This window comes from Telopea speciosissima, chromosome 1, assembly GCF_018873765.1.
Source record: "Telopea speciosissima isolate NSW1024214 ecotype Mountain lineage chromosome 1, Tspe_v1, whole genome shotgun sequence".
In the NCBI taxonomy this organism is placed as follows: Eukaryota; Viridiplantae; Streptophyta; class Magnoliopsida; order Proteales; family Proteaceae; genus Telopea; species Telopea speciosissima.
The window spans coordinates 59,939,706-60,006,777 of record NC_057916.1 but is presented as its reverse complement, the minus strand read 5'-3'; the positions used below and the strand labels follow the sequence as shown (position 1 = coordinate 60,006,777).

The following is a 67,072-nucleotide window of genomic DNA, read 5'->3' as shown; positions in this document are numbered from 1 at the left end:
ATACAAAAGAGGGGAATAGTTGCATGACTTGACTCCTGCACCAACGCATGGAGGAATCCAATAGGATGAAAATTTTCATTTCAGGAGGTGAGGTAGTCATTTCATCCTTATAGGCGCAGAGGCTACACAACCTCTTTTTCCCAGAATACAAACATTTCTCTCCCCCCACCACTTTCCTCCAATCAAAAGGGTGGATTTAGGATTTGGCAATGGACAACAATGTTACCCTAAATTCATCCCATGATTTCCGGAAAGTTTCTTTTAGGTTAAACCGTCAAGGTTTAAACAGGAAAGAGAAAGACATAAAGAGAACGTTAAATATGGGCATGGAGCAGGCACACACAAGATGGGTGTTTAGAACGTGCCAAGTGTCAGCCGACACGTGACTAACCCATGTCTTCACAAGTTTGGCCTAACCCTGAATCTGTGACTTCGAATTATTGCTTCTTTGACCAAAATACCCTCAAAGTCTTTTCCCTTTACTCTTCACATTATAACGACTGAAAGGTACTTAGAAAAGTCTGAAAACCACTAGTTGTTTCCAACTAATGGTCAACACATTCAAATTTTAGATTGATTTCCCTCAATTGAATCTCAATCTCTCTCTTCCGTTTTTTTATCAGACTGAAAGATATTCAACAAAGACCAAAAACTACTAGCTGTTGCAAAGTTGTGTTGTACTTGCATTACCAATTCTTCTTTTTCCTTTGTTTTTTTTTAGCAGAAAATATGTAAGGAAAAATATAATGAAACTATCCAATTTTTTTCTTTAGATAACAGATTCTGTACATGAATAAGCCACGTCATCCATTCGATTGAGGAATATTCAAGATTGATGTTGATATATGAAAATAAATCCTCTCTAATTCTTTATAGCATGGCAGTGCAATATTGCTAGGTGGAGATGTCGACACCTGGTAGCTGCGCATCCAACGGTCCATATCAATGAGCACGAAACGTTGAATGTGGCAATTGCTAGGTGTCAACATCTCCACCTAACACTACCGCACTGCCACACTTTAGGAATTGAAGAGGATCTCGGTTTGTTGATATATACCACCAGTTGGTCCTTTCTTTTTTTTTTTTGTTATGGCAAGGACCAGTTGGTCCTCTCTATGGTTTTTTCTTTTTTTTTGGGGGGGGGGGGGGTGGGTGGGAGGGGATGGGTGGATAAATTTACTCAAATTAATTGGGGTTTAGAATAAAACTATGTCTGGAGCACTTGAAATACAATGATGTTGATACATGTTAATAGATGATGAAATGATTAAAATGCTTTAAGTTTCTTTATATAGATTTTTAATTGAAAAGATATGATTTAGTTAGATTTTTAACCTTTGGACCATGGTCGTTTATATAGCATTTTAATCATAGCAAACATCATGGTAATTTTCTTTGGTTTGTATCATGATTGATCATTTAGTATTTTAAAAATGGTAGAAGGTTCTCTAAACAAGCGGGATAGCTCGCATATAGATATTTTTCTATTCTTTTTTAATTTCTTGAAAGAATTAATAAAATAAGAACCCTATGAGGAGGCGTAGACTAAGCCGCTTATTCAAAGAAATTTTTTCCTTTTAAAAATATAATGGTTGAATTTTATCTTTACAATTAAAATCTTGTAAGAATTTTTTGACGGTCTGATCTCAGATCAAGTTATACCATCTTCTTTGCCATTATCTAAAATGTTATTGAACAGACATCGATCTAAATAAAAATTATGGTTGAATCATATCATTCCAATTTAAATATTTTCGAAACTATTGATGGTGTGATCTTAAATGAGAGTATACTGTGACATTTGCAATAATTTAAAATGCCATATGAATGGCCATGATCCAAATCAAATGTTAAAAAAAAAAAAATTAAAACATAATATTAAACTATATTGAGTATATTCTTCAAATTAATTTTTTCTAAGATAAAAAAAAATTTGGGACATTTTGGTTACTTTATCATCATCTATTAATATGTACTAACATTGTTTCTACTTCAAGCACCCAAAACATAGGTTTTTTAAACATTAGGTACATTAAACATCGATATCCTAAATGTGCTATATGCTAGATATAACAACTCAGCCTTATCCCAACTAAATGAGGTTAGGCTATGTGGATCTTTCCCCTTCAATCAACTATGTTCGAGGTCATACTTGATATAAGGTCTAAGCTATGCATGACTTTCCTCACCACTTCTCCAAGAGTCATCTTAAGTCTTCCCTTGACTCGTTTAGATCATTCAATTTGAATCAAATCACTCCTCCATACTAGAGCATCCAAAGGCCTCCATCAAACATAGTCATATATGCTACTTCAAACGACTTTCTCGTAGCTTATAATGCATCAGAGCTAGTCCCAATTCATCTCTAATATGTTCACCCCTCACTTTATCCTTCTTACTTTTGCCACACATCTATCTGAATATCATCATCTCAGTTACACTGAGTTTATCTATAGATAACTGTTCAACATTCTGCATCATACATCATAATTGGGTATATATTAAGTATCACAAGTGTAATTTATCTTCTTTTTTTTTGGGGGGGGGGGGGGGAGAGGGAGTATAGAGGAACTAATATATATAAAAAAAAAAAAAAAAAAACTATAGAGTCTCTCACTACATAAACCAACGAAGGAAAAAAAAACTTTACGGCTCCACCTAATAGAGCTTCTGGTTGGATAATTCTTTTTTTTTTTTCTTTTTTTTGTAGGGCTGGGGGGAGGGGAGAATGCTACCTCGTCACATGGCTTGCGTGGCTCCTACGTCTAGACACAGAAGCATGCGAAAGTAATGGCCTTCCCCCCATGAAAAAAGAATGTCATCTCTTGCCCTTATACTGCATGCATTCTCATTGGCCTACGCACTAACATAGGCGCTAAAGGCCTCTCAAGCGATTTCTTGCCCTTTGTTTTTTGGTACAAGGGAATGGATAATTCAATAGTAAGACTAGTGAGTGTTTTCTCTCCTCCTTGTGAATGAATCACCATGACTATTGGAGGTTGTCGAGACGAAGGCGAAGATGAAGATGAAGACAAAGATGAAGATGAAGACAAAGATGAAGATGAAAATGAGTTCATGGTAGGGGATGACTTGGAGGTCAGTGCTGTAATAGCCTGGAATAATGCTCTAGTGGTTTTGGCTTGGCATGCTCAAGGAGAGGTGGATGTTTCTAAGATGGAAGCGGGTGATGATAGTGCTTGGGTTTTCAAATACATTTCTATATGGATACAATTTCATGACGTTCCTTGTGAGTTACCATCTCTCAATTTAGAGAGTGCTACTGCACTATGGTATAAGATCTCATGAGTTTGGGACTCCAATGTCGTGCAACTCCACCACCGACCTTAGCCGTCAGTGCCTTGAATTTTGGTTGCCAACATGGTGGCTCAGCCGTCGGTGCCGTTGTTGTGATTCCTCATGGTTTTTCCCATCAACCAGCCTATGCATTAAATGATTGTAACTTCATTCAAACGATTACACGTTTAATTGCTTAATGTGCAGTCAGCGCAATCTTTACTACAATGGTTAATGCTCATCAACCTCTATAGTTGACTAGCGGTTACATGCCTTCAATTTCATCAATTTCAACATCTCATAATGGGAATAAGTTTCCACAATTTCATCTGTTTCATGCACTTAAGAATCATTATTGGGCTCATCAATTCCTAAAAGTAGTGGTTACACTTCCGTTACAAGTGCCAAACATTCCTAGTGGGAATGAGCTTCTTCAATCGGTTGTGGATCATAATAGCCTTCAATTTCTCAACAATCAAGCAACACTAACTATAACGGCATAGCCGACCAATGGTATGTCAAATGTTGCGCTGTTACAAGGACTCTCTGTGAGTAATGTTCCAACAGATAGGACCATTACAGCTCATTTGACATTTAGTTTGGAATCATGCATTTTTTGTTTTTATTTTGAAGGAGGAAAACAACATGGCTGATTCCCTTGTCAGGAGGGCCCGATTCTTGAAGTGTAGAACTATATAGCTCACTTCCATTTCATGGTTTCATAAAGCTTGTACTTCAAAAATCATGTGTACTACATGTTTTTATCAGTAAAGTTTTGTTTACCAAAAAAAAAAAAAATAGTAACACTATGGTGCCATGTGGATTCTAATTTAACGGTTGATTCAAGGAACATCCACATATAAGCATGTGTTACATTAATTACTATCTTTTTTTTTTTTAGGCTTTAATCTTGGAGATGCAAGACGGTTAGGTTTAAGTCAGTATTACAATCTTTATCTGATGTGCTTTTATAATTTTTGGATTAAATGGGTTTTTTTTTGTAGAAATTAAATGGGCTACAAAGGACTCCGTTAAGGTTGCTGCTATCAGGTCGGACTTATCTTTTTCTCCATTCGGGTGATTGATGTTCCCAGAAGGTTACGTGCTTCAAGAAAAATGGTTTTTGCCTAGTTTTTCAATAATTCATCAGGGTTCAAGAACAAATTAAGCATTTAGGAAATGAAGTTATAATATTGACACAAAATCACCACCTATACATTTAAAGTAAAATACTCTGAATTCAAGCTACTCACAATTTCTATTAGCATAGACATCTGCACTTTCTTCTTTTTTGCTTAACCTTGCATTTATAGTTGTAATCCCTAGCTTATGTGGAAGGGAAAAATATATGGTTAATTAAGGGGTAGAAGAATATTAAGATAGTTATTCTTCTACCTTTAAGTCTTCAACTATTAAAATTTCATTAATTACCAAAAAAAAAAAACTATTAAAATTTCATTTATTAAACATTTATTTATGGAAGAAAAAACACTATCAAGCTGTGTAGCATAAGGATGTCAAAATCAAATCGAAACTGTTTACCGAAACCGAACCGAGCCATTTATACTGAAACCGTGAAACCGTTTAATAAATTGGTTTGTTTTGGTTTTAAAATTGAGATCGTTTAGTTAAAGAATTTAAACCGAACCAAACCAAATTGTTTAAATTGATGGTAAACAATTAGCAAAATCATTTAAGTCAAAACAAATATTAGTACTATGTAATGAAAATAATTAAGCAATCATGGGTAATAATAAATAATTAGTAAATATATAATGGTGCTGATAAACCAAAAATACACAGGCCAATCCCAAGATGCCACGTGTCCTGACCCAAAGGAGAGGTTGGCCCAAGCCGGACCACGACAGAACCCATTCGGCAAATCCAAGAGGAATAGACCCAAGAAGTCATCCAGAGACCAAGTCTTCCATTCAAGCCAACGAGGTCCAACCATGACGTCACCTCCAAGGTCTACATCATCTTATCATTAGAAGGATGTTATCCCAAAGAGATGTGATCCTATCCAAACAGCACTTGAAGAACACACATATCTATCTGTAAGGGAACCTCTTCCCTACCAGGACTCTACATCTCATAAAGAGACACCCTACTACGTGATAGACTCTTCCATGAAGAATACTTACCACCAACAGGGACTCTCCACACCGCCATACTCAACTATAAATACTTAGGTATTCTAACCCATTATTCATCTTGAATTCCAGTAATTCATCTGTTGCTAAGAGAGATCTAATTTAGGCATCGAAGAGTCCTAGGCCGGAACCACACCGGTTCTCCCTTGTCCCTGATGTCCTTTTGTAGGTTGCGACACCTGAAGGACCTACCAGAGATTTCCTGATGCAATAAATTAGTGCCGTCTGTGGAAACAATGCTAGCCAACGTTTCTACTAGCTCATTTCCTCAAGTACTCAATGACACCGCATAAGAAGGCCGCTCCCTCTACCAATGCTCCGAGAGAGAGGAATGAGACCACCGGAGACCTCTTTTCGGAGAGCCAACAATTATGAACTTCAAGAGATGGAGAACCCGGAGAACGAGCTCATTGGCACAGGAGAAGTAAATCTCAATAACGAAGTAGCCGTGGAGACTGTACCTGACCCAAACGCACCGGCAACTGTGGGTCAAAACAATGACTTATAGAGACAAATTCTACATGACCAAGACCTCTTTCGTGGCTTTCTAAGGTAGCGGGAGACTTCCCGCACAAAGGTGATGCCACTGCCAAGGACAGGACCAATCCCTCGGTAAGAGCAAAACCCTAGGTGGTCGCTCCTTAAAGGTGAAAGATCGGAGAGACACGCGAGACACGCAAGTTCAGTCCATCCTCAAGGTAATCCTTCATATCATTCCGTGAGGACTGCGGATCTGCCGATCTGATTGGAACATGTGGCATCCCAGACACATAGGTCAGTGGAACCTAATCAGGATGGTTCAATCAAAAGATCGGTATTCTAGGGGCGACTAGGAGGAGGTCACATACCAAGTCCAAGGCGGACATATCGTGAAGAAAGTCCCTCACGTTCACGTCAAGGCTCATCACATTGTAACCTCTCACCATCACGTCAAAACTCACCACAGGAGGAAACATCAAGAAGGGGTCGAGAGCGGATTCGCAGTGAATGCGCAACTAGGCGTGATGGACAGTCACGTGATGAGGAGTTAGATAAAAGACTCCGAGAATTGGACGAGAAGTTGGAAGGGTTGAAGAAGTAGACGAAAGACGAAACACACTCCATACCAGACCAACATCCATTCTCGGCAGAAATCATGAGTGCATCTCTCCCCTCTAGATTCAGGTTACCTACCTTCAAACTCTACAGCGGAACCACGAACCCCAATGATCACATCAACTACTTTAATGGGATGATGATCCTATATAGTGGATCAAAGATCATCTTGCCGAGCTTTCGCTGCATCCCTCAAAGGCGCGGCCACTTTGTGGTTCTCAAGGCTTAAGCCTTGATCAATAAACACCTTCGCAGAACTCTGCAAACAGTTTGTCACCCGCTTCCAAAGCAACGTCAAATAGAAGAAAACCATAGTCAACTTATTGAACGTGGTATAAAATCCAGGGGAGTCCCTCAGGGAGTATGTCACAAGATTTACGAAGGAATCCCTAGAGGTTAGAGACCTAGACAACTAAACTCAACTTGCAGCCCTAGCCAGGGGCATAAGAGACCTAGACCTCATCAAGGACCTGGCACGGCACGAGACCAGGACAATGAAAGAACTACTAGAGTGGTGCAATGAGTTTGCCAACATGGCCAAAGTACTACAAGCCCGAAAGAAAGTGATCGAAGCCAAACCATAGGAGAATAAGAGATCGACGTTGGATGCTTGAAGAGAAAGCAAACAGACTAAAACTGAGCGCCAACAAGAGAAGGGTGATCGTCAACCGAAAAAAACTGAGCGTCGCCCAAAAAGGACTGATCGAGCTAGAAGCCCCAACTACACTCCTCTGAACACCATAAGGTCACAGATCCTTATGCAGATTCAAGATCGTGGCTTGCTCCATTGGTCGCGACCCATGCTTGCAGTACCCGAGTGAAATCCAAACAAGTATTTTCTCTTCCACAAAGACACAGGACATAACACAGAAAAGTGCATTCAACTGAACAGGGAGATTGAATAACTCATTAAAGCAGGGAACCTGAACAAGTACGTAATGGGAGGTTGTGAGGGCCGTTCGGGTCAAGGAGGTAGAGATCATGATCGGGGAAGAGAGGAGCTGCGACGAGAGGAGAGGAGAACAGATCGTGACGGGGACAGAGGCCGCCATGAAGAAAGAAGGGATGCTCTAGGACCAAGCAATACCAGAGGAGCCCCAATCCTCACCATAGTGGGGGGGGGGGACCAGGACAAGAGTCTATAAGAAAGGCAAAAGCCCATGCTCGGTTCGTAGAGGTAACAGAGATGCCAAAAAAAGTAGCCAAGATAGAAACGGTAATCTCCTTCTCAGACGTCGACCTAGAAGGAGTCAGCCTACCACATGAAGATGCCCTCGTGGTGCAGGTGGAGATAGCCAATCGAGCCGTGTATAGGATGCTAGTTGACACCGGAGCGTCTGTAGACATAATCTCACTGGAGGCTTATAGGCAGTTCGGGTTCAGTGATGATAAGCTCAAGCTTGAAGCAACCTACCTCCATGGGTTCTCAAGAGCCTCCTCTTCCATTAGAGGAACAATCGAATTGCCAGTCACCTTCGGAGACCACCCTCGGCAAGTTATGATCATGGCTACCTTCATGGTAGTAAGGTTATTCGTATCCTTTAATGGCATCCTGGGATGACCAGCCTTAACTGCCCTGAAGGGAATAGTATCACTGATACACCTAAAAATGAAGTTCCCAATAGAGAAGGGCGTTGGCGAGATCAAGGGGGACCAGAAGAAAGCTAGGGAGTGTTATGCACTATTTGTCAAAAAGAATAACGGCAACACTCGGGGGATGGCTCTATGCATAAAGAACCTCATTAGCGATCAGAGGGATGAGTTCACAAAACAAAGAGGAAAGCCGGTGGAAGATCTCATCCCATTCCCTCTTAGCGAGGATGAACCCACTAAGATAGTGCAGGTTGGATGGTTGCTAGATGAAGAACAGAAAGGTAAGTTGGGGCGATTCTTGAAGGAGAACTCGGATATCTTCGCATGGTCGGCCTTCGATAAGCCAGACATACCTCAATACATTGCCGAACATAGGCTGCACGTGGATCCAACTACGAAGCAAGTCCAACAGAAGCGGAGGAATTTAGCCCTTGATAGATAAGCTGCAATCAAAGAAAAGGTCGAGAAGCTAAGTTGTTCAGGGTTCATCAGGGGGAGAAATTCCCTACTTAGCTCGCAAACGTTGTGATGGTTCCCAAACCAAACGACAAGTGGAGAATGTACGTGGACTATACTGACCTAAACAAGGTATGTCCTAAAGATGAATACCCCCTGCTAAGGATCGACTTGTTAATCGATGTGACCGCAGGTCATGAGATGCTAAGCTTTATGGTTGCATACTCAGGCTACAACTAGATCCTCATGAAAGAAGAGGATGAGACCTACACGGCATCCATGACAAATTAGGAGAACTACTGTTACCGCGTCATGCCGTTTGGGCTAAAGAATGTAGGAGCAACCTACCAGAGGATGGTCAACAAAATGTTCAAGGCACAGATCAGGTGCAACATGGAAGTATACGTAGATGATATGCTTGTAAAAAGCATTAAGGCTGAAGATCAATTAGCCGATCTCAAAGAAGTGTTTGAGGTATTGAGGAAAAACCAGATGAAGTTGAACCTGACAAAGTGCGCTTTCAGCATGACATCAGGAAAGTTTCTAGGTTTTATGGTTTTGGCTTGAGGCATAGAAGCTAATCCGGTGAAGATCAAGGCCATCCAAGAGATGTCGCTACCCCAAACAGTAAGAGAGGTGCAAAGGCTAAATGGAAGGATAACAACCTTGACGAGGTTCATGTCGCGAGTTGGGGGCAAGTTTCTATCGTTCTTCAAAACTTTGAAGAACCTAAGAAGCCCCAAAGACTTCACATGGATGGAATAATGCCAGAGAGCCTTTGAGGAATTAAAGAAATATCTGGAGAGTCCACCGTTGCTGGGGCGACTAGAACCTAATGAGGAATTGCAGCTCTACTTGGCCGCAACCCCAGTAGCAGTAAGTGTCGTATTATTGAAGCAAGAAGGTAAACAACAGAAGCCCATCTACTATGTCAGTCACGTATTGATCGATGCAAAGACCAGGTACACCAAGATAGAGAAGATAGCCTATGCGCTCGTGATCGCAACAAGGAAGCTAAGGTCATACTTCCAAGCCCATACGATCGTCGTACTCACAGACCTACCATTGAAGAAGGGGTTACACAAGCCAGACATATCAGGGCAATTGATCACCTGCGCGGTGGAGTTAAGCGAGTATGACATCAATTTCCAACCTCGAACGACAATCAAAGGTCAGGCCCTAGCGGACTTCATCGTTGAATGCACTATCTCAGAGATCGAGCCAAAAGAGGTAGGACATGAGGAGCATGATCGAGGATCATCGGAGATGTTCGTGGATGGGTCAAATAACGTAGCTGGGATCGGGGTTGGGTTTATAATTACCAGCCCAGAAGGTTTCTGGATTCAATACGCATTTTGATTCACCTTCCAAGCCTCAAACAATGAGGCAGAGTATGCGGCATTGTTTGTCGGACTATGAGTCACAAGACCAATCTTGATCACCCAGCTAGCCGTCCGAAGTGATTCCCAACCTATGGTAAACCAAGTAAAATAGAGAGTATGAGGCAAAGGATGAGCGCATGGCAGCCTACTTGACGCGAGCTCATGATTTAGTGGCCGATTTTGAGAAGTTTGAGAAGTTCAAGATGGTTCGAGTCTCACAGATTGAGAATGCTGCAGTAGATGCCCTATTAAGGCTCACAAATAATGAACTCCAAAACTTGGCTAGTGCGGTATACATCGAGGTACTTCATGAATCGACATACAAGAAAAAATAAGTCAATGAGATCGAGGAAGGGCCAAGCTGGATGGATCCCATCGTCAACTATCTACAGAATGATGTATTGCCCGAGGATAGGTTCGAAGCTAGAAAGGTGAAAATTCGGGCAACCAAATACATGGTGATTGATGGAGTGCTATACAAGAGAGCAGTCACGGCACCGCTACTTAGGTGCCTAAGACCCGAGGGAGCTAAGTATGCCTTAGCAGAAGTGCATGAAGGAATATGCAAAAGCAACACAGGGTGAAACCTAGCCTATAAAATCCTAAGTCAAGGATTTTATTGGCTGAAGATGCAAGAAGAGGCCATAAACTATGTTAAGGCCTACGAGAAATGTCAGCTATTCGCCTCGGTACCTCATCAGTTGGTGACATAATTGACTTCCATCCTTAGTCCTATATCTTTCGCCATGTGGGGGATGGACATTCTGGGAGACTTCACACTAGCGTCCGGGAATAGAAAATACTTGGTGGTGGTGATTGACTATTTCACCAAGTGGGTCGAAGCTGAACCATTGGCGAAGATAACGGAGAAAGAGATGGAAAAATTTTCTCCCGACAAAGTGATCTACCGGTTCGGGGTACCAAGAATTCCTATCATGGATAATGGGACATAATTCAACAATCCCATATTCAAGACCTTCTGCCAGATGTACCACATCGACTTCTGACCCGTCTCTGTAGCTTACCCACAGACCAATGGTCAGGTAGAGGTAACAAATAGAACATTGCTTGAGGAATCAAGAGGAGACTAGATGAAGCGAAGGGGAGATGGGTAGAAGAACTTCTCAGTGTCCTATGGGCATACCAAACAACAGTGAGGACACCCACGGGAGAGAGCCCACTCCGACTAGCATACGAAATCTAAGCTCTAGCATCGGTCGAGGTCCTCGCCTTGTCACATAGAGTCTTGCACTTCAACGAGCGAACATACGATGATGGACTTTGAGCGAATTTGGATTTCTTGAACGAGGTTCGCAAGAAGGCATTACTCAGGAATGTGGCATACCAGCAGCGAATAGCCAAGTACTATAATTCAAGGGTTAGAGAGAGGTTGTTCCATCAAGGAGACCTAGTTCTAAGAAGGGCTCGAGCGTCACAGCCAAGGATGGAAGGGAAACTATAGGCAAACTGGGAAGGGCCCTACATAGTTTCCAAGTAGATACGACCAAGGACATATCGCTAGAAAATGTCAGGGGGCAAGAAGACAGATTGGCCTTGGAACTCTGAACATCTGAAAAAATTCTACCACTAAAGGATCAGCCACAATTAGTTTAGTTTAGTTATTTTCATGTTTCAAGAATTTTTTGAAGTTTTTTCCAAGTTGAAGATTTGCAAGGAATAAAAGCTCTTAGCTTCACTTCTCCATTGCCGATCAAGTTTGTACCAACACCAAGGCATATCGGCCACGAGGCTCTATGCCAACCAAGGCCTTCAGCCACAAGGCTCTATGCCAACCAAGGCATCCATGAGGCTCTATGCGAACCAAGGCCTATTGGCCACGAGGCTCTAAGCGAAGGCCTATCGGCCACGAGGCTCTATGCCAACAAGGCTTGTCGGCCATGAGGCTCTATGCCACCAAGGACTGTCGGCCATGAGGCTTTATGCCACCAAGACCTATAGGTCATAAGGCGTTCATGCCAACCAAGGCCTGTAGGCCATGGGGCACTTATGCCAAACAAGGCTTGTAGGCCCCACAAGGCATGATGCCACCAAGGCCCATCGGCCACGAGGCGCTCATGCCACCAAGGCCAATAGGCCACAAGACAAGGATAACACTGAATAGAAATTGAGTTAGCATCAAGACAAACAAAAAGAGAATCAAAGCATAGATAAAAGACCAAACCAAGAACTCACCGGGACTCAACTTCCAAAGGAACAAAAAGGCTTCCGACTCCAACTAGCGAACGTCAAACTTGTTACCCTTCAGGCACCAAGTGAGAGACTCGTTCTCAAAGTCATTCAAGTCGAGAGAACGGGTCACACTCCTCAGGTTGATCAACCCCTAATGTGTTCGAAGTGGGCATTGAGGGATCGTGACAAAGAAAAATCGATCCCTCTAACGCTTAACTAAGTTAGGGATCCTCTCGAAGAATTCAAAGTTGGCGAAGGGACCCTTGAGGGGACGATGACAAAATTGGTACCACTCATTTCCCTTCCTCAACATATAAAAATGCAAGAATTAAGGAACGGTAGCGGCACGACCCAGCCGAGTAAAGAACATAAAGAAGCCCAGGATGACCCTCCAGGAGTTGGGTACCACCTGCCCGGGGTGAGATGCCAATGGTCTAACACCAACTTGGCAAACTTAAGGATAGGGAAGCGAAGGCCGAGGGTGAATGAAACCTCATAAAGGCAGATCTCATCCGCCCGGTAGGAGAAAGCACGATCACCTTCCTCAGGGGTGCGGAGGATGACCTTAGAAGGAATGTGATATAACTGATGTAAAGTCGCTAAATCAGAGGTGGTCAAGATACTTTGATACTGTCCCATCCTACTGGTCATATCCATAACAGGGGGAGACACTTCAGAATCATCTCCATCAAGAGAACCATCTAAACCGGGGCTCTCATCAGTGCGGACGGGACCAATGGCCCTCCCCATCGTCACTAAGTAGAGGTCTAGGGGAAGGCAATGGAGAGAGGGTGTCCACATCAGACTCAGACAAAGATGAGCCTGAAATAGGTCCATCAGTGTTGTATCCCTCGTATATAGCATCAAGATCAGAGTCACTTGACATGACCATGGGAAGAGAAGACTTACTCGGATGAAGCTCCCCAACACCAAGTCAAGCACCTCAAGAGAGAAGAGAACTGCAACATGCCCAAGCAACCAAGTTAGTACAAAAAATAATTTTAAATAAAAAAAAAAAACAATAAAAATGGATGATGGTAGACAAACTTGAAAGAGACCGCGGGCGAGGCCGCTGGTAAGGCTGATGGGTGAGATCGCGGGCGACACCGCCAAAGGGCGAGGTCAAGGGGCGAGACCGCGGAGGCGAGACCACGATGGGCGAGATCGAGAGTAGGCGAGACCGCGGCACGACTAAGGGCGAGACCGCGAGGAGATCGGGGGTGAGACCTGCGGAAGAGACCGAGGTTGGGCCGAGACCACGCGAGTGTGACCGAGAGCTGGCGAGGCCGAGGCTACGGGCGAGACCAAAAAAGAGATGGGAGAGACCAAAAAAGAAAAAAGAGATGGGAGAGACAAAAAAAGAGATGGGAGTGACCAAAAAGGGATAATAGAGACCAAAAAAGGGATGGGAGAGACCAAAAAAATGAAAAAGTGAAGAATGAGAAAAAAGTGGGCAAAAAGAAAGAAAAAGAGGATAAAAGTGTAGGGGGGGGGTTGAACCCCTCACCTCTCCCACTCACTAATAAGAGAAAAAGTCATCTACCCTAAGAAGCAAAGTTCATCCAACGATCACGAGATGCTCATCATAAAGCTCCCTCCAAGAAGCTTTAATTGCAACAAGCCCCTCACAAGCTTGAAGACAAGGACACTACTCTCTTGACCACTTTGTTCCAAGAGAGTGGGGTGCAAGTGATAAACCAAAAATACATAGGCCAATCCCGAGATGTCACGTGTCCTGACCCAAAGGAGGGGTTGGCCCAAGCCGGACCACGACAGAACCCATTCGACAAATCCAAGAGGAATAGACCCAATAAGTCATCCAGAGACCAAGTTTTTCATGCAAGCCAACGAGGTCCAACCATGACGTCACCGCCAATGTCTACATCATCTTATCATTAGAAGGACGTTATCCCAATGAGATGTGATCCTAACCGGACTCATACATCAAGGATCATTATCCAACACGTGAAGAACACACATATCTATCTGTTAGGGAACCTCTTCCCTACCAGGACTCTACGTCTCATAAAGAGACACCCTACTACGTGATAGACTCTTCCACGAAGAATACTTACCACCAACAGGGACTCTCCACACCGCTATACTCAACTATAAATACTTAGGTATTCTAACCCATTATTCAATATTCATCTTGAATTCCAGTAATTCATCTGTTGCTAAGAGAGATCTAATTTAGGCATCGGAGAGTCCTAGGCCAGAACCACACCAGTTCTCCCTTCTCCCTGACGTCCTTTTGCAAGTTGCGGCACCCGAAGGACCTACCAGAGATTTCCTAACGCAACAGGTACAAATAAACAACTATTTAAAGTAAACATATAAGAATTCAATTCATACTTCCATTTCAATAAAAAAAAAAATGTAATGAAAAATAGCCGTTTGAATAAAAAAGGTTAAAAAAATCTAATAAAATCTTTTAAAGCCGATTAAACTAAAACTGTTTATAAATGGTTTTGGTTTTAACATATGAAACTGTTTATTAAACGGTTAGGTTTTGGTTTTACCTAAAATAATACGCATTGAACCGAACCCAATCGTTTAACACCCTTAGCGTAGTATATGCTAGCGCGTCTCTCTCTCTCTCTCTCTTATCCCTCTTAAGAAATAACATATCTACCCCTTACCATGGGAGGAGAGAGGTAGACATAAAAGACGGTAGCATACACTATGCAGCTGGACATCGTTCTTTCTCCTTTATTTTTAAAGATTTTAGTCCTCTTTGAGTGTTCTAACTGGGACTTGAATCAGTGGCAATGTTGAAAAGTAAAAATCAGGTATGGTATTGTATGTCATTGTCAATCTATCTTATGTTGTCTTTAAAGTTGAATTTTGAATTTTTCAAATTTTCATTTGTAGTTTTAAGGTGGTTGAATGACAAGATGGGCAAAAGTGGACCACTAATGTTGAGCTTCAGACAACAAATGAGTGATGCTATTGTTGACAATAACATTTCTCACATTTGTCCATTGCTCAAATCTAATTATTAAACTTCTGGGACTTATAGAGTGTGTCTTTACCAAAAAAAAAGGACTTATAGAGTGTGTCCGAGCCTTCTTAAGTGGTTAAGTACTTAGAGCTCAAGGTTTCACGGGACCGTGGGCAAGCCCGAGTCTGTAGGCGCTGTACTGTGGGCAAACCTAAGGCCAAGGGCCAAAGGTTCTCTCTCTCTCTCTCTTGTGAATAGATCGACCCTTCTCAATTCTCATCATTACAGTTCCTGATATTTCCATATTCTAAACTCATGTGCTGCCATAGATTTGCTATAGTTATTCAGTCCCAATTCCCAAGGCAAAATTTTTTATGTTAGCCAATACTCAGATCTCAGAAGAAGTAGAAGAAAGTTGGGAGAAGAAGGAAGAAGAAGAGGGTTTGGGAAGGTATTTCTTTTATGCTTTTCCAATCAATCTCTTACATCTTTATAGTAATTCGTAGAACTAACTATGACTCTTCCTGACAACTAACAATATTGTCTCTTACAACTATGACACCTATCCTTCATACATTCTTCACACACTCCCATCATAACCAGCACTGTTCCCACTTCCTCCTATTGTTATACATAATCATCTAATCGAGCTGGCCTTTTCCTGTTCCTTCGCTGTATGCGATGTAAATTAGTTGAGGTGGCTAAGTCTTTGTCCACGTCACTAGCCACGTCCTGTGCTCCTCCAAGTGTGGTCGTAACATTGCCATCCCCATCTGAAGCAACCTTGTCCTCAAGGTTTAATGTTGGGAAGAGCTGCCGTAACACCGAAATGTCCTCCCAGGTAGTCTCTTCCAACGGTAAACCAGACCATTGCACGAGCACTTGTGGAACGCGCTAGCCTTGTCGTAAGAGCTCTCGGTGTTGAAGAATCGCTGCCGGTTCAAACGTTGCTGATGAGGTAGGGAAAGGAAGGGCCTGATGCTCAGAGGGGCCAACGAACTATTTGAGAACCAAGATATGAAACACCGGATGCACTTGTGCCGTTGCCGAAAACTCAAATTTGTAAGCAACCTTCCCCACTCGTTCCAGTACACGGAATGGCCCAAAAAAACATTTGGACAATTTATGGTTGAGATGTAGGGCCACATAAATCTGCCGGTAAGGCTGGAGCTTGACAAAGGCCCAGTCCCCTACTTGTAATTCCTTGTCTGTGCATTTTTTATCGGCCTGCGTTTTCATGCGCGACTAAGCTCGAAGTAAGTTACGTTTCAGTAACAACAGGATCTGATCTCTGCTCTGTAAGTCTTGATCCACGGCCAAGTTTGGGGAAGAATCCAGAATATATCGGATAAGAGTTGGGGGTGGTCTCCCATACAGAGCATGAAATGGGGTAATTCCAATAGCCGAATGATGGGTTGTGTTATACCAATACTCTGCCCATGTTAAGTATTTTACCCATTGATTGGGTTCCTCAGAAACAAAGCTACGAAGGTACATTTCCAAACAACGATTGAGCGCTTCAGTTTGCCCATCGGTTTGGGGATGATAGGCTGTACTCATAGCCAAAGTGGTTCCTTGTAACCTGAACAACTCCTTCCAAAAAGAGCTTAAGAACAGGGGATCTCTATCACTCACGATGGAGCGTGGAAGGCCATGGAGCTTGACGATATTGATTGTGAAGATCTCTGCCACACGTTGGCTTGTATAATGACTAGGGAGAGGACAGAAATGGCCATACTTGTTGAGACGATCGACAACGACCAGGACAGCCATCTTACCGGTAGAATTTGGAAGACTGGTAATGAAGTCCATGGATATGTCCTCCCACACCTGCTCCGGAATGGGTAAAGGTTGGAGAAGACCAGCCGGAGATGTTGTGGCCATTTTTGTTTATTGGCATATCAGACATTCAGCCACATGCTTCTTGATGTCGCTCCTCATTCCTTTCCAGTAGAGATTAGCCGAAATACGCTTGAGTGTCCGTAAATACCCTGTATGACCTCCTTGGGGCGACGAGTGAAATTCATAAAGAAATCGGTGTCGTAGGCGAGAATCCATAGGTAACACAATACGGTTGGTATAATACACTAACCCATTTCTAAAGACATAATCTGAAAATTGGGGTTGATTAGATTGTATGCCTTCCCGTATGGTTTGTAACTCAGGTGAAGTATTCACTGCCCTGCGTAGTTCTTCTAGAAATTCAAAGCATGGCACAACCATGGACATTAAAGCTGGTGGAGGAGCTGCCATTCTAGATAAAGCATCAGCGACATTATTCTCTCGGCCTGGTTTGTAAATTATCTCAAATACATATCCTCGCAGCTTGGAAAGCCAATGTTGTTGCTCTGGAGTCTGTATCGTCTGCTCCATGAGATCTCTCAAGCTCTTTTGATCAGGATAAATGATGAAGCGTCGCCCAAGCAAGTATTGGTGCCACCGTGACACGGCCTGGGTGATCGCATACATTTCTCTAACATAAGTAGATGAGGCTTGTAGATGAGGGGAGAGTTTTCTGCTAAAATATGCGATGGGGTGTTTATCTTGAGATAATACAGCCCCTATCCCAGTCCCAGACACATCCGCTTCCACTGTGAATGTTTTCTCAAAATTAGGGAGAGCCAATACAGGGGTTGTCATCATAGCAGTTTGAAGGGCCTTGAATGCTCCTTGGGATTGATCAGGCCACTGGAAAGTCCCTTTTTTTAACAAATCCGTGAGAGGTGCTGCAATTTGAGCATATCCCTGAATGAATCGCTGATAGTACCCGGTGAGTCCAAGAAATCCCCGCAGTTCTTTGACGGACTTTGGCACCGGCCATTGCAGCATAGTGGAGATTTTACTGGGATCAGCCGTGATGTCGTTAGCGGAGACAAAATGTCCCAAATAGCCGATAGTAGTCTTCCCAAACTCGCATTTGGATCGTTTGGAAAAGAGTTGATGGTCGCACAGTGTTTGGAGTACAATGGCTAAATGCTGCAGGTGTTCGGCCCAAGTGGAGCTATAGACCAGCAGGTCATAAAAAAAAATCAGTATGAATCGCCTGAGAAAAGGTCGAAAGATTGTGTTCATCATAGCTTGAAACGTTGATGGGGCACTGGTGAGGCCGAATGGCATCACTAGAAATTCAAAATGCCCATCATGTGTTCTAAACGCTGTCTTAGCGACATCCTCGTTGCGCACTCTGATTTGGTGATAACCGGATCTTAGATCGAGTTTAGAGAAGTAACGTGCGCCATACAACTCATCAAACAGCTCATCAACAGTAGGAATAGGAAAATGATCCTTCACTGTGATTGCATTCAGCGCGCGATAATCGACGTAAAATTTCCAAGTTCCATCTTTCTTTTTAATCAATAGAATCGGAGAAGAAAAAGGACTATTGCTTGGTCTATTTATACCTGAGAGCAGCATCTTAGTGACCATTTTTTCTATTTCTCCTTTTTGGAAATGTGGATATCTGTAGGGACGCACATTCACTGGTTGTGCTCCCGGTTGCAGCATAATGGGGTGATCGTGCTCACAAGCTGGGGGTAATTGCGTGGGTTCTTCGAACACTGTGGCATAAGAAGCTAATAGTCGATTGAGCTCAGCATTTTCATGAACAGGTGGTGAGTCACCAGTAGAGCTGGAATCTAAATTGAACAGGGCCGCACAAGCCTCTATTTCCATTATTCGACGCAACTCATGATAATGCAACTGTGCTGGTGCTTGGTTCTGTTCACCCATCAAGGTGATAGTTCGATCCCCATCTTTAAATTCTAATGTTAATTTCCCATAGTCAAACATTATAGGTCCAAGTTGGGCTAACCACTGAACTCCTAACACTAGATCCACACCAAAAAGAGGAAGAACATAAGCATCAACTACAATGGTATGCTGCGAGAGTCTTACCGGAAGTTGTTTGACGATGCCTTCGCATACCAATCGCGTACCACTGCCAACTAACACGGTTATATTCGGTGTTGATTCCACAGGTAGCCCCATGTGCCTGGCCACTCGACTTTGTATGAAGTTGTGAGTGCTTCCTCCATCAATCAGCACTTGAATTGGAGCTCTGACAACAAACCCCGTGAATCTGAGAGTGGTAGGCGAGGTCAGTCCTGTCATCGAGTGATATGATAATTCTGTCGTAGTTGCGACGACATCGTCGGAGCTAACCACCGGATCAGGTGGTTCCATCTCGGTGCTCTCCTCCACAGGCTCTTCATCATCGTATTCTAATAAGAATAACTGCCTTGATTTACACCGATGTCCCGGAGTAAATCTCTCATTACAATTATAACATAGTGCTCGATCTCTTCTTTGCTGCATCTATATAGGACTCAGTCGTTTGATCGAAACGGCGGCCGTTGGAGTAGTCAGCAGTGGTGGCTTGGTTGAAGCTGCGCTGGCAGGACTTGGTAATAACGGAGGGTGTGCCGTCGTCACAAACGAATATGGAAAGGCTCTTCGTACTTCCGCAATTTTATTTTCCTGCAGCCTAGCGAGTCCAACAGCGTAAGCCATCGTGGTCGGTCTAAAGGCCATGACCTCGTTACGTATATCGGACCGCAAGCCTGATATGAAGCAACTAACCAAGAAGGTTGCCGACAGATCTGTTCTGTGGTTTGCGAGAGCTTCAAAGCGTGATTGATACTCCGCTACTGTGGACGTTTGCGTCAACTTTGCTAACGTCGCTTGAGGATCATCGAACTCTGATGGTTCAAATCGGATCTCCAATGATCGAGTGAACTCCGTCCAAGTCGAGAACTAACCGGATCTATGCATCCATTGATACCACTACAAAGCTGGTCCGTCCATGTGGAACGATGAGACTAGCAGTCGCTGATCGTTCGGAGTTTCGTGGTAGGCAAAGAACTGTTCTGCCCTGAAGATCCATTCGATTGGATCTATACCATCGAAGCGTGGAAACACCAACCGAATGGTCCTTGTTTGAATGGTGTTGTTTATGTTTGCAGTCGGCAATTCGACCACTCCAGAAGTCGCCGCCATGTCCTGAGCTTGTAGATTTGGAACTGTCATTGTAAGGCACAAAACCTGTTCCAATCTTCCATCCATGGCGGTGAACTGCACGATCAGATCTAATATGGGTCGTTGCTGGTCTACGATGGCTCCATGTAGAGTTCCAGCCGTTCGTCGTGCTCTGCCGTGGTGGTACTCATTCGCCGGAGAGTGTCATCGAACTGGCGCAATCGAGTTCCCTCAGCCATGATTGCTCTCAATGAAAGCACCAAATGTTAGCCAATACTCAGATCTCAGAAGAACTAGAAGAAAGTTGGGAGAAGAAGGAAGAAGAAGAGGTGTTGGGAAGATATTTCTTTTATGCTTTTCCAATCAATCTCTTACATCTTTATAGTAATTCGTAGAACTAACTATGACTCTTCCTGACAACTAACAATATTGTCTCTTACAACTATGACACCTGTCTTTCATACATTCTTCCCACACTCCCATCATAACCAACACTGTTCCCACTTCCTCCTATTGTTATACATAATCATCTAATCGAGCTGGCCTTTTTCTGTTCCTTCACTATATGCGATGCAAATTAGCTGAGGTGGCTAAGTCTTTGTCCAAGTCACTAGCCACGTCCTGTGCTCCTCTAAGTGTGGTCGTAACATTTTATTCATACATTGTTTATTTATTATTTTTAGGGAGAGGATTATTTGAGCAATGGAAGTAGAGAAATGCACCAATGAAGTGCGAGGTGTGACAAAACGGTATTGCATATTAGAGGGTAGCGAGGTCATTTCATGTGAGGAAGAAAAAGATAGACATAGAGGTGCTAGTGCACCCTATTTGCTCCTATGGCTCAAAGAACCTTTTTCCTTATTTTTATTTTATTTAATTTCTAGTTTTTATCATTATATTAATTAAGTCAAGTCTACCTATTTTTTTTTAACATTAGGGAGAAATCTTTAAGAGTCTCCTAAATTTAACCTATATTTATCTAAATCCCTTAAAGAATATATTTTTTTCTATGAAAAAAGTAAACTTCCTCCCCTCCTGTCTCCCTTGCTTTTTAAAATGCCAGAATACCCTTCAATGACATATTTCATTATTTTTTCCGCTTTACCTTTAAATTTACCTCAAAGTATGTATAAATATGACCTAACTGTATATGATATAATTATTAATATTATGTATCCTTTAAATGTATATATTTCAATCTCATGTTCACATTACCATTCTCAACCCAGCAAGGTTTGGTATTTGATGTGTGTGATGCAAATTGACTAATTTATAGCACATTTACACTATCTACGTATTAATTTAGCCTAGATACAAACTAGAATGATTTGATGCTTTAATTAGCCCAATAATTCGATGAGAAATTATAGAGTCCATGTGAATTTAAGAGGTGAAAGTGCTTTATTGGAGAATTAGAAAAGAAGTATTCTATAGCAGATTTTGGGTTATATAGGTTAAATTTAAGGGACCGACAAAAATTTATCCTTTTATTAGTATATATGGGAGACAAAACTAGCTAGGAAGTCAAATAAAGGGACGGAATGATGGTCACATTCTTATGTTTAGTGATCTCTTCAAAATATAATATTGGATTGAAGTCCTATAGGGAAGTTTCTCTGAGGTCTCACTCTTGCCAGCTTTCTGTCCAAGGTGTCTCGTTCTCAGAGTGGTATCGTTCTATGTTTCACTCTCCCCTTTCATCATAAGGCATGGTTCTGTCCCTTTCTTCTTAAAGAGACATATAGGCCCATTGACATGGCATGGTTTGGCCAATTCAACGTCGGCTGAAGATAACTACAATGGTGGGGGATAGGTTGGGAATTATGACTCAGAAAGTCAAGATTCAAAAGGGGGGGGGGAACACAAATAAAATCCAAGGTTGCTATACTTAAAATCAATATTCCTAATTAGGCTATATGTTTTGCTTATTAAGTTCTACATCCCTTAGTGTTTTTTTTAATACTCTCTCTCTCTCTCTCTCAACGAAGATCTTGTATAGTCTTCTTAGTTTAATGAAGTGGATATTAAAATTAAGATTGCTATATGTAGACATTAAATTTTGTCACCACCCACGACAATGACGACAACCAGACACAGATGATTGACGACGTCCCTCACGGACACTTCTCTCGTTTTCAAACTCAAAAACACCAAGGAAGAGACAAAAATGGACCTAAACTGCGTAGGGCCCACACCCGAGCCATTGCGGCATAGCGGTATACACCACTGCCGTGGGGCTTGGGGACCAGGCTACCGTGGTGCAACAGTAGCCCAAGGCATTGCGGCGCTACGGTAGTCCTTGGGGTACCGTGGAGCTGCGATAGCCTAAGCACTACCGTAGTGCCGCAGAGAGGTGGGGATCCCTATAAATAAGGGTCCCCTCCCTCATTTTGAAGAAGAAGATTTCTTGGGAAACATGCTCCCAAAGCTCAGTTTTGCCTGTTGTTTCTCTCAGAGCCCTGTTTCTCCTGTTTCGGGGTCCATCCCACCTTCAACTTTGAATCTTTGAGTCTTGTTACTCTGCCCAAAGTCTGGATCATCCGGACCCGACTTTTCTAACCCATTTTAACATCATTCCTTTAAAGGCTTGAGATTTCTTTATGGTGTAGTTACTTTGTCTGAGGATCGAGCATTTGGCTCCCAAGACCTCGTGACACTATTATTATGTTCGAGGATCAAGCATCTTGCTCCTAAGACCTCCTGAAGCCATTATTCTATTCGAGGATCAAGCATCTGGATCCTAAGACCTAGTGACACTGTTACTTTGCTCGAGATTCCAAGATTAAACACTTATAAACCGTTACTCAATCCAACAAAGGACAAGTCAGTCATTTGTCTCCACCATAGCCAGGGAACACTTTCCATCTTGCATCTTTCATAATCGCATTGGTTTAGCGCACATGTATACATTTTCATCGTTAACCTTTGATTTTAGCACAATGTAGACCCTTAAGCGTCCATGTGTAGTGTACATAGTATTTCGCATGATGTAGTTTAGTTTTCTTTGAATAGTTTGTGCGTCATCATTTAGCCATGCATGTTGGTATAAGAAATTTTGTAATGGGGAATATTCGAAAACCAACATCTACTAGAAAGACTAGTTTACATGGGCGAGGTAGGTGCCTAACACTTTCTCACTCTCGTAACCTGACCATTTACCCCGAATCTCTGACCAGACCAAAAGGAATGATGTAGCCCTTCATAGGGCTACACCAATCGACCTAGGTGGCGACTCCATTTCATATGATTATATGATCCCAATCCTCTGATAATTTACAAAGAAGACATCCTTCCATCGAGCAGCGCGGATGGCACGTCATTTGCAGACAAAACACCTCCGGGAAAGGGGAGGGCAAACTTCCCCACGAAACCCGCGGAACGGATCCTCACACTATACTTAAAATTAATATTCCTAATTAGGCTACATGTTTTGCTTTTTAGTAATCTTATTAAGTTCTACATCCTTTTGTTTTTTTTTCTTTCAAATACACATTCTCTCTCTCTCTCTCTCTCTCTCTCTCTCTCTCTCTCTCTCTCTCTCTCTCATTGAAGATCTTGTATAGTTCTTAGGTTAATTAAGTGAATATTAAGAAGTTCATCCAACTTCCACTGTATAGAGAATAATGAAACTGTAAGGAGTCTAGTTACCATGGAGCCTAGCTCCAGGCAGGGGGAAAAATCATTGCCTTTGTGATTATTGCCACCATGGACAGAAACACTTATTTTGTCTATATGATGGAGCTCTATCTATACCAAATTCTTCTACGTACCTCAGCTTATGCATGCTTTGCATAAGCTGGGTTATACGAGTACAAAATAAGTCAGATTTTGATTAACAAAGGCCCTCCTCATTGGATACCCAATGTAATATTTTGATCATGATGGCCAATTAAGTCCAAATATTCATCCTTTGAATCAGTACTGTTATCATATATGGTATCTTTCTTCAATCATGTATGGTGTCTTTTTTCCTAGTTTAATAAATTTTTATGGTTAGAGTTTTTTCTTCACCATGGATGAATAGAATCTACCCATTAGGGTGTATTTTATTCACTCTACCCTTCTATTGTACAAAGTCTGAAATACCCTTACCTCAATACCTACATTTCCATCCAACCACCAAAACTCATGGATAATTAAGAGATTCTCTTTTTCTATCTTGACTGTGAGAGAAGAGAAATTAGGCCAGATTATATTTGAAGTTAAAAAAAGGGCCGGTTAGAGTGGTATATTAATTAAAGCCATCTAACTAGGGGTCCAGATCCAATCCATACTTTAATTAGATTGATGCACACCAATCCTTTAAACCCTCATATTAAGCTTTAATCATACTTTTTGTACTTAGAGCCTTGCCCACTAATTGAATGGTCTGGAAGGCAAGGCAGATTATCTTATCAGATAAAGAACACTTCTCATGTTTATGCAATTATGCCCACTAACTTATCTTAATATCTATCTTATCTTCCAGGGATAAAATCATGTTAGATTAACAAAGATTTTGAAAGCTAGAGTAGTGTGTTTTTCTTGGCATTTATTATCTTTTATCCTTGAAATTATCAGATCTACAACCTTTACAAAATGTTGATTTTTTTTTTGAACTATTTGAGAAAGCTTCATTCTACTACATGGACAAGGGCATTTTTTTCGTAACATTTAAGGCGCTTTGATCACATAGTTGGAAAACCAGGTTTTTGACTCGACTTGGATGACTTGTTTGTTGAGGGTATGATATCTTATATTCCGTCTTATATTTCTGTATAATCTAAGAGAGGTGTGAGGACGAGTGGCTATAACATTTATTCTCCATTGATAGTGAAACAGATTCCATCTCACCATGGACGTAGACTATTTTGTTGAATCACGTAAATCTTTGTATTCTGTGATTATTTGTGTAAAGTTTCTGTTCATTTTCTGCATCATTTTTGGTTTTAGTTTTTCTATCGTCCGAATCAAAATCTGATTTTTCAACTATGGTTGATCATGGGTGGTGGGCCAAACTTGTTTGAACAAATTGTACCACCAAGCTAATGAAGTGGACTCACTTGTCTACCAACATTTATCCCAAGTAAGACTGCCAAATAGTGCAAAATAGATCCTTACAATGAAAGCTCCCAGCTTGACTATATGACCACCCACACAACCAGCAAAATTTTGTGTTATCTTATTTGAAGGGGTTACAAGGGAGAGAAATCTGCGGAATGGGCACTCATTCACTCTTTCTACTACGTGCATATATGACCAAGCAATGCACTTGCACAAAGTGCCCTTTTTATCTCACTAGGCAACATGAAAATGGGGCAAATGCACACCCACTTGGGGGTGCCCTACCATATCATGAAGCCCTTTTGTTAACTCACTAGGGTGCATTTGACTCTTTTATGCAATAGAAATCCGCTTTGGTGAACACAAATTTTTGATGAGTTGTTGATGTGGGACTTTATGACCTTATACCTAATCCTGGACCTTTTTGTATAATGGAGTAGGTTGGTTGAATCTATGGAGCCTAATTGAGCCTAAGGGCATATCAGCCAAGGACCTAATTGGGGCAGGGCCCATAACACTTCATCAACACCTAAGGCCTGCTTAGACATACATTTATGGTCTGGACTTTTGTTTTCAATGGGCCTATATTAAGATTTGCCTCATTTCCAAATTAGGTGTTAAGCCCATAGAGTCCATGGCGAATGTGCTGTCAAGGTAAACCACTCCCTATGTTTTTTTTATATGTGTTGACATTCTCTGTGGGGGAGCATCGCCATGCGTGCTCGTGGGGGGTCAATGAGAGAGCACAAGTTGGCATCATGGGTGGCTGGATTTCCACATCTCATTTCATGGGGGAGGAGGTGGTTTTCGTTTCACCCCCTTCTGTGTTTGGGCATGGACGGTAACTCCACCTAAAGAACTTTGCTCCTTTTGTATTAAAGTTTCCCTCGTCCCAATCAAAATCTGATTTTTAAACTATATATGGTTGATAATGGGTGGTGGGTCAAACTTGTTTGAACAAGTCACTCCGCCATAGAGAACTTTTCTCCCGTTTTATTATTTTATTTAATTATTTGATTTTTTTTGACATTGATAATTAAACTAACAATTCAACCAACTCCCATTTTAAACCGAAACACCCATTAATTGTCAAAAAATAAAGAAAGAGACACCATGTTTTCTAGGTTGAGCGAAACGAACTTTTGTTAATAAATAACCATAGCTGCTGTTTTTTTTTGTTTTTTCTTTTTTGGGTCGAATTTTTTTTTTTTTGTTTGACTTATTAAGTATACATAAATTTTTTAATATTTTATTTAGTTTCAATATTGCATTGAGGCACAGCCCCAACAAATTATTTTCTCTACATAGTTGATCCAATGTTTGTTGGAACTGGATAAATGCACTAAGGTTGTGAGTCTTCCCCTTGCTTTTTCGATAGTGATAGAGGAAGATTATATTAAATGTGAAGAAACTTTTTTATTTGTTTATTTTTGGTGAAGTATTATAATGAGTGTTTAACAAGAAAATGATGACAAGAGAATGAAAGAAAACCCTAGCCCAACCCTGACTCCTCCCAGCTCAACCTAAACCCAATCTGGTCTTAGGTGGGGCTGAGATATCTCAGCCTAGGTCAAATCTTGTCGGGTTTAGCCCAGTCCAGTCCGGCCTTGATTGACCCTGATTTTTTGCCATTTACTTCGTCCTATGCATTAAAAAAATAAAATACATGTGATTGGGTATTGGTTTGTTTTATACTCAATTGACTATTAGATTTTTTTTTTGGGTTAAAAAACTTAGTCCAATCTTAAATTGTAAATATTTTTGTTCGATAGATAATTAGCATTTTTTCGTAAACCAATAGATAATTAGATACTAAATAAAAATTACAAAATATAAACAATAAATTATAAAACATAACCTAACACAAGGTCGGGCCGAGCTGGGCTTAGCCCAAGGCCTCAACCCTGGCCCAACCCAACCCTGACCCAGGGTCTCAAAATTTCAACCCTAACCCGCCCTCAAGGTTGAAAAATCCAGCCCAAGCCATATTCGGGCTCAAGGGTGGGCTCGGGCCGACAGGGCCAAACTCACACCCTTAGTCGTGGGGTTTATACTGACATTCTCTCTCCTATTCCGAACATATGGATCCCATGTGAATGATATCATTCTTCAAATCCTCATTGGTGTGATGTGCAGGTTCCTTCTTACACTAGCTTTATGGGAAACCCTTTCCCAAAGAAAACAAAAAATTAAAAGTAAACCAATAAACGATATGAAGACTGAATTTTTCTTATAGGTATTATTAGCATAGGGTAAAAAAACATGAAAAACAAAACTTTTCTTATTGGAATTTTCTTGCAAATTTATTATTCATTTATCACAACCATAGTTGGGAAATCAGGTTTTATGATTCGACTCGCTTTTTAAAAAACCTGGTGACTCGGCCTGGTCAAACTTAGTCAAGGCAAGTCATGCTTTTTCTTTTAAATATAATAATTAGATATAAATTAATAACTTGAGTTACCAAGTTTCAATCATAGTTGAAAAACTAGGTTTTGACTCGGCTGAGTCACCGAGTCGAGTCAAAAAATCATAAAACCTGGTCAAGAGTGATGGAGACTCGCTAGGCTTAGAAAATGACTAGACTTGGTCCTGGTCAGTCCGATTTCTCATCGACTCAGTATTTTCAACCGAGTCATGCACTAATCACCAAGTTCAGGCATTAATAGTTTTACCATTTATGTCATATTTAATCAGTCCATGAGTTCAATCTCTTTGGGGAATTGCATCAAACACCTTTCTTGCAAAGAAAGAAAACTCCAGATTTGAGTTAACCATTGGATGTAAAGAAAATAAATAGAGGAGATGGGAAAACAAGTATTTTGTGACATCACGAAACTTACCAGATCTAAGAAAATTAGAAACACAAAGGAAAAACATAAAGGAGATTGAAGTGGAGAACAGAATCACTTGGGTATAAAAATTCCTGATGTAGTCGTTTAGATTTAGGAGCCCAATAAGCGTAATAGCTCGATGAAGACCTATTATTAGGGGAAATAAATCACTTTGAGTTGCCACTTGCCTGTGTTATGAGAGTCTTCATTGAGAGATTGGTCTTCTTTTTTTTGGTAAAATGTAGATTTATTCAAAAAAACGTGTGGAACTCATGGAAATCAAACATTGATTTTGGATCCATGGATTGGATAAATGCCAAATTGTCCTACACGTTATAGACAGGGCCCTCCTAACCAGGGAGTCAGCTATGCTGTTAAACTCCCTTGGAACAAACTGCAAATTACAGTACTCAAAGTAAGACTGGCTATGAAGAATATCTTCCAAATAGGCGTGATTGGAAGTGGTGCACCCTTGATTCCTTGTTGCAGATAAGAAACAACGTCCATATTATCTGTTGCAATTACTAGATGTATGAGATCCTCAAAGAGGGGTTTCAATAACACACTACGAATTGCCATGGCTTCTCTCATTGTGGGAGTAGTAAAGGCACTTGGAATCGAGAGTCGATACTACAAAGTGGGGCATTCCTTGATGATCGCGACAAATAAATCCCAAACCCTCATTCCTCGAGTTTGAAGATAGACAGGCATCACAGTTGATCTTGAAGAAACTTGAAGGAGGGGGAACCCATAGATTATGAGCAAAGGCACCAATTTCCAGAAACTGGTTTGTAAAGAGGGTAGTTCGCTTGATAAAATTCATGGAAATGTCTCTCAGTCGAAGTAATTACTTCAAGTGGTGACCATTGACGATGCCCAAATATAAAATCGTTGCGTGCTAACCAAAGATACTAACATATAAAAGAACAATACGACATCAGTTCCTTACTCATAGTCTTACCACTTGAGTTGATAAAACTCTAACTGTCGATCCAATCATGAAGGGTGACTTTCATACCTTCTGGGATTTTGTAGGAGAAACTACAACTCAACCAAACTGATAGAACAAAAGGACACGTTAGTAGTATGTGAGAGATAGATTCCTTTATGTTACCACATCGGACACAATTAGAATCCCTTGGAATATCTCTACGACTTAGATTCGCCCCTATGGTTAATCCAGCTGAGAGATCCGTCTTTGAGTTACCGAGCTATGTGTGAGAGAGAAATCGAGAGAAAATAAGAAGGGGGGAAGACCGTGAGTGAGTGTGACCTTATGGGAAGTTGGAGTCAATGTAAGAAGTAATGATGATTGATGATACCGGTGCATCTTTAAAAAAACACAAAAAACAAAAATAAAAACAAAAAATGATACCGGTGCATCATTCCAAAGATACTGGTTTTTCTAAAACTTAAACAGGTAGAATACATATAAAATGACAGATCTGCCCTCAATGTTAAGCTTTAACATAATAGTAGGTGCTACATTGATAATCAACTTTAATATATTTATAATAAAAAAACATGATTTGATTGGACTAGGTTTGGTCAGGTCGAATCACCAGGTTTTTTGAAAGACGAATCGAGTCAAAAAACCTGATTTTCCAACTGTAGTTTCAATTTTAAGAACAAAAAAAATTAAAAGATAAATTGCTAAGTTAGCAAAGTATCTGGCTCCACTCCCTCTTCTCTCCCCTCACCTTATTCTCTTCCCGTTCCCTCTCTTGCACTAACATGAAATTAGATTGCCTTCATGCTCTGAATCACAACGAAAACATTGACAATTTCCTGCAACTGCTTTCTTTCTTTTATGTTCACCCAATCATGAAAACATTTATAATTAGGGTAAACCAAGGGGTGATCTGAGTTTCGTTTGAAAACTAGGGGTGACGTGTAATTTACCTGTTAATTTAATGAGCTTTTAAAAAATTACCAGACTCGCCCTTTATGTTGTGACTCGGGTTAAAAAACAGTCTCATATGACTCGGACAGATTGTAACTGATTCTTGTCAGTTTTTACCTTGATCAAGTACGTCTACATGACTCTTGATCAAGTTTTTCAAAATTTTAACTTGACTCGGGAGACTCGGTCGAGTCAAAACCTAGTTTTCCAACTATGATCATAACAACCTTTTCTTTTTGTTGAAAAAGAACACATAATATAGGCTTAAAGTGTACACAAAGTAAGAAGCTTTCCATTAAAATGATTAAACTATCAGAGAGCTCTAAACCCTGGGCTGAAGTAGAAAAAGAATGAGCCATATGGACATGATTACAAGTAGCTTTCGTAACTATTACCCATTGAAAAGTATTAAACATTTGAGTAATATCATAAAGTAGAGCAAAACGAGTCCAAGGCCATTCGCTAGTCCAACTAGTAAAGCACAGAGAGCAAGAAGAGTCATCATGGATACCTTGGAGAAAGTCCTCGATTAACAAACCATTATTTAAGTATTTTTAAAGGAAAATTTTAAGTTTAGGATGTAACTTAAGTTTTCAAATAAAACTCCATCGTGAAGCAAGAACAAATATCCACGCCAACATAACTACTCTTGGTAAGAAAGGAAGTTGGTCAACTCCTCAGATTTTACAAAACGACACTAAAAATGATCTTGGTGATCAAAACAAGGAATATGAATTCTCATGATTTGGTTCACTATATCAGGAGGGAACAACATCTATAACAAAGGCAATTTAGCTCAGAGGTAAACCAATAAGATGGTATCTGAACAAGGATTCAAAAATACATCCAAAGTTAGAATCCAAGAATTCGACCAAATATGAATTGAAGAACTATTGTCAATTCTCTAGCAAATCAACTTTCGAAAGTCAGGTAAGATCGCCAAAATACACCTCTAAAAAACAAAACATCGTTTTTCTTAGGGGCAAGAAGGAAATCTATTTGCTGAAAATATTTAGATTTAAGAACTTTTATCCACACAAAAGAATGGTTATTTAGAATCCTCCAACACAATTTTAAGAGTAGAGCTTTATTATGGATTCAATAGTTCTAATCCCAAGACCCCTAGCTGAGATCGAGGTTTATAAACATCCCGCCAAGCAATGGGAAGGATTCTTCGTCGGTCCGTATTATGACCCCATAAAAATTCTAATGGAATTTTTATCTTATGTTATAACTGCATGGTGATGTACTACATCGTGTGGCGGCTACAGAGACCATGTGCACCATGTGGGGTCCGCTGTGCCACATGGCCTCTACAGCACCGCACGATACAGTACAACACCGTACTGTAACAGAAGAGGATAACGATTCTAAAAAATGACATTGAATAGAATCCAACTCACGCCAAGGGGCGTTTTGGAAATTTGAAAACCAATAATTGAAATGTAGAACCGAATTTAAGACCGACTTGATCAGGGTAGTACGGCTTGTAAGAGATAAGGAATTCATTTTCCAACAAGATAGTTTGGACTTCATATGGAGAATAAAGTAAGAAAACTAATTAAATTTAGACCGATCCATCAAAATCTTAGAACACAAACAAAATGAATTAGACGACCCTACGGAAACCCAGAAGATGCATTATATGTTGGGAAATCTGTGGTGAATAGTTCTTACTAAAATGTATTGAACTTTTGTTGACCAAACACATCTTCAAATAGTTGAAGAATCGATTTCATCCACAAATAAAATGCGAGAAATTTTGGGGGTACAGAGACAAATATTAATCCCTCCAAATAATCCTTCATCCTCAACAATAGAAAACATTCGAGATAATCCTTCCATTACAAAAAGAAACAGGGAAGGAGACAGAGGGTTTCATTGTCGAAGACCTCTAGAAGGTAAGAAATAAGTAAAAGTTAAACCATTCAGTTTAAGAGAGTAATTACAAGAAGACATGCATCTAGAAATTAAATCACACCAAGGATCGATAGATCCCAAAGATCCCATAACTACTCTAACAAACACATTCATCTCGATCATAATACCTTAACATATCAATTTTAAGACAAACATTTAACCCAAAAAAAGAAAAATAAAGATATCGTGGACTATAGTTAATATTATCAGAGATTTGGTGTTCCCTGAATAATAGCACCTTGAAAAGGAGAAATGAAGCGATCCATTAAGGGTTTCAACCGATTAACTAATAGTTTGAAAATGATCTTATAGTTGAGATTAGATAAACTAATTGTTCGAAAATGATCAACTAAAAAAGAGTGTAGTTGTTTAAGGATTAAAGCAATAAGAGTGTCATTCAAACCAAGGGGGAAAATGCTTGTTTTTATGAAATTTGGAACCAAAGCAAAAATGTCATTTTGCACCGGTGACCAAAACCGTTGGTAAGAACATGCAGGGAATCCATAGGCCCAGGCGCTTTATAAGGATCAAAGCAAAGACAATGTCTTTAATTTTATTAAGAGATGGGGGCAGAAGTAAAGAAGTTAAAATAAACCCTAAATAGGAAATATCAACAGATATAGAAAAAATACAGAACCCGATCGATGAGTCTTTGATGTAGGAAATAAAGTTACGTTGCTGATTAAATTTGACTTTTGTATGAAAAATTCGCGTATTACAATCACCATTAAATAAATAAACAGCTTTGAATTTCGGCATCCAAAAAATATCTTTAGTGTGAAACAAAGACTCAACATGGGAAGAATTAATGAGAAATTTCACAAATAGGATGGCTCACACCTCCAGCCTTCCAGGCAAGTATGGGAGACATTCCAAATCCAAAGACTTTAAAGTCCCACATCCATGTATGTTGGGCATACATTATTGCCAGATGCGTTTTGGCGCCTCATTATTGGGTGTAAGTTGCCTAAGATGGAGACTCGTCTCACATTTCTTTAGGGCATTTGATATATATTCACCTTTCTATAAAAAAAAACAAGATATGTATTCATTCACCTTGCAATTAGGGATTCCTAATTTTTTTTAAAAACAAAATGCATTAAAAATAAATATATTTTGCAATTCTTGCTTCAATAATTACATTTTGGCAAAAGTTCTGTGTTCGGCCATGAACACAACCGTTGGATGGGGAATGATGATCTACAGTGCATCTCTCACGTTGTGCACGACTATGCACCAAAATCTCTCGATCTCCTTATATTTTCTTTGGGAAAAGGCTGTGTTTGCTAGCACCCTGTGTATCTATCTCTCTCTTCCTCCTTTTGAAGGTAAGAGAGTCATTTCAAAGGGTGGAAGAGAGATAGATAGATGCTATGAAAAACAATGTTCAGAATGGCAATTTGCAGAAGAAAACGAAAAATAGAGAAGACACAACACATGACACCAGAGATTTACGTTGTTTACCCCCAAGATGGGAAGCTATGCCCACGACTGAGTAGTAGAACAGATTTCATTATCTTTTGGAAATATTTCAAAACTTCTCTTGCAGCCTTCCTAGAGATAAGAACATTGTATAGAGAAACCCTAACCTAAGAAAGTACATAATTGCCCCTAGAGCTCAGAACTGACTAACTAGTCAGGGTCGGACCAAAACATAACATATGTTTCAAAACATATCGATTCGAAGCTCTCAACGAGCTCTACGCAACTCACCGCCTTTGGCGATGATGTATCCGCTTTTTAGGCCATCCGAGATCGTTTCGAGGGCGAAATGGCCCTCCGAAGATCCTCAACCACTCTCTGGATTGAAATCAGGCCTCACTAATAACAATAGACAGATAGGGTGCTAGCATACCTATTCCTATCTCATTTTCTTTTCATTAAAATAAAAAAATAGAGTAGTTTTCTGTTCGGGAGTGTGGCCTACACCAGCACTCCTATGTGTCTATCTCTCTCCTCCTCAAAACAAGGGGGTATAGGTGTCTTTTCATATGGGGAGGAGAGAGATAGACTCATGGGAGTACAGAGTACTAGCATAGGCCACACCCTGGGACAAAGTTCTTTTTTCCCCCCCCCAAAAAAAGGGGGCGGTTTTCATGCACGGTCATGTATAAGAGGAATCTTTTACACTGGATTTTAGTAACCGTCAAATCGAATTGTTTTAATCTGAATCGTTCAAGAATAAAGTAATGATATATATTTGTCCTATATGGTTACTCTCTCAAATACGTCACTACAAGACTTTTTATTTATCAATAATGAATAAAAAAAAGGAAACAAGGACGGTTAGAGAAAAAAAAGGGAAAACAATTCGATCTCTTCTTTTTCTCTTTCTCTTCGGCCTGCGATTTCTGCAAATTATCCGATCTCTTCCTCTTCTTTTTCTTTTTCTTTTTTTTTTTTTTTTTCACTGGGTCAAACCCTAGAAGGGGTTAATTGAAGTTTGAGAGGGAAAAAAAGGGGTGGTGGGCGCGGAATCGACAGTGGTTTTTTTTTGTAAAACTCAAATGGGTGGGGTGATTTTCAGTGAAAATTGAAGAGGCCTTTCGTCTTCCCATTGTACGATTTCTGCAAATTATCCGACCTCTTTCTTTTCTCTTTCTCCTTTTTTTTTTCTTTTCACTGGGTCAAACCCTAGAAGGGGTTAATCGAAGTTTCAGAGGAAAAAAAAGGGGTGGGAATCGACAGTGGTTTTTTTTTTTTTTTGGTAAAACTCAAATGGGTGGGGTGATTTTCAATGAAAATTGAAGAGGTTATTTATTTATTTCTTTCCAATCCCTCCACAAATCACGCATACATCCTCCAAACTTCGGCAGGAGCGTCGCTTTACCTTCTCACCGATCAATTCTCGCTACTAGCAGTTTAATTCTGTTCGAAAACTCCGACTGCACCCCACCCTTCCCTACAGAAGGTAATTAAACTGCTAGTAGCGAGAATTGATCGAGGACTTGCTCTGTAATTGAGAGCAACACATCGACAGTGGCAATGAGCACTATAATTCCCAATCAAATATGCTCGGCATCTACACGAAGGAACTTTTCTGAAACCAGTACCAAAACCACCCTCATGATCCCTAGAGAGAAATTTCTGTCACCAATTTCTTAAGTTGAAGAGTCGAAAAATGAAGATCCTTCATGATCACATACATGGTTGTTGTAGTTTGTTTCTATCATTAATGACTCCAGAACTTGAGAAGAACTCGCCAGCCAGTCAACTCGCCACCCATTGATTCTCCCTCTTCTTGCCACAGGTTTTTGGAGTAAAATAGTTGCAGAGAACGAAACAAAAGAAGAACGAAGTTGTTTCGGTTTTTTTTTTTTTGTAATTATTGTATTTTTTAATTATTATTGATAAATACAAAAATCTTTTACAAGTATTTAAAAAGGTATTGAAAGGTAACCGTATAGGAATTATCTACAATTACTTTATTCTTGGATGGTTCAGATTAAAACATTTTAATTTGACGATTATTAAAAGCCAGTGTAAAAGATTCCTCTTATACACAACCGTGCATTAAACTTTTAACCAAAAAAAATTAAAACAGGAAAAGTAAAAGTAAACCTTTTCATTTCATATGGTTTCATCAAACGTTTCAGATATAAATTTAAAGCATCTGGACAACTGGGGATAACCATAATCCCCTTGGTCCTACACCCATTACTACATCTTAACTTCTGATGTTGGCAAAGGCGCTAATTCATTTCGGGTTCCATAGATTTTTGCCAATAAAGAAAGAAGGCGGAAACCTGAACAGAACTAGAAGTAGTTGTTGGAGTGATTGGTCGTTGAACAAAATTAAATGTTGTCATCATCGTTTGTTTAGGTGAGATGGTGATGGCACCAACCTATCCACCAAACCCCCACTTTCCTCAACAGCAGATGGTGCAAATCCTACATTTCAATGCAAACCCAAATGGGTCATTAAGGTCCCCCTCCTTTCTTATGTCTCAGAAGCTTATCTTCATTCTTCTTGGTTCTCTTCAGATTTGATTTAAAACCTAGCAATCCTATTTTTAAGCTCTCCATGGCTGAGGTGAGGTTTTGACTTCCCTTTGTTTTGTACATTTCATTTCATCAATTATAGTTCTGTTGTGTTAATTCTTGCTGTTCTGTTTGTTGGGTTGGAAGAAACAGTGTTGATTTATTTATCTTCTCTGGTTAATCCTAAAATTGCGTAAATGCACAATTTTTTTAAAAATATATTTTCAAAAGGATAAAACTAAAATTGGGTCCTGCATTAAGGATGGACTTGTGAAGCTAAACAAAATAATAGGTGATGAAACGGAGTTAAGCCATTAGATTTGTGGTGGTGCTAGTGCTTAACTTTCCTCTCTAGTTCTATGGAGATCCTGAGATTTTTCAGATGAAGGAGAATGCTATTCCCATCTGGATGAAAAAGTGGTACGGCCGTCTGGAAACTTTGAATTTGGATTAGGTAGGTTGGAGTTTGGGATTCTGGTTTTTAAGCTCCCATTCATAGTAAGACTTGCTTCGAGTGGAAGGAGATCACATGTGGTGCAGCTTCAAAGGCTTCTGAATAAGGCTTTGGAGTATTCTGGTTTTTAAGCTCCCATTCATAGTAAGGCTTTGGAGGATTCTCAGCTTTTACTTGCAGTGTAAATTTGGGATGTTCAGGGTTGATGGCTGTTGTGAAAGTTTATGAGGTTTTAAGTTTGTCTCCACCATTTGAATAGAGTGTATGTTTTTTGTTGAAACTTGGGGATATAAAATGTACATGAAACTATTTTACATCTGCAAATTATAACTTTTTAACATAATCAAATCTTCTAATGACAATAAGGGAATTAGATGGATTACTCCGAGGACAAGGGATGACTTGCATATTGAACTTTGAGTCAGTAATATCTGTTACTAGATGTCTTATTTATTGTTGTTTTGGAGGGACTTCTTTTACATGAGTCAAACTAAGTAGAACCTCATTGTGTGTGGTCTTGATCCTTCAAATTTTGGAAATTAACAAACTTTTCCTAACCCCACTTTTGACCTTGATTCTATCCATCTAATAGAGAAGGTACTTTTACTGGTCTTGTCAAATAATCTGTGGAGATCTTTGGTATCACCCTTCTCCCCTTGTAGTGATTCAAAGAGAGTATAGAAGTTTGAAACCAAACTAGTAGGACCTCTGGCTTCAGGACTAAGATCAACATATTAATTTCTTTCCCTCTTTACTTTCTCACAAATTGCAAATTCTAGGGGAGATAATTGCATTAATATACTTATCAGATAGGATTATGTAGAGAAGAGGAAGGGTGAGAGGAATGTGTTGAGAGTTCTTGTATTCTAATCTATGTGTTATTCCACTGAGATTTTCTCCCACTAGTTGGATAAGGTTCTTTATCAGACTATCCTTGAGTGAGGGTTATCTCCCACTTGGCACTTGTTGGTGATGGTCCCATGATAATATTGCTATTTTACACTTCATTCTTTTGTTTTTCTTTATGTTTTGATCAGCTAGAAGCAGAAAATGTATCCCCAATCCAACTAACCTCTCCAGACCGAGGTAAAGCCAAGTGGACACCACCGCGAGATGATTATCTTGTTGAACTGATGATTGATCAACTACCATTTGGGTGGAAAAAGAAAGAAAATGGATTCACAAAACAATCATGGCAGTCCATGACAATTCGTTTCAACAGGAAATTCGGTCTCCAATTTGAGAAATCACAACTGAGAAACCGCTATACCAACTTACGAAGGATTTACTTCATTATCAAATCACTTCTTAGTCAGAATGACTTTGGTTGGGATGAAGCTCAACAGACTATTATAGCTACAGATGAAGTTTGGGATCGTTATATCCTGGTAAATTATTTCGTTTTTTGAGTTTCAGGCCACTATGTATCCCTCCCTGTATGCTCATAGCATGTATATGCAGGATCACCCTGATGTGGAGTCATATAGGTTTAAGAGCTTCCCATTGTTCAAGAAGTTGGCCTTAATTTTTGAAGGTAATACACTTGTTTTTGTTGTAACATTTTTGTATTTGGTTGTTAAGAGTGAAATTTAACAAAATAATGCCACAGGCACAAAAGGAAAAGAGGTATCAAAAGAGGCAAATGACAACACTGCATTATCACTTTTTCCATGTATTTCTACTTCGCTACATACTCCAGAACCTGATGCAACACAGGAACAATCCAAGTCAAGTTCAGATATGATGTCCCCACAAAGAGACACACAGCCAAAGAAGCGTAAGTTTGTCAAGGACACAACGTCAAGACATAAAAAATCACGGAATGCTGAATTGATGATTGCACAAGCTATTTCAGGAATGGCATTGAACTCCAAACTTAATGCAGAGCAAGTAATCAGTTCCAGGTTGTATTCATATGACAAGTGCTTGGAAGAATTACAAGAATTAGAAGGTTTGGATGATTCAGTATTTGTAAAGGCGGTTAGACTTTTGAGAGATGAAAAAAATGCTATTGCTTTTATGACACTGAAAGGCCCTCGACGATTGTTCTGGCTAAAGACAGAATGTCAGGCAGAGGTGCCTTTGCTATAGAAATGTAGAGTTGATGTGTTTGTTCTCATGCTTGTCAAATTTAGAAGACAATGGCCCTAAATCATGAATGAATGTATAATTGCATATTATAGGTCAAATTTAGAAGACAATGGCCCTAAATCATGAATGAATGTATAAGTGCATATTATAGATTTTGTATATAATTAGAGATATCAATTTCATTGGTTTTTTTTTCTTCTTTTCTTTCTGTTTTTTCGGAGGGGGAAGGGGGGGGGGGGGGGGTGGGGGCTACAGTAGCAAGTTCTAGCTCATTATTTTGTTACATATGTTCTTGATCAGTGGGATTTCCTTGAGGCTCAACCATGTGTAACTTTTGGTCAGTACTGAAGACTTTGATAAGGATGAGTTCTGGGAAGGTTGTGCCATTGTGACCAAGTGATCACGGGTTCGAGTCTCTTGAAACAGCCTCTCCGTGAAGCGGGGGTAAGGCTGCGTAAGGCTGCGTACATTATGACCCTACCCAAATCCCGTAGTGGAGGGAGCCTTGTGCACTGGGCACAGGGCATGACACGACCCCAAAAGCACTTTTTCATAATCAACTTTGGAAACCTACTTGGCTATTGAGCAATTACCTGTACGAAGTAAACCCTTGTGGGATTGTGACCCTTTGTCCCGTCCATTGTAGCATGTGTCGCCCAGGGCATGAGAGGCATGATGACTTGACGTCATCCTCACCTTCCTCTCCCGGGTTTCCTCTTCTCCTTTGTGATAATTTCAGCTCAAAGATGGACCCAAACAGTTTGTTCTTAGTCTGACTTGGATCTTGCTGTATTCTTGCAGAGATGATATTTGTGTTCTGTGATTCCCATAAGCATCTGTTTGGATCCTTGAGAATCCAAAACCCGAAATGCTACAAAATGCAAATATCTTACATTGGATCGAGTGGTGCAAATTGCAAATCTTGGGAGTTTGTCGTGTTATATATGATCCCGGATTTAATTGGTGAAAAGTATGAGAGGAGAAATATACACTAGATGGTAGGTAGGTGCGCACACGGTTGAGATGAGTTACTAAATTTAACATGTAAATAATCCATATGATTAAATACAAAATAAAACCGCAAAATATCAGAACTATAGAAGAAGAGATGAGAAGAGGAAGAAGAGAGACGCGAGGGTTGAAGAAGCTTTGGTGTATGAACTACAGCCAGCCATCAACAACTCTTTTATTCAATCCTTAAACCACACAACCTTTAACGAAACTCATCCTAAGACAATTCTAACTATATTAGGAATAGGGATAAGAAACAGAATATCACCCCACGGTATAGAGGTCTATAACAACCCATGGACCTCCAACCGACGCACATATACTTCAACAATCCAAATTGTTGAATTGGCCAAATCATCCTCCCTTGTGAAAAATAATTTAAGTGTAAAACAAAGTCAAAATCATTTCTTTTGTAATTAATTTTTGGGAAAAAAAAGCTACTTGATCGTGTGGTCAACGTGACTCTTGCGTCTAGATACCAAACCGCCCTGTCCCCATGGAAAGATAAAAATCCCATCTAGATCAAAGTTCGTGCATGCACTCCCATTGGTACATGCGCACATGCATGCTCTAGAGGAACGAGCAGCGTTCTCTTACCCTTAAGGTTTTTTTTATCTCATAGATCTAGACAATTTCCTCAAAAATTGAAACCCGCTTGGCCGGAGATTCCTCTGTGGGTATACCAATATATTAGAATGGGATGCACCTCATCCCTACTTTCGATGCCTCAAGCCTCATGATTGAGTAGGAGAGCGCAAAATAGACAATATTGGCTCTTCCTCTTCCTCCCATCAGAAAAACAAAAACAAAGGCTCCCAGTGTCACATCTCTGCGCGCTATTGTACCCTGAGACGTATTATTACGCCATCAGATTTTATGTCCCACCCATCCATGCCGTTGGAGTAACAGAAATTTGAAAAATGGGTTCTCCGAACGCGCTTCTGAACCTCTATTGCGAGAAAGGTAAGTGGCGGGAACTTACTGTTTTGTATGGACAAATACGAAAACAAGGCTTCCAGCCCAACTCCTTCACCTTCACCGCTCTTCTCAAATCCTTCTCCTATGCCCACCCTCCTCCTCTTCAGCACGGCCAATCCATTCACGCCGATGCCACTAAGCGTGGGTTTATTGGCTCCGATCACTATGTAACTAACGCCCTTATAACAATGTATTGTAGAAATGGGTTGCTGCAGAGTCAACTCAAGCTGTTCGATGAAATCCCTGTTCCAAGCACTGTTTGTTGGAATACGATGATATCAGGCTTCTTCCATGCTGGATACTGTGATAGAGCCCGCAAACTCTATGAAAAGATGCAACGGTTGCAGCAGCCTACCAATGACATCACCTGGTCGGTCATGGTGGCTGGTTACACTCAGAATGACCAACCTGAGAATGCATTGCGTGTTTTCAAGCAATTGAAGGGAGAATATGATGAAATGGGTTTGTGCTTTTCGCCTAATTCTCACATCTTTGCTAGTGTTTTCTCTGCTTGTGGAAAAGTGGGAGACCTTGGTTTTGGAGAGCTAGTCCATGGTTATGCTGTGAAGGTAAGCACATATATCGAGGATGATGTTTTTGTTGGAAGCACTCTTGTGGATATGTATGGTAAATGTGGTTGCCAGGAACAAGCTAGGCTTGTCTTTGATTCTATGGTGGAGAGATGTGTGGTAACCTGGTCTGTGCTTATAGCAACATATGTACATAATGGATGCCCTATGCATGCTGTTGAGGCTTTCAGGGAGATGGTTTGCAAGGGTGCAGAACCAAATTATGTTACTCTGACCACACTTATCACAGCGTGTGCTGACACTCCAAACTTGATTTTAGGGAAGGAACTTCATGGCTTTATTATTCGGAGAAGAGAGATGGACCTAGATGTTTTTATTTCAACATCCTTGATAGACATGTATGGTAAGTGCAGTAATATGGTATATGCTCGTCAGATATTTGAGATGAGCAAGCCTTTTCTGAGATGCAATGGAACTGCAATGTGGAATGCAACTATTTCTGGTTATGGAGAGAATAATTTTCTCCATGATGCATGGGCTATGTTTCGATCTATGAATCAAAGTGGTGGCACCAAGCCCAACTCTGTCACTATGGCCATTGTTCTTCCGTTGTGTGCTAGATCTGCCATGCTCTTGTATGGCCAAGAAATCCACTGTTATATTCTTAAAAATGGTTTAGATGAAGAAATACTAGTAGGGAATGGTCTGTTGGACATGTATTCTAAGTGTGGGAGGCTCCAATTGGCAGAGAATCAATTTAACAAGATGAATAAAAAGAACCAAATCTCATGGACTTCAATGATTGATGGCTATGGAATGCATGGAGATGGGAAGGGTGCAATTAGGGTTTTTGAGGATATGGTTAGAGAGAAAGGCGTAAGTCCAGATCATATCACATTCGTGGCATTGGTCTCTGCATGCAGCCATGCAGGTCTACTAGAGGAGGGGCTCAGATTCTTCAAAGCAATGCATAGGGAGTATGGAATTGTTCCAATGGAGGAGAATTATGGTTCTGTCGTTGATCTACTTGCACGTTCTGGGCAGTTAGAAGAAGCTATAGATTTGATAAGAAAGATGCCAATGAAGCCAGGTGGTAGTGTTTGGGGAGCGTTACTTGGTGCATGTAGGATACATGGGTATGTTGAAGAGGCTGAGCATGCAGTGGAGAGTCTACTCAAACTGGAGGCATATGAGGGTGGTTTTCAGAAGTTGTTGTCAAGTATATATGCGGACATGGGTAAGTTGGACAGTGTTGCAGAGGTAAGGAGAGGAATGAGAAAAATGGGTGTGCTGGAAAGGAAAGGGTTCAGTTGGTTGGAGACCAAAGGAGGGATATATGGATTTGCTGTGGGGCAATAAAGTTCGTTTCCAAGACAGAATGTACTTTAACTAATTCTAGCCTACTAATCCGAAGGTTTCTGCAATTATATTTCTCACAGTTTATGGAAACCATGGGTTGACGACTTCCAAAATACAAGAAAAGGTTGGTTAGCAAGAGAGACAATGGCAATTTCTATGAGAATGATTGACCAACTTCCATTTGGGTAGATGAAGAGAGAAAATGATTCACAAAGAATCATGGTATTCCATGACGATTTGTTTCAATAGGAAATTTAATCTGCCATTTGGGAAAGCAACTACTGAGAAACCACTACTCCAACTTGTGGATGACTTACTTCATCATCAAGTCACTTACTATTCAAAGAACGGTTGGGAAGAGTCCCACCAGATGTTTACTGCTAAAGATGAAGTTTGGGATCATTCTATCACAGTAAGTTACCCTTTTAGGAATTTCAAGTTTCAATGTGTGCTATTATACTTATATAGCATATGTATTCAGAACCTGATATGGAGTCTGACATAGCTTTGCATTCTTCCCACCAGATGTTTACTGCTAAAGATTAAGTTTGGGATCATTCTATCACAGTAAGTTACCCTTATATGAATTTCAAGTTTCAATCTGTTTGTATGCTTATATAGCTAGCATATGTGTGCAGGAACTGATATGGAATCTGACATAGCTTTGCATTCTTCAATAAGTTAAGCATTAATTTTGGAGGTAAACCCATTTGATTTTTGTCATAAATATAATTTATTTGGTTAGTCATTATTAAAAAATATTAATGTGACAGGTACAAAAGGAAACTATGCCTTAACATGTACTGTAGAGGTTGCAAAAGAAGGTAATGGTGAAATGGGCTCATCACTTTCCTATTGGACCTGATGCCATGCAGGAACAGTCTAAATCAAGTTCAGATATGATGTCTCCTGAGATGCACAGCCCAACAAACATCAACTTATTGAAAAATTCTGACACAACATTGTGCCATGCTTAAAATCACAGAATGCTGAAGTGATGATTTGCACTTGCTATTTTGGAAATGGCATTGAACTCTGTAATCAGTGAAAAAACAAGTTAGCAAAGTCCAGGCAGTATTCATATGGTAGGTGCTTGGAAGAATTACAAGAAGTTGAAGGTTTGGCTGATTCAATGTTTGTAAAGGCAGTTAAACATTCGAGAGATGAAAGATTTAATTTCTTTTATGATGCTGGAAGGCCCTTGACATTTGCTCCGGCTAAATACAGAATCTCCGGCAGATGTGCCTTTCGTTTAGAAATTCAAACTCTATGGCTCTGGTTTTATGTTTATCAAACAAAGAAGACTATTTCCTTTCTATACCATGAATTTATGTGTAACTTCTCATAGATTCTGTATGTAATATGAGATATTCAATGCCATTGACTTATTTTTCTCGCTATGGTGAAAAGTTTTAGTCAATCATTTTTTCTGTATGTGTTCTTGGTTGGTGACATATGATAGCACTGGGCTGTAGGGATTTTTTTGAGGGCCCAACCATGCATAACTTTGGTGGCAAGAGCTGTGCCCATGCTGATTTATGGTCATACATGAACTTGATGCAACAAAGAATCAAACTAATTATAATTATATGAAAGGGTGTTTGGTTGTAAGGACCTCAGAAGAATTTCTAGATTGGTTCTTCCATTTCCTAATTATTGGGATATCAGATTGTTTACCCGGTTGCTAAGAGTCTAGTAGTCCTGGCCTTCTGAGTTGTGGTAAGGTAGACTATTTGACAGTATACAACCCTGGATGATGGGCAGAGTTATCTGTACCATAAATTGACACTGCTGCCTAAGCTAGGAAGGTAGAGCCTGTAAGATCACATTTCAGGATGTGTTGATCATTGATTTTGGCGCATAAGAGATCCAAGTAGGATCTACCGGTGTCAATTAAATGCTCAAAGGTAATTTTCAGCTCTAACTACTTTTAGCTCATACAGATGGGTCTGTCTAGTTGTAACTGACCTGGTTACAAAAGAGTTGTAACTTAAAATTTTTTCTCCTGTTTTTTTGTCATTCTTTTGATTGCTTTTAAAGTTAAACTCGTCCTTTTCCATTGGCTTTGAAATATATAAATATTTAAACATGGAGGATGTATTTGTAAAATCCTATTCACTTCCTTCTAAAGTTGTCAGTTGTCTCCCTCCTCGCCTAGTAGTCAAAGAAACAAAGGCGAGGTTAAGGTTTGATTTTCAGTTTTGCTTCCTATTTAAAGTCCTAATTCAAGCTTCTCACTCTCCGGCCACCGCTGATATGTTGTCTCTCGCTCTCGTCATTCCAGCAGCTCCAGCTGTCGACAAGACCATCTCCGGTGACTCAAGTAGCCAGGTGTAGCTTCTCCCTCACTCTTGTGCGGTATATTTCTAGTACTTTATCTATGGTCTCTCAGTTCTCAGACCTATTCTCTCTCTCTCTCTCTCACACACACACACAGATTTTGTTTCTAGTTATCTACATGTTACATAAGAAATGAAGAAAACCTGAAATCTAGTGTTATGGTGTTTTTTTTTTTAATCCAATTCAGTGCTGCAACCAAGGGGGGTGTTGGAGCTAGAACCACCGAGCCCACTTAGATACCTATGTGAATTACGATCAGTGCCTTTCTTTTTTTTGGGTTGGGGTGGGGTGGGGTGGGGGAGGGGAGATAGTTGAAATTATTTGGTTTGTTATAAAAAGATTCATGTCACTTGAAATCATCTGATAATTTGTTTCTTGTTTTCTTTTTAAATGCATTGTAGGCTTGTATTGCAAATGTGATAGCAAGACTAGATGATGGAGCTGGAACTGTCTTAAATGCAATATTGGACAAGACAAAAAATGCAGAGAGCAAAGTTAAAACAGAGAATTCAGGTGATACCTGATGTGAATTCAAATGCCACCGTAAGTATTTCTTTCTTGTCTACTACCATTTGAGTTACTTTGCTTGCTTCAAAAAATTAGGATTTTTAGTTCAGTTTCTATCCCAAGAGACTTTCAGGACCTTATGGTAATAGAAATAAGAAGTTAGGACAGAAGTCTCTGTCCTATCGTGACCATGAAAATTAATGACGGTTATGTTGGATGTTTGAAAGGAAAAAAAAAAAGGGCTGGATTCTGCAAGAATGTTTACATTTGACATCTTTCGATGGAGTCACTAAATACTGAATTGAGTCTAGATTTTACTTGGGTTGGCTGCACAAGTTGCGTTTTGCCTCATATCAATGAACTTTCAAACTCATGTTTAAGTAGTTTGGTCAAAGGTTCTATGCTTCATGCTAACAATAGAGAACAGAGGAACTTATCTAGGGGAGAAAAAAGGAGGGAAGATAGAGATAGCTTTCTGACACTACTAAACTAGCATGAAAGCATCCCTTAGAATTTAAAAAAAAAAAAAAAAAAAAAAAAACCCGAATATTACCTGGGACCCGGGGCAGCCCCTATACTTTTATTAAGCTCCAAAAAGAATAAAGAATACACGGGGGGGACATGCCGCCTTACCCCTAACCCAAAAAAGAATAAAGAATTGTGAGAACCAAGGCACTATAGTCTGAGAACATGCAAACCAGCTCTATCCTCCCTCAGAATACGTTGGAAATCTCCCTGTGGCAGCTGTGCCTGATCGTACGAGGTGGAGAGCCCTTCATTGCAAGCATGAGTTGCCAACCAGTCGGCCGCCCTATTGCTCTCCCTATAAGCGAAAGTAATGCAAGGCCTGACTAATCCTATCAGCACCAAAGTTTCCTGAAACCAATACCAGCCCTTCCATAAACCACAGCTCTTGCCGTTGACCATACGCACTGTGGAGACTGAATCAGAGTTAACCACCACTCCAGAAAGACCCAAGTCATAACATAACTTCAATCCATTCCTCAAAGCACGAAGCTCCGCAATAGCATTGGAGCAGGGGCCGTAGAAGTTAGGGAAGGCTGCCAAGACACAACCCTCCCTGTCTCTTATCACCCCTCCCCCCCCACCATCCCCAGGGTTCCCTCTACACGCACCATCCACATTTAGTTTCAGCGAAGCAAAGGGGGGGGCACCAGTAGATCGGAGTCGGCCGAGCTATCTTAGGAGAAGGAGCCACAATCCCAAGACTACATAGAATCTGCTGCCCTCTCATCGATGAGGTTCTTCCAAGCTTGAGTGGCCGCGACAAGCCCCTCACCTAAACTTTTATGCTGTCGATGATGCTCAGAGCTGACCTCATCCTTTCTCCATGTCTTCCATTGCACCTTTCCTTCCACAGCTCCCACACAATCAGGGAGGGCAGGTAGCCAGCAATGTAATCAGAGAAGCACTTGCAACTAGCCGACTCCTGCCAAAGCAAAATTCTGCTTCTGACATCTTGTGCAGGGACAACAGGGACGTCAAAGATCCCTGAGAAAAATCTCCAAACCTTAGAAGCAGTCCCACTTGCTACTAGGCAGTGATCCGTTGACTCGCTTCTAGGGTTTCTACAACAATTGCACTTTGAGGCCAGGGGGATACCAACCACCATCACCGACTCATCCGTGGGTATCGACCCATTAAGAAGCTGCCAAGTGAAAAAAGCAATTTTTGTTGGTAAAGTCTGGTTCCAAATCCATCTGGAGTAAGGAACTTCCGTCGAGCGGCCCCTCACAACATTCCAAACACTCTTAACCTAGAAACGTCCATCACTAGCGGGAGTCCATAACAGCCTGTCCTCCTCTCCTGAGAGCATATAGCCACCTTGGAGGATGCCCTGTCATACCTCATCGGAGTCTATTTGGCCTAAGACAGCCTGGTCCTAGATGCCATCCACCCCCACCACATCCTTGACATGGAGGGATGTGTCCACAAGCAGTGCATTATCCACATGATCCATCAACGGCCCCCTACCAGTCCAATCATCCAGTCTAAAAAGAATGTCACCTATACCAATGAGCCACCTAGACCTGGATAGCAGGATGTCCTTGCACGCCAACGTGTTTCTCCAAGATTTAGAGCCTGCGCTTTGCGAGGAAACCATGGCGATGTGGCAGTTTTTCAGCAACTTTGCCATGAAAAAATCCCGCCAAAGCGACTGATCCATCATAACCCTCCAAAGGCCCTTCAGTCTCAGTGAAAAGCCTACCTCCTCCAACAGTCTGATCCCCAAACCACCTTCCTCAATAGGTCTACAAATCTTGCTCCAACTCACCCAGTGCTTTCATTTTCCCCACTCCGAGCTGCCCCAAAGAAAGTCAGCCATGATGCCATAGATCCGTCGAAAAACCACCTTTGGAGGCTCCAAGGTAGCAAGCACATGGAGGGGGATGGAAGACGAAACATGATGCAGCAGAGTGACCCGTCCCCCCAGAAGATAAGAGTTTACCCTTCCAGCCCGCCACCCTACTTCTCAACTTTCCAATCAAATCATCAAAGAAGCTAATTTTCAGCCGGCCCGAATGCAAAGGGGCCCCTAGGTAAGTAAGAGGAAGATACCGCCTGGGGTACCTGGTAACCATGCTCACCATGCGTGCTCTGGCTCCCGAGACTTTTTCGCCTACCATAAAGCAACTTTTCTGCTTGTTGACCAGTTGCCCTGAGAACCCCTCGTATCTGCTAATAAACCCGCTGATCTATTTTAGAGAGCTTTTTAAACCCCTGGTAAATATGATAGTATCATCCGCATATAGACAATGGGAGATACCAGGGCATCCGTGCGGAAGAGAGAAATAGACCGCACGTCCTTCAGCAAACAACTTCTTGATGCCCCTACTCAGAACTTCCTCAGCGAGAATAAACAGTGTTGGTGAGAGGGGGTCCCCTTGGCGCACATCCCTTGAAGACTTGAAGAAACCAGACGCTTGACCACCCAGCACAATAGAGAACCAACAGTTCTCCACTGTCTTTTTGATAAGATCTTTCCAAGCCTCGGTAAAGCCAAACCTAGCAAGCACCATAATAAGGAACTTCCACTCCAACCTGTCATAAGCCTTAGCCATATCCAGCTTCAACACCTCATTTCCCCCGTGAGTCTTCCTGTTCAAGTCCTGGGTGACTTCTTGGACAATGGATATGTTATCATGAATGCTTCGCCCCTATACAAATGCACCCTATTCCTCCGCTATCAGGGAGGGAAGTAACCCCGCTAACTTGGATACAAAGATCTTGGCAATAATCTTGTAACAAAAATTACAGAGACTTATGGGCCAGAGATCCGACATTACCTCGGGGTTGTCCTTCTTAGGGATAAACACTAGATTGGCAGACGTATAGCTCCTTGGGAGAGCTCCCCCGCCAAAAAAATCCTTCACCATCGCCCAGACATCATAGCAAATCACCTCCCAACAGGCCGTAAAGAAATGACCTGAGAAACCATCCGGGCTTGGGGCACTATCACAGGACAGCGAAAACACCGCCAGCTTAACCTCCTCCAGAGAAGGCGGGGCTAGCAATAAAGTATTATCCTCCTTTGTCACTACTTGAGGGATGGAAGAGAGAAGCTCCTCATCCACAACACAACCTTGGGAAGTAAAAATCTCAGAAAAATAATTCACAGCAACCGCCTGCACCCCCTCCTGACCCGTGACCTAGGAGCCATCACCAGATCTAATTTTTCTTATCCCCCCTTGCTTTCTGCGGATATTGACCATGGAATGGAAAAATCTGGTGTTCCTGTCCCCTTCTTTCAACCAGGAGATTCTGGACTTTTGTTTCCAGAAAATCTCCTCCTGTAGCAGAACCCCCTCAAGGATTTTCTTGGCCGCCCCTAGGGCCTCGCAAGCCTCAGAGCTAGCATTCTGGTCCGCAGCCACCTCCGCCCTACTGACCGCATCTTCTGCCTCCCTAACCCGCTGGTGGATGTTCCCAAACACATCCCTGTTCCAAGTACGAAGAGAACCCCTCAGACGTTTCAGCTTCAAGAACAAACTCACGAGAGGAGACCCCTCAACCGGAGCAACCCACTGGCTTTTGACAAACTCCTAAAAATTCGGGTGGTGCAGCCACATCTGCTGGAATTTAAAACAAGAGAAGGACCGTACCCTGGTAATCGAGCATGAAAGCCACAGTGGCGCATGATCGGAACAAGCCCTGCTCAAGTGGAACACTTCACACCTTGGGAAAGCTGACATCCAGGTCAGGTTCACCAGAAAACGGTCAAGTCTGGCCAAAACCCTACGTGCACCTTCCTGGTTATTAGACCACGTGAACATGTTGCCCATATAACCCAAATCAATGAGGCTAGCTGTGCTAACGCAGTCTCCAAACTCATCCATAGACATCGAATAGGCCGGCCTCCCGCCAACCTTCTCATGAGGCTCCAATATAGCGTTAAAGTCACCTCCCACCCCCAAGGAAGGTCAGTAGTAGCAGAGAACTGTGCGAGAGCGTCCCATAATGCTCTTCTCTCCACCGCCATGCATAAACCATGAACAAAAGTGACCAGAAATCGTACCGAGCTAGCTCCCTGGCAGTCCAAAGTAACGAACTGCCCATTCTCCACAATCACCTGGACTAGCATCGAAGTCCTCCAAAAAATATAGATTCGCTTTGTCAGGTGCATAGCATCCATGCCAATCCTTCTCAGAATCGAGCTCGCCTTTGAAGGCTGTGCTTTTGGTTCAGCAATAGCGACAATGTCTGCATTGTGCAGAGTGATTAAAGTCTTCAACCGCCTAGATGTAGGCTTGTTCCCAACCCCTCGGGCATTCCAATAGATACAATTCATTGGGGGGTTGTTGCTTGTGAGCCAGTTGGCCTCATGGAACTTATAACATGTCACTGGATGCCGCCATGCCTATGTTGTGCACCCTTCTTCTTTTTCACTCTCTTGTAGCCTAACTATTCCCACCGGGCAGCACTTGGCAACCGCCTTTGCTTTTGCAAAAGTCTTTTGTACACCTTGGCAGCGCTGTCCAATGCTTGTTGCCCCCTTCCCTCCACCACCGGGAGGTCCTCCGGAGCAATGACAGTCCCCTCCCCTATCTTCTGAAAAGTCCAGCGAACCCTCCCCTCAAGAGAGGCCTGGAAAGCCTTGAAACTCTCGAGAAGGGCAGTCCGGTCCCCTTGGGCCACTTGCACCCCTTCCACATGTGTGTCGTCCCTGTCGCCTGGCACCCTCTACCCTCCTTCAAAGTAATGCTGAGAGGCCACATTCACAGACCGAGAGCGCCTGCCTAAGGTGTTGGTGGCCAAACCACTGTCCAACTGTGCTAGCAGAGCATTTGGCAATCTATCCAAAGAGGCCGCAGTTGAAGCCCCAGGGCCCACATTGCTGACACCGAGGCCACCTCCCCTGTTCCCTTCTGGAGATGAAGAAGAAAAAAGACTGGACCCAGCGGCACGACAACCAGCCGAAACCCCAACGCCAACGCCCTGCCTTGCAACAAACTCCTCCTCGACCACCGCTAATTGACGCTATAGCAGTACCTGTCCCTCAGAAGCCATGCTGTGTCCAGACCCAGGAGGGGCCATCGAAACCTGAGATGTAATCCCAACGGGAAGCCCACCCCCCTCTTAACACCTCCTCTGCCAAACTGCCTGCAGCCAAGATAGAGCCAGGTTGCTCCAAAATCAGACCACGATCCGTTGTCTCACCATGCGCACCACCAGCTACCCCTACGACAGCCCTTCGAGCAGTCGGTCTCCAATGACCTCCCCTCCTCGCCATGCCCTTGCCAGCGACACGTCTAGTAGCCGTGGGACCTTCCCGAGAAGAGCCCTCCCCTGTGGGAATGAAAACCCCTTCCTTGTCCCGAGACCCAGCTCCCTCAAATGCTGCATCCCTTTCAATTGGGATCACTTGAGCCAGCCCTGCCTCCCCTACATCACCACGAACTGCGCCAGACTTTACCCTTTGCGCTTTCCTGCAGGCCTCCTTGACATGCCCAAGCTTCGAACAGCTAACACAATATGACGGAAGCCCTTCATAAAGAACCTTTTGGTGAAAGCCATCCACCCCACACCCAATCCACACCCTCGAGGGAAGGGGTGCACGCAAGTCTACCTCCACACAAACCCTGGCTGCCACGGTGTGAGTACAGTTGATGGTGGCACTGTCAATCTTCAAGACCCTCCCTACCACACCAGCAATGGATACCAAAAAATTCCCTTGATAGAAATTCACTGGAAGCCTTGGCAGGGAAATCCAGATGGGAGCAAAAGGCAACTCCCAACCTGAGACGAAGCCGGAAGTCCACTTCATAAATCTCAATAGAAAACCTTGCACATGAACTAGGCCCTTCATCCAAACCTTAACGAAATTCACCTGAGTCGTAAGTCTCAATAGCACATGCCTCGCGTCAAGGAGAGAGACGATAATGTCACCCTGCAGAAACAACGTCTTCTGTAGAAAATCTTTAATTGAGAAAAGGGACGGCCTTCCATAGCTGCATTTGGCTACCAAAGCTGTAGAGAATGCACTCTCCGATCGATCCACCTCCGCCTGTGAGAAGAAAACTGCTGGTTCCCCAAAGTGAGAGGAGACCTTCTTCACCTTGACGTCCACCATAGGAGCAGCCAAAGACCGAGAGACCACTGCGGTGAAAGAAGCTGTTTGTGACACAGTAGGGGCCCTCCCCAGGTCAGGATTAGGGGGCCGACCCTCCCGAGAGGGAGACGACACCATGGAAAACCCCAATTCTTAACCTGCGCCACTAGAGCCAAACCTATACCTAATCGCACCTGGCAATCTTTAGTACTAGAATGACTTCTGTCATGTGATGACATATTTTATTAGCATCCCTTAGAATTTAGAATAGGGCAGTCACTTGTACCTGGTGCTATGTTACCAAATCTGCCCGCCTAGAGAATTAGTCCCTCTGAGCATGAAGAGCTTACTAAACAAGTTGGAGAGCTTCTCAAGAAGGGGTTTATTGATGAGAGCATAAGCCCTTGTGCTGTTCTAGCCTTGTTGACACCAAAGAAGGATGGTTCGTGGCGCATGTGTGTGGACAACAGAACTATCAACAAGATTACCATCAAGTATAGGTTCCCAATCCCTAGGCCTTGATGACATGCTAGACATGCTGTCCGGTTCAAAGATCTTTTCCAAAATCGATCTTCAAAGTGGATACCATCAGATTCGTATCCGGCCTGGAGATGAATGGAAGACAGCCTTCAAGACCAAAGATGGATTGTTCGAGTGGAAGGCCATGCCCTTTGGCCTAACAAATGCACCTAGCACATTCATGAGAGTTATGACACAGGTACTTCATCCTTTCATCGGTAAGTTTCTCGTTGTTTATTTTGATGATATTTTGGTGTACAGTAAGCACCCAGATGAACATATAGACCACCTGAAACAAGTTCTAAGAGTGCTCCGGCAAGAGAAGCTGTTTATAAATTTAAAGAAGTGCTCTTTCATGCTGTCCAAGGTTGTTTTCCTTGGTTTATAATTTTTTCAAAGGGTGTTGAAGCTGATCCGGAAAAGGTCCGAAGCGTTGTTGAATGGCCTACTCCGAAGACATTCACTGAAGTGCGAAGCTTCCACGGTTTGGCTTTTTTTTATAGGCTATTCATTCGCAATTTCAGTGCCATCATGGCACCCATAACCGAATGCACCAAACAGAACAAGGGTCCGTTCGCTTGGACAGCACCAGCTCAAAAAGCCTTCCAAGTGATTAAGAAGAAGATGACTGAAGCTCCAATGCTACGCCTGCCCAACTTTGACCATATTTTCGAAGTTGCTACTAATGCTTCCCATGTTGGTTTAGGCAGAGTTCTTATGCAGAATGGACATCCTATTGCATTCTATAGTGAGAAACTCAATGATGCCAAGACTCGGTACTTTACTTATGATATAGAGCTTTATGCCGTTGTTCAGGTCTTGCGATATTGGAGACACTACCTTATTGGCAAAGAATTTATCCTGTACACTGATCGTGAGGCACTCAAGCACCTCCATTCACAGAAGTCCATTAGCACCAGGCATGCTAAATGGGTCGCATATTTACAGGATTTCAACTTTGCCCTCAAATACAAGCCAGGAAAGGAAAATACAGTGGCTGATGCACTGAGTAGAAAAGTCCTAACCTTGAGCACTTTTTCAGCCCATGCACTTAGCATCGAGCAGATCAAAGATGAGTATGCTAGTGACAAGTACTTTCAAGTCCTATATGCTGATTTGAAGCAGGGTGGACAACACCCTAAGTATTCCTTACATGATAGTTACATATTTTTAGGAACTCGGCTTTGTATTCCTGACTCATCCTTTTGGCACCATATTATCAGGGAGTTACATGGAGGAGATTTAGGAGGACACTTCGGGAAAGATAAAACCATCTTGTAGGTGACTGATCAGTACTATTGGCCTCACTTGACCAAGGATGTAGAGCATGTAATCCAGAGGTGTCGAGTTTACCAGCTAGCTAAAGGTACCAAGCAAAACACATGCCTCTATTCACCATTGCCGATCCCTCACCAGTCCTGGGTTGATCTCAGTATGGATTTCATACTTGGACTACCCCCTACCAAAGAAAGATTTAACTCCATCATGGTGGTAGTTGACAGATTCACCAAGATGGCTCACTTCATTCCTTATCGAAGAACACTTGAAGCTTCCAACATTGCCAAACGGTTCTTCAAGGAGATTGTTCGTATCCATGGGTTACCCAGTACCATCGTATCTGACCGTAACGTGAAGTTTATGAGTTACTTCTGGAAGACTCTATGGCTGAAGACAAACACAAGCTATTGTTTTCTACCGCATTCCATCCCTAGACTGACGGGCAAACAGAAGTAGTTAACAGGAGCCTTGGTAATTTGCTGCGGTATTTGGTCCGAGACTATGAGAAGACGTGGCCCTCTATCCTTGACATTGTTGAGTTTGCATACAACAGCTTCGTGAATAGGACCATCGGTCGTACTCCTTTCGAGATTCTCCTTGGGGTACAACCCCGCCATCCGATTGATCTCATTCCCTTACCCCCTCAAGCTCGGGTAAGTGTTGAAGCAGATGAATTCCTCCACCATATCACCGAAGTGCACGCAGATGTTCAACGTAAGATTGCACTCAACACTGATCACTACAAGTCCACTGCCGACAAGCATCGCCGGTTCGTAGAGTTCAAGCCGGGAGACATGGTAATGGTACAGGTGAATCCAGAGAGACGCCAATCGGGTGTCAATAGTAAGCTACATCTAAAGATGGGTCCATACAAGGTACTGAAACATATTGGACCTAATGCTTATGTTCTAGAGTTGCCTGATGATATGGGCATAAGCAATGTTTTCGACGTAGCTGATCTATACTTGTATACGGGGCATCATTCAGATGATGGCAATTCAGAGCACATGTTGTGACTGCCCCAACTGAAGCCACCTATGGAAGATGTGATTGAAGAGGTTCTGAATGATATGCACAAGACGACTTGTCAAGGTGCTGGTTACCACTCCTTCCTTGTCAAGTGGAAAGTTCACCCACGCTAGGATAGCACTTGGATACATGCTGATGACTTCAAGAGGCTTGATCCGGAGTTATATGATTGTTACATGGCCTTCACCCATTCATCGGAGATGAATGTTTCTATGTCGGGGAGAGCTGATGCAGGTCCAAGCATGCGAAAGAAGAAGAGCCTTGACTAGGCTGATTTCGTTGGAGCCTTTAGTTTTTAGTGTTTTAATTAGTAAGGTCAAAATAGTCTTTTTACTTTTATTTTCTTAGTTATTCCCCTCCATGATTTTAGAGGGATGAGTGTTTTATTTGTTTAAACTTTTACTCCTATTTAGAGTGTAAGTCTGCTATGTTTTTTTATGTTTTATTAGTAGGATTCAGGTTAGGAACCATTAGTCCTAATCTGACTAGGATTGGATTTAGGATTTGGAACTAGGATTCCTAGTTCAAATCTGGTTATTTGTGTAAGGCCTTTGGCCCTCTTTTTATTATAAATAGATGGATCATGGGCAGGCTCCCCACTAATTTTTGCATAAAAAACTCTTGTTTCAATCTGAAGCTGCCGCTTGCGTCTTCTTGTCTCTACTCCTCTGCGAGCTTGCATCCTTGTGGACTCAAGGTGGTGAAGGGTGGGTGGACTCCTGCGACTCCTTGCACTCTGAAGGTCAGGAGGCTCTATCGATCTTCAAGCTGCTGCCTTATTTCTGCATTACAGTAAGTGAACCTGTTGCCCTTTGTTTTCCTTTATACAAACCTGATCTATTTCCCTTCCCCCATCACATTCGACCTCTATTAAACCTGCAACTTAATTCTGCCCCCTATAGCAGAATTTGAAAACCTATACAAACCCTTACTTCTTTACATTATTAGGATCCCCTAAATCTGCATATTAAAACCCTATATGCCCCTTTCCTAAAATCTTCCCCTAAACCCTAGTTCTCACAAGCAGTCCATTTTCATAAGGCATCCTACCCGTAACCCTAGGTTTCCAACCTCAACCAAATTCGATCAAACTTATACCATTAGACTCATAAAAACCTGCACATCTTTACCAAGTAAACCCTAGCTCGAAACCCTAACCCTAACCCTAGTTTTTGCCCTAATTACCTGAACCTGTCCATTTGGCCAGCCCTGTTACATAACCTTGTTTCCCCTGGTTCCTAGTGGGTTTTATCCTACCTAGGCTACATTAAATTGGTATCAAAGCCATGGAAGAACATGGCGACCCTGTTGTTGATCCACCACTACCACCCCCACCTGATCCAAAGTTTCTTTGATGATTGAATCACCTTGAATGTGTTCGAATTTATGTAATAAGGGTACTTTAGGTACTAATTTGTTATGTAGTTGTTTTATATTGTAATTTCTCTTTTTTACCTTTTAACCTCTCTAGGGAGGTGTATGTAATTCCTTTTATCTTATTAGTGAAGTAATATAGGTGAGGAAGAGGCAACTCTCGAACACAAAACATTCCACCATCTTCTCTCTTTTTCTCTATCTTCTTTAACATTCTTCCTCCATCTTTCTCCTTGTTCTTTACATTCTTTAACTTCCAACTTGGTATCAGAGCACACTTTGTTGGTTTGAGAGTCTAGTTATCTTCTTGTTCATTCATCTCTCTCTCTTTGGAACCTTGGGTTACAAAGGGATTCCAAGGAAAGGATACTTATGTGAAGTGTTTAAAGAAATCTTTCAAGGAACATGAATGAAGACCATGGAGACACCAAAAGAGCATCTCATTTGAATTTGAAACCTTAGTTTAGAAAGGGGTTCTAAGGAAGGGATTCTTATGTGAAGTGTTTGAAGAAATCTTTCAAGGAACATGAATGAAGACCATGGAGACACCAAAAGAGCATCTCATAGGCATTTGGAACCCACATCCCACTACCATGTTATCGCCAGCCTGTTTTGGTTCTCTCTCTCTCCCCCTCCCCTTTCATTTGACCAATATTGCAGCTGAGGTTAGGCTCATTAGGATCGCCCTAGGGTGTTCTTTAACCCCCCATGGTCTTGCTCCATGCTTTTACGAGGTGGTGCTTCACAACTCATTTTTCCCTTATTTTCAAGTTACTTTCAGCACTTGTTTTTCTCTGTTTTGCCTGTGAAATGGGTCTCTGATACTTTGGACTGCTTGAAGTTGGTGACTTATGTTGTTTGAGCTTCCCTAGTGGTTGCGTGATGAAGTCATGCTTTGAAGGATTTGGTGGAGTTGATTTTCTTTGATATGTTTACCTTGTTTGATTGCTGGACTGTGATTACTAGTGTTTTAAAGACTCTTTTGGACTTATTTAGATTGAGACTATACTCTCCATTTTAACTTGGGTGTTCACCCTACTTTGTAAACTTGTTTCTTCATCATGTCTGGGATCAATGGATCGACAGATGTTGTTTCGAGTAGTGCTTCTCCTACTTAGGTTGTTTTTGACAATCCAAATACTCAAATTTCTCTTGTGAAGTTGGACAATACCAACTACTTAGATTGGGCACATTCAATGAAGCTTTCCCTCCGGAGTATGGGGAAGCTAGAGTATATTATAGGCACCATCAAAGCTCCTACTCCAGATGACCCAGCATATCCAAAATGGGAGACAGAGAACTCTATGGTTATGACTTGGCTTATCTTCTCTATTAAGCTTGAGATTGGAAAGAGATTTATAAGAAAGGAAACTACCAAGGACGTTCAGGATAGTGTTTCCAAAACCTTTGATTGTGTTGGTGACTCGACTAAGGTGTAACAACTTCTCCAGAAGATCATTACCATGAAGTAAGGGGCATAAGTCTATTTCTGAGTTTTATAATACTATCATTGGTCTCTGGGAATAGTATGATCATTATAGGGATCTTCAACTATCCAGCCTAGAAGCAAAGGTTTATCGAACTCTTGAGAAGGAGCGTGCTCTTATTCTTCTTGGTGGATTGAACCAGGAGTATGAGCTCATCTGTATACAAATCTTGGGCAGGTCTCCTCTTTCATCCTTAGATGAGGTGTGTAGTTATTATAGAGTGAGGAGACTCAGAGGGTAGCCATGGAACCTGCTTCCTCCCTTGAGCCATCTGCTCTTTCTTCTAGCTTTCAGAGAGATTGGTGTGGTAGTGGTAGAGGCCAAGGGCCACCTCGTGGTGATGACAAAGATAGGCCCAAATGTAACCATTGTAGGAGACCTAGGTACACTAGAGAGAAGTGTTGGGCTCTTCATGTCCGTCCTCTTGGTACACATAGCGGCCGTAGAGGGAGAGCTAGAGCACATTCTGTGATGACTGAGACTAATACCCAGGAGTACCCACCTAGCATATAGGCTAATTCCAGCTTACTCACTGTAGACACTGAGATTTTGTCCCCACCCTTGGCCATGATGACAAACGAGACACGGATGGAAGGAATCGCACCCAAAACCCCAAAAAAACCCTTGGAAACTACTAAAAGGCCCAAATAGCCCATAAAAGCCTAAACCTAGGGCTGAGGTAGCACCAGAAGAATGACGCCACAGAAATACAGTCCGCGACGCCGCACAAATTATGTAGTGCCATGTAAAAGAACGAATCTTCAGACTTATGTCATCCAGATGGCATCATCCGTGGAGCCACAAGATTTTTCTCCACGGTGTCGTGGAAGGCTTCCACGGCGCGGCAAATGTGGGGTTCACCCCTATAAATAGGAGGGTCCCCCACCCTTCAAAACAAGGGAAAAAAAGAAGAGTATGTAGAGGTTCATAGGGTCCTAACCCGTTCTTGTGAGATCCTCCTTTCTCCCATTAGTCTTCTTTGGGTCGATTTTGAGAAGTTCTTCCGAGCCATGGGTAGATCCGTCGATTACCCCGCTTGAAGAACAATGGTTCCAATCCCGATTTGGGCCTTTGCTCCAAGCCGTTATTCCGTCTATATACGAATAATGAAAAATCCCCTTCACAACCATCACTCTGTCCGAGGAGTCAGTGATGATTCATCCATCCGTCTCCACTTGAGCTCGGGGACCACCGATTGTCAGAAATCTCGGCGTCTTTGAATAGAGGTATAATCATTGCATTTTACGTCAACATAATATAGTCTGTTAAGTTTATTGTGTTAGTGTACATAGTATTTATTAATATCCATGTAAATAAATATTAATAAGACATATATTGTATAATTATTTGTTATATATAATTGTGTGGATATGCTATGAAGAGAGAACATTCGATATTTAGCATCTATGATAGTAAGACCGGTTTAACTGGGCAAGGTGGGTGCTAATACCTTCCCATACTTGTAACCTGACCCCTTATCCATTCTCTGACCAGACCAGATGGAATCACGTGAATTTGTTCAATAACTCGAATGGAATAACAGTCATTACGTCCTAGGCCCTAACCTTAGGTGGCGACTCCATTTTTATGAAGCATGATCCGAACCCCCTATGTCGATGTATTGACATGATACGCCATAATTAACCTAAGACCACTTGTTGCCATGAGGCCACGAAACCCTGATTGGCATCCCGGGAGGACTGCGATACTTATACTCACTAGGTAGGATATTGCAGCATTTCCCACGGTCATGTCACACCTGGTCAGCTCACCTTTTACACCTACAATGGCAGATTCCTCATCCTCTTCAGCTTTGTAGGCCTCCACATCCATCCTTACCAGAGCCCCATCTTGGGCCATTGATTCTGGTGCCATTGACCACATGATTGGTATGTCCCACTATTATGATTCCTACTCCATGTGTTCTAGTAGGGATAAGGTCAAGGTGGCTAATGGCCCCCTTTCCTCCATTTCTAGTAAAGGCAGTATTCCTGTTACATCTTCCATTTCTCTTGATCCCGTTTTTCATGTCCCTAACTTTACCACTAATCTTTTGTCAGTGAGTCACTTAACAAAAACGTTGAATTGTTATGTTACTTTTTTTTTCTTCTTACTAGCTTTTTCAAGATTTAGTGACGAAGAAGATTATTGGCAGCAGACATGAGGAGAAAGGGCTCTATCTTCTTAAACCTCGACTACCTTTCCCCCCCCCAGCTTAGTCCTATGTGTGTGGACATAGTGATAGCAGTTATGTGGATTCTATAATGTTATGGTTGTCGTCTTGGCCATCCCTCTATTGTAAAGAGGAAACGATTACCTCACTTATTTTCTTCTTCCTATGTTTTCTAATGTGAACCATGTGTTATACCATATAATGGCCACCCAATAGCACCTCGACACATGGCACCATCAGAGACAGTCAATGGGGTTTATCGGATAAGGACTATTCCACTCAAAACCCATGGCGGGTTTATCGGGTAAGAACTATCCACCCGAAGACTTGTTGCTAAAAGATCTAGAGGTCCCTTCAAAGAAGCAAGAAGAAGTTGACTCATCCGTTAGAGCAAGAAGCCTATCAAAGGCAATACTACACGCCCTAATACATCACCTCTTAGATAGGTATGGGGGCACTACAGGGGACCTTGGCACATCAAGAACCCTTAAGGTGGTGATCCAGTGAAGGAAGCCACTCTCCACATCTCCATTGCATTTATGAGCATTTAATGATGTCCACCGAAAGAAACCCCTATATATGTAGGAGGCCTTCCTCGATAAAGCATTCTCCATGGGACTCTCCAGACCTAAAACAGACATCTAAGATTGAGAAACACTCCACTTCCACCCTTGAAGAGGCCTCCATCGTTGGTCACATCAAGACCTCTACATCATCACAATAACCCTATAAAAAGGAAGGTAACACCCCATGCAGGGGATCGAACTCTTGAAACTCTTATTGTTTCATCTGTGTGCAAAAGAGACGTAACTTAGGCATCAGAGAGTCCCTCACCGACACCCCGCTGACACTCATCTCCCTTATCTATTTACTACTCTGTGTAGGTCCCACTCTTGGAGAACCCACCGGAGGTTTCTTAATGCAACAGATTGGTGTCATTTGTGGGAATGATACTTATAATCCAACCCACTTGATCACCCTCTATCAATGATTAGATGACAAATAACTTGCAACCTAGCTCCTCTCGCAAGAGGGGTAGTGGATGTCCTCCCAGGGGAAATACTGGGGAAACCAATCACCCTAGGAGGATAGCTTCACGAGTAGAGCAACAGACGAACCACGAAGATCCGGCCATAGAGTTGGGAGCCCCAGTCCCTGATGATCTTCCAGGGGGACACACCGTCCTAGCGGAAGAGGAGCTTCCGCCATCACCACCTATCTCGGCTATGATGATACCAGAGGCGTTGGATCCTGATGCTCCGGCCACCAACGAGCAAGTTCGAGATGTGCAGCTCCAAGTCCTGGAGACCAATGCTTTCCTTAGGGACATCGTTAAGCAAGGAGGCCCTGTTAGGTTCCCCATACCACCTCCTTTGATGTCTCCTCAACAGGTACCAGCTACAACCCTAGGCCTACTAGCGCCTTTGGCACGAGCGGTGTACTCGACCCGAAGGTCAGAAAGTCGATTGGGGTCATCACTGTCGTCCCACCTCGAGATGGCGACTCCCACCATTCGGGCGGACATACTCTCTAAGAGCTCTCCGGTGAGGTAGACTCGTTCTAAGATACATAGAGCCTTCAACTCGACTATGGTCCCAACTAGAGCTGCGCATTGAAAGCCAAAATAGGCTCAGAGATCGCGGCAGAGACCCCACACGGCGTGGCTCGCTCGATGACCACAAGAAGACCCATGGGCAAAGCTTTGGGCCCAGTCAGTAGATCATGGTGTCCAATAGGTTGACAACCAATACCTTGAGAGAAGGATACAAGATCTTGACGCACGACTCAGAGCCTCGGAAGACCAACGTTACCTCTCAGACACTCCCTCCCAGGAGATTACCTGTTCTCAGCAAAGATTATGAATGCTGAGTTACTGCATGGATTTAAACCGCCCAACTTTGTACCATACAGTGGGACTACAAATTCGAATGATCACATTACCTACTTCAATGCCATGATGACCATCTACGGAGGAGGCGATGCGGTCTCTTATAGAGCCTTCCCTAATTCTCTTAAGGGGCAACAACCATGTGGCTCTCACATCTAAAGTCAGGCTCCATCAAAATCTTTGTAAAGCTCGGGAAAGCCTTTGTCCTGCGCTTTCAGAGTTGCATTAAATAAAAGAATACTGTCATCAACAATTTAGCGGTAAGGCAAAGAGATAATGAGCCCATCCGTGACTACATCATGAGATTCACCAAAGAATCCTTGGACATTAAAGACTTAGACGATGCCATGGCGTACAACACACTATACACTGGCATCACAGAGAAGGAGCTCGTCCGATCTATGGCTTTGAACCACCCTGACACTATGACGGCTTTGCTGTAGAGATGTTATCAGTTCGCAAACATGGCAGACGTCTTGGAGGCTTGAAAGATAGTAGACTAGGGAGTCCCAGAGAAGAAGAGATCCTCGCAAGAGAAAGATGATCGGAGGACCGGAGAAAAGAAGCGAAGGTTTAATCAACTAGAGGATAGGAGAAGGGCCAGAAGCTCTGAGTATACACCGTTGAACACTTCCTGAACACAAATCCTGATGTAGATTCACGATTGGGGACTTCTCCAACAGCCCAAGCCCATGTATTCAACGCCCATAGACAAAAATTCAAAGAAATATTGTCGATTCCACAGAGATAACAGACACAAAATAGAAGATTGCTGGCAGTTGAAGAAAGAGATCGAAGAATTGATCCAGGTCAACCGCCTTCGACGGTATGTGAAGGACGAAAAGCAGACTATCGTTTAGGCTTGGGAGGAAGGAAGAGGTCAGCCCACAAAGGAGGAAATAAAAAACCCAGGAGCCAATCGGAGCGCTCCGGCAAAGAAGGGAGAAGAGCGCCGCTCAAATTTGGAGGCTAATCGGCTAGTAGGTGCCGACATTCTTACCATCTTTAGAGGACCTGACCAGAAGTCAATCAGGAAGGCGAAAGCCCATGCTCGCTTTGTTAGCAGAAGTATAGAGAAAGAGGGTAAAGCCAAACTCCGCCATCGTCTTCTCAGACGCAGACCTCAGAGGGTTGAGCTTCCCACACTACGATTGCAGTGATCACACAGGCCTTAATTGCCAAGCAAACAATTCACCGAGTGTTGGTGGACACTGGAGCATCCGTGGACATCTTATCATATAATGCCTACAAGTAGTTTGGGTTTGAGGATGAGAAACTTCAATGTGAAGGTACGTCTTTATACGGTTTTTCGAGGTTCTACTTTTAACATCAAAGGATCGGTCAAACTACCCTTCACGGTAGGAGAGGTGCCTAAGGACTTAACCATCATGGTTAACTTCATGGTGGTCAAAGTCAATATGGTTTTCAATGCCATCCTAGGACGACCGAGCCTCAACCTGATGGAGGCAATAGTATCTATGAAGAACCTTAAGGTGAAGTTCTCAACACCGCATGGCATCAAAGAATGCCAAACAAAGTAGAAAACATCAAGAGAGTGCTACATAGCATTCATGAAGCAGGCGAAAGGTAATTGCTGAGGTATGGCCTTGACCATGGAGATCAGCAACAACAGAGATGAAACGAAAGAACAGCTAGGAGAACCAGTGGAGGACCTTGCAAAGATTGAGTTGTGCGACTCAAATCCCGATCGAACGGCCCAAATTGGAGCTTACTGTGATGAAGACAAAGGGAAGATATAATAGCCTTCGAGATAATGCTGATGTATTTGCTTGGTCAGCATCCGATATGCCAGGTATTCCCCGCTGCATAGCTAAACATGCATTACATATTGACCCACACAGGAAGCCCATATAATAGAAGAGAAGGAATTTTGCGTTGGACCACCAAATAACCATCAAGGAAGAAGTAAAAAAGCTGAGCCGATCGAGGTTCATCAAAAGAGAACAATTCCCAATGTGGCTGGCAAACGTGGTGATGGTCTCGAAGACCAGCAGAAAATGGTGGATGTGCGTGGATTACACAGATATCAACAAAGCCTATCCAAAAGACGAGTACCCTCTCCCACGGATCGACCTCCTGATCGACGCCACAGTCGATCACGAAATGCTGAGGTTTATGGATGCCTACTCGGGCTACAACCAAATCATGATGAAGGAAGGTGATTAAACCCACACAACATTCAGAACAGATCAGGAGAACTACTGTGATAAGGTCATACCGTTCGGATTCAACAATTCGGGGGTGACCTACCAGAAGATGGTCAACCAGATCTTCCAAGAACAGATCGGTCGCAACATGGAGCTCTATATCACCAACATGCTATTTAAAAGCGTGAAAGCTGAGCAACACAAAGAAAACTTGGAGGAAGTCTTCCAACTACTGAGGAAGAACCAGGTGAAACTGAATCTCGCCAAATACACCTTTGGCGTAGCATTTGGCAAGTTCTTGGGGTTCATGGTATCAAAGAGAGGGATTGAAGCTAATCCGTCCAAAATCCAAGCCATAAAAGACATGACGCCCCCTCGAACGGTCAGGGAAGTTCAATGGCTAAACGGGAGAGCTACAACACTGACCCAATTCATATCCCGAGCAGGGGACAAATGTTTACCCTTCTTCAAAACTTTGAAGAATTTAAAAAACCCGAAGGAGTTCATTTGGATAGAGGAATGCTAGCAGGCATTCGAGGATCTCAAGTGATATTTGAAAAATCCACCACTCTCAGTATGTCCAGAACCCAAAGATGAGCTACAGCTACACCTGGTGGCATCACCAATGGTAGTCGACGCAGTTCTTCTGAGGGAACATGAGAAGCAGCAGAAGCCCATATACTATGTAAGCCATGTCTTGCTTGATGCGGAAGCTCGGTACCTCGAGATAGAGACGTTGACCTTCGCCCTCGTCGTAGCGGCAAGGAAGCGTAGGTCTTATTTCCAAACATATGTGGTCCAGGTCTTGACCGACTAGCCTCTCAAGAAAATACTTCACAAACCCGCCGCCGCCGATCGACTATTGGCCTGGGAGGTGTAGCTAAGTGAATACCACATAGATTTTATACCTCGAACTACGATTAAGGGACAGGCGGTAGTAGATTTCATAGTAGAATGCACACATCTAGAAGGAGAGCTGGTCAATGAACCAGAACCTGAGAGTTGTGCGCAAGCCTCATGGACCCTGTTTGTGGACGGCTCAAGTAATACAACAGAGGGAGGAGTACGACTCATACTCACGAGCCCTGAAGAGTTTAAAATCCATTATGCACTTTGGTTCAACTTTCCTATCTACAACAACGAAGTAGAATATAAAGCGTTATTGACATGATTAAGACTCGCTCGGGCCATCCAGGTGGAAAGGCTCAAGGTTCGAGGAGACTCACAGCTGGTGGTGAATCAACTGAACGGGGAGTATGAGGCCAGAGATTCGCCAACTTCAAAATGACCAGAATTCCCTAGGCAGAAAACTTGGACGCAAACGCACTATCGAGACTAACGAAATCCTAGCTCAATAAACTGGATCGGGCGGTATATTTTGAATTCCTGGAACAACCGTCTAACAAGGAGGAGTTGGCAGCCCCGATTAAAGAAGATCCAGGTTGAATGGATTCCATAGTCCACTATTTAGGAGATGGGAAGCTTCCAAAAGAATGGACCGAGGCACAATAAGTGAAGAGTCGGGCGGCACAATACACTTGACTTGATGGTGCGCTGTATAAAAGGTCTATCTCTGCTCCTCTACTACGCTGCCTTGGCCCCGCAAAGGTCCAATACATTTTCTAGAACCCACATGGGAGGAAGAACCTTGGCCTACAAGGTGCTATGCCAAGGTTTCTATTGACCAAAAATGCAGGAAGACGCCATCAAAGATGTCAAGAAGTGCGAACAATGCCAGGTGTTTGCCTCTATGCATCACCAACCTGCCACGTAGTTGATGCCCGTGCTCTCCCCCATACTCTTCGCCATGTGGGGGATGAACATACTCGGGAATTTTGTACCAGCTCTAGGAAATAGACAGTTCATGGTAGTGGCCATCAATTACTTCACCAAATGGGTGGAATCTAAATCCTTGGCCACGATCACGAAGAAACAAATGGAGAAGTTCTTCAAGGACAAAGTAATCTATAGATTCAGGCCTCCATGAGTCCTCATTATGGAAAACAATTTTATTGCTCAGCCTTTGAAGAATTCTGCTCAAGTTTCCAAATTGAGCTGAGGGCCATTTCAGTAGCATACTCGCAAGCAAATGGGCAAGTTGAAGCCACCAATCAGACATTACTAAGCGGGATCAAGAAATGGCTATCTGAAGCTAAGGGGAGATGGGTAGAAGAACTACCAAACATCCTATGGGCATACCTTACAACAGTATGCATACTTATAGGAGAGAGTCCATTCCGCCCCGCTACGGTATGGAGGCACTGGCACCTATAGAGGTGCTAGCATCTTCCCACATAGTGATTGCATTCAATGAAGAAGAAAATGAAAAAGGCCTCCGGGCAAATCTGGATTTCCTAGCTAAAGTTTCAGAGGAAGCATTATCAAGGAACTCCATATACCAGCAGCGAACCACCCAGTACTACGACCAAAAGGCTAAAGAAAGGTTATTCCAACTAGGGGATCTGGTCCTAGGGAAAGCTAGCGTCTCGCAGCCATGGTAGGCCAGAAAACTCTCTCCTAATTAGGAAGATCCCTATATAGTTTCCAAGCAAATCTGCCCAGGCATGTACCGCTTGAAAACTTCAGGGGGCAACAAGGTACCTTATCCCTAGAATTCAAAGAACCTTAGAAAGTTCTATTAATGAACAAGCACATCTTGCTCAACAAACTCAGCCGCTCATCCAGAAAGAAGCTATATGGATTTTACTTTTATGTTATCTTTTTAGAGTATGTTGTTTGTGTTGTACTTCATTTTTTTGTAGAATTCTAAGTTGAAGTTTATGAAAGAAGAGCCTCCTACAAAATCCTCTACGTGAGGCACAAAAGCCCTCTACGTGAGACACAAAAGCCCTCTATGTGAGACAGGAAAGCCCTCTATGTGAGGCACAAAATAACTCCACACAAGACAAAAATGAAAACTCCACACGACAAAACTAAAAAAACTCCACGCAAGACAAGAAAGAAAAGCTCCACGCAAGACAAAAAGAAGAGCTCCTCCACACGAGAAGAGAGAAGAGAAAGAAACTTGAAGCAAAAGAAAGACAAATCGGAAAGAATACTGCTCAAAATCCAAACAGAAGCCAAAAGTATACAAAACAAGACCATTCACCATTGGAAATTCACAGTGATGCTACGCCAGTCATAATCAGGAGCACGAGCAATTATAGCCTCCCGTACAAACTTAACACTAGCAAGATACCTAGAGTTACCGTGCTACCTATACTCAGAAGAGGCTTTAAACTGCTCAACAACTCGCTTGACAGTTTGAGGAACTGCATCTTTGCATTCCTGAGCGAAATCCAGCTGAGCAGAAAGCTCCCGCAGTTGGCAATCTGCGTCATTTATGGCAAAGTCATACCACCTTTGATCATACTCTGCTTCAGCCACGACGCCCTTCAACTTGTGAATGCAAGCTATGAACGACCCGTTAGCTTCATAAGCTCGATTTAGTTCATCCCCAAGAGAGGCATTGTTGTGCTCATTATCCTCAGTAATAAGCTGCAACGCCTCGATGTCACCCTCTTGCTCATCCCTCTTCTTCGTCAGATTAACG

The 67,072-nt window shown here is 42.1% G+C and overlaps 3 protein-coding genes across 4 annotated transcripts; 2 read left to right on the top strand and 1 right to left on the bottom strand.

Annotated features, from left to right (window-relative positions):
* The first annotated feature begins 35,461 nt into the window (after positions 1-35,461).
* On the top strand, positions 35,462-58,346 carry LOC122648808 (L10-interacting MYB domain-containing protein-like). Of its 2 annotated transcripts, XM_043842040.1 has the most exons (6): positions 35,462-35,814; positions 37,254-37,604; positions 37,678-37,750; positions 37,826-38,322; positions 44,865-44,870; positions 58,333-58,346. In XM_043842040.1, the coding sequence occupies exons 1-4, from the start codon at positions 35,806-35,808 to the stop codon at positions 38,305-38,307; spliced, it is 915 nt and encodes a 304-aa protein (XP_043697975.1). In that variant the 5' UTR covers positions 35,462-35,805; the 3' UTR covers positions 38,308-38,322; positions 44,865-44,870; positions 58,333-58,346. The 2 variants fall into 2 exon arrangements, with proteins under 2 accessions (XP_043697975.1, XP_043697974.1); XM_043842039.1 differs by lacking the exons at positions 44,865-44,870; positions 58,333-58,346 and having other exon boundaries at positions 35,463-35,814; positions 37,826-38,392.
* Positions 40,239-42,185, top strand: LOC122652050 (pentatricopeptide repeat-containing protein At2g13600-like). The gene has a single exon (XM_043845702.1). The coding sequence runs from the start codon at positions 40,239-40,241 to the stop codon at positions 42,183-42,185; it is 1,947 nt and encodes a 648-aa protein (XP_043701637.1).
* Positions 50,235-51,741, bottom strand: LOC122652044. The gene is made up of 2 exons (XM_043845687.1): positions 50,638-51,741; positions 50,235-50,531 (listed from the first exon to the last, which is right to left on the bottom strand). The coding sequence occupies exons 1-2, from the start codon at positions 51,739-51,741 to the stop codon at positions 50,235-50,237; spliced, it is 1,401 nt and encodes a 466-aa protein (XP_043701622.1).
* Positions 58,347-67,072: the final 8,726 nt, after the last annotated feature.

What these genes read in the sequence shown, in the direction of transcription:
- LOC122652044 (XM_043845687.1), bottom strand. Translation starts at nt 51,741, where the DNA reads ATGGTGTCGTCTCCCTCTCGGGAGGGTCGGCCCCCTAATCCTGACCTG. An exon ending in CAGGCAGTTTGGCAGAGGAG is followed by an intron (nt 50,532 to 50,637) that starts GTGTTAAGAGGG and finishes GTACTGCTATAG; the next exon opens with CGTCAATTAGCGGTGGTCGA.
- LOC122652050 (XM_043845702.1), top strand. Translation starts at nt 40,239, where the DNA reads ATGGGTTCTCCGAACGCGCTTCTGAACCTCTATTGCGAGAAAGGTAAG.
- LOC122648808 (XM_043842040.1), top strand. An exon ending in TTTGGGATCGTTATATCCTG is followed by an intron (nt 37,605 to 37,677) that starts GTAAATTATTTC and finishes ATGTATATGCAG; the next exon opens with GATCACCCTGATGTGGAGTC. An exon ending in GTTGGCCTTAATTTTTGAAG is followed by an intron (nt 37,751 to 37,825) that starts GTAATACACTTG and finishes ATAATGCCACAG; the next exon opens with GCACAAAAGGAAAAGAGGTA.